At 39.7% G+C, this 71,897-nt stretch overlaps 3 protein-coding genes and 9 long non-coding RNA genes across 14 annotated transcripts; 6 read left to right on the top strand and 6 right to left on the bottom strand.

The window, feature by feature from the left end:
• The first annotated feature begins 1,964 nt into the window (after window positions 1–1,964).
• Window positions 1,965–4,128, top strand: LOC131006855 (uncharacterized). The gene is made up of 3 exons (XR_009095794.1): window positions 1,965–2,054; window positions 2,199–2,404; window positions 2,486–4,128. It is a non-coding gene; the product is annotated as an uncharacterized LOC131006855 (long non-coding RNA).
• A 15,067-nt stretch (window positions 4,129–19,195) lies between these two features.
• Window positions 19,196–19,660, top strand: LOC130991937 (uncharacterized). Its single transcript, XM_057916415.1, has one exon. The coding sequence runs from the start codon at window positions 19,196–19,198 to the stop codon at window positions 19,658–19,660; it is 465 nt and encodes a 154-aa protein (XP_057772398.1).
• Window positions 19,661–20,961: 1,301 nt separating this feature from the next.
• LOC131006853 (uncharacterized) lies at window positions 20,962–23,241 on the bottom strand. Its single transcript, XR_009095793.1, has 3 exons — window positions 22,712–23,241; window positions 21,508–21,592; window positions 20,962–21,155 (listed from the first exon to the last, which is right to left on the bottom strand). It is a non-coding gene; the product is annotated as an uncharacterized LOC131006853 (long non-coding RNA).
• Window positions 22,040–22,895, top strand: LOC131006850 (uncharacterized). Its single transcript, XR_009095790.1, has 2 exons — window positions 22,040–22,448; window positions 22,643–22,895. It is a non-coding gene; the product is annotated as an uncharacterized LOC131006850 (long non-coding RNA).
• Window positions 23,242–24,812: 1,571 nt separating the features above from the next.
• On the bottom strand, window positions 24,813–27,092 carry LOC131006852 (uncharacterized). The gene is made up of 3 exons (XR_009095792.1): window positions 26,563–27,092; window positions 25,359–25,443; window positions 24,813–25,006 (listed from the first exon to the last, which is right to left on the bottom strand). It is a non-coding gene; the product is annotated as an uncharacterized LOC131006852 (long non-coding RNA).
• LOC131006851 (uncharacterized) lies at window positions 25,891–26,746 on the top strand. The gene is made up of 2 exons (XR_009095791.1): window positions 25,891–26,299; window positions 26,494–26,746. It is a non-coding gene; the product is annotated as an uncharacterized LOC131006851 (long non-coding RNA).
• Window positions 27,093–28,663: 1,571 nt separating the features above from the next.
• Window positions 28,664–30,715, bottom strand: LOC131006849 (uncharacterized). Its single transcript, XR_009095789.1, has 3 exons — window positions 30,414–30,715; window positions 29,210–29,294; window positions 28,664–28,857 (listed from the first exon to the last, which is right to left on the bottom strand). It is a non-coding gene; the product is annotated as an uncharacterized LOC131006849 (long non-coding RNA).
• Window positions 29,742–30,597, top strand: LOC131006847 (uncharacterized). The gene is made up of 2 exons (XR_009095786.1): window positions 29,742–30,150; window positions 30,345–30,597. It is a non-coding gene; the product is annotated as an uncharacterized LOC131006847 (long non-coding RNA).
• A 1,769-nt stretch (window positions 30,716–32,484) lies between the features above and the next one.
• LOC131006848 (uncharacterized) lies at window positions 32,485–34,379 on the bottom strand. 2 transcript variants are annotated; one of them, XR_009095787.1, is made up of 3 exons: window positions 34,235–34,379; window positions 33,031–33,115; window positions 32,485–32,678 (listed from the first exon to the last, which is right to left on the bottom strand). It is a non-coding gene; the product is annotated as an uncharacterized LOC131006848 (long non-coding RNA). The 2 variants fall into 2 exon arrangements; XR_009095788.1 differs by having other exon boundaries at window positions 32,485–33,115.
• Window positions 34,380–44,218: 9,839 nt separating this feature from the next.
• Window positions 44,219–45,359, top strand: LOC130991857 (uncharacterized). The gene is made up of 2 exons (XM_057916318.1): window positions 44,219–44,514; window positions 44,756–45,359. Exons 1-2 carry the CDS (start codon window positions 44,219–44,221, stop codon window positions 45,357–45,359), a joined length of 900 nt encoding a protein of 299 aa, XP_057772301.1.
• A 13,381-nt stretch (window positions 45,360–58,740) lies between these two features.
• On the bottom strand, window positions 58,741–63,397 carry LOC131006846 (uncharacterized). Of its 2 annotated transcripts, XR_009095785.1 has the most exons (4): window positions 62,949–63,397; window positions 61,477–61,546; window positions 59,204–59,296; window positions 58,741–58,952 (listed from the first exon to the last, which is right to left on the bottom strand). It is a non-coding gene; the product is annotated as an uncharacterized LOC131006846 (long non-coding RNA). The 2 variants fall into 2 exon arrangements; XR_009095784.1 differs by lacking the exon at window positions 59,204–59,296 and having other exon boundaries at window positions 62,949–63,335.
• Window positions 62,218–62,664, bottom strand: LOC131006845 (40S ribosomal protein S29-like). Its single transcript, XM_057934006.1, has one exon. The coding sequence runs from the start codon at window positions 62,606–62,608 to the stop codon at window positions 62,438–62,440; it is 171 nt and encodes a 56-aa protein (XP_057789989.1). The 5' UTR covers window positions 62,609–62,664; the 3' UTR covers window positions 62,218–62,437.
• Window positions 63,398–71,897: the final 8,500 nt, after the last annotated feature.

The following is a 71,897-nucleotide window of genomic DNA, read 5'->3' as shown; positions in this document are numbered from 1 at the left end:
CCCCATCTCTCTAGCCGAATATGAAAATCCCTCTCTCTCTTGCTCCGATTCTGAACGGCAAAAGAGTCACCTTAAATCGGAGCCCTAACATCCCAAATCTCCCCTGCCCGAAATCCGGCGACCGCATGACCAGAAGGCCGCCTCCGTCGCCGAGCCTCAAATCTCCAGTCTATTTCTTCCCTTCGTTCGATTCGGACGGCCGCCCGAGCCACCGCCTTCGTCGGACCTCTCCCCCCTGACTCCAGCGACAACCGCGCCTCCATCGACTCAACTCAACAAGAGCAACACCTACCCAACTGGACTCGACTAGATCTGTGCAGATCGGCGGATTTACAGAGGGGAAAGGGGGGAGGCGACGTCGATGTAGTTTAAGGTTTCTAGGAGAAGCTAGGGCTCGAAATTTGCAGAAGAGGGTAGCTGAAAGAGGCTCGGTTCACCGGATTCAGGCGCGGCTGACGCCGCCCGGAGAGGAATGGTGACGGAATTTTGTGGAAGAAAGAGGCGACTGTGCTGGTGTGTGTGCGTGATCTGTGGATGAAGGGGTGGGCCGCTTTGTTTTAGCCTTAATTAGGATGATGTTTAATTAACTAATCAAACCCTAAATTTTTCCAAAAAAGGAAATGGGACAAGATTATTGGGACAACCCAAAAAGGAAAGTGGGACAAGATTATTGGGACGGAGGGAGTATAACTTTTTGGATAACCATATATATATATAATCAAATATACTATTCACTTATCGGTTTTAAATTCATGTTTAGTACTAAACTTAAATACATACATTTAAGTATGGAGATTAAATGATTATATAGATAAACATTTATTACTACAAAAAATTTATTCGTACATGTAAATTTATTTTTATTGATTTTTAAAGTTATTTTTCTAACTAGGGGCACGACTAGACTAACATAAATTCAATAAATAAAATATTTTTTTTCCAACACTTTATAATTTAAAAAATTTAATAGTTTCAAATAAAAATAATAAAGAAAATAAAATGATTTTGGGTTGTGACAGTGAAACATGATGAGTTCTTGTTGGTCATTGAGTTTATATATATAAGAAAAGTTGGTATGAGGTTGGAAGAGATTTCAGGCGTTTGAAAATAGACGAATGGACCCTCGAAGTGCTAATGTGTTTTAATTTGGCTGGGTTCCGATAATCAAATGGATATGTAGGATTTATAATTAAATGGATATGTTGGATTTATCTAATAATTTTATACAATTATTTAATAGTACATACTTTATCTAATAGTTTTATACGATTATTTAATAGTATAGAATTTATCTATAATTTATATGATTATTTAATAGTTTTTAAATGTAAAAATTGATTAGAAATGTATAAATAAATAAGAATGAATGAGAATTGAGGAAAATTAGAATGAAGTGATTATACGATGCCACGTAGGATATGATTTATTTTGCTATAATGTAAAAATTGATTAGAAATATATAAATAAATAAGAATGAATGAGAATTGAGGAAAATTAGAATGGAATGATTATACGATGCCACGTAGAATAAGATTTATTTTGCTATAATATATGGATGTTGTCCTACCCTTATTACATGTCTTTTTTGGGAATTAATTAATGCGGAATTTTCATTCACGACTATAATTATGGACTGCATCCACTACAAAAAAAATATTTTTTTACCAAGGAATTTTCGACAAAATATCTTCTCTCGAAAATTATCGAGTATTTTGCGAGAGTTTTTCGAGAAATAATGTATTTTTAAATATACCGACAATTTATCAAGGGATTATCGAGTTAAAATATTACCGAGAGAAAATTTCATTCGGTAATGATTAAATTATATTATACAAATTAAATTTAATTATAAATTATATTTTTAAAGTACCGAGGGATTTTTTGCCTCGGTAAATTGTTCTCGGTAAATATTTCCCAAATATTCCGAGTAGGATTTGCCCCGGTAAAATTAAACTAAAATCCTTAATATTTTTCCTCCCCAAATTAAAAGCCCTAGGCTCCTAACTAGTCTTCCTCATCTCCTTGCGCCACTGCCGTCCGCCACCCCCACCTCTGTAAGCACACTGTGTGTGTGTGTCAGTGTGTGTGTGTGTGTGTGTGATTGTATATTGCAATTCCGTTAGCTTCCGCCGCCGGAGCTAAATTTTCATACAACTAAAATCTACGTTTGTTTGGATATCTGATCATGATTGAAACAGGTAACTGTTTCTTATAACAAAGATCAAAGCCCGGTTAAGTTGAATTTATGCGCCGGAGCTTACCGAACCGAGGTCTGTACTTGTATTTCATCTTATGCGGAGAATTATTGAGTGATATTTGGCTTTATAATTGGTAAATGGCATGAAGGAAAACCTCTTGTTCTCAATGTAGTGAGGAAGGCAGATTAAATGCTTGTGAATGATCAGTGACTTTGTTGATGCTTCTATTTCTATATTTTGATAGGCTACGATAAGCAATTTTAATGTTTTATTTTCGCTTTATGCAGATCTCGTGTGAAAGAATATCTTCCAATTATTGGAGTCGCAGATTTTAACAAATTGAGTGTCAAGCTCATTTTTGGAGCTGACATGTAAAGGGAACTGCAATTTTAGTTTAAGTTGCGGGATTTTATTGAATACAACAATTCTTTGGATTTTGTTGGGCCCTGATGAATTCTAAAAAGTATTCTTTCGAAGAGGAATTACGTATGTGCTGTCAAGATTCTATAAGATTTTAGTTATAGAAACTAGATTTTTCAAACAGATGCAATTAAATTAATTCTTCTGTCTAGTACTGATGCATACTGAATGCATAGATGAATTAAAGAAAAAGGTTGGAATTTAAATTACCCACTTTAATAACATGTCTTACAAAACTATCCATCCATATAATATATTTTACAAAACTACCCAAAGCAAAATTGATGTTGATAGGTTGCATCGACAGCGCTATTTGTGTTTTGAAAGAGAAGAGAGCGGATGGCCTAGTAGATGTCCTCTTGTAGCCACTGTTGACTTGGTGTTGATGTTGCTGATGATGTGTTGTCATAGAATTTAGGGAGTTCTCGTGTGTTTGCGCTTTTGAGGGTGTAGGGTCAGCTGTTGCCCTTGATCTTCAAAGCCTCTTTCACCGCTTCTGAGAGTGAGGCGAACAGTGGTACCTAGTTGTGATTTAGTTCTATCTTAGGGACCTTTGCTTTGGTGAAGTGGATATCCAATGCAGTGGTTGAGTGAATTTGTAGCGACGACGTCTTATGCTCTGTTGTTACAAGAGAGTCGAAGACTGTAGCGAAAACTATTTTTATCCCGCGGCTTGTCAGTTGGTGAGTCGAAAATACTCATTGGAGAATGGAGGATCCCATTCAAGCTCTGAATCGGGTACTTTTTTCCTAGCTGCTCTCCTAAAACTTTTGTCACGGCGGCTATAGCATACAACCACTGTTGAACAAATCCAGGGTGAAAGAGAAACATGAAGTGGGGCTGTGGCGAAAGATGGGCAACACGAAAGCATCGTGCTTGCTTTCCTATCTGATGAGGGATAAGAACCTCATCATCGCAGACACGTGAAATAATGATTACTCGTACCCATACTCATGTAGAACAGAGTGCATTGACAGCGCAGATATATTAACTTGCGCAGCTATAATTGCCTGTATAGTCAAAAGATGACTATATATTTATGTCTGTGATTACTAATATCAGACTTGCGCTGATTATGCAGGTATATGAGTCATCTCCACGAACTAAAGTATAAAGGAGCAGATCCTGCGCGGCATGAGTGGGAGCGCCGCCACGTCAAGGATAATTGGAGAAGCAAGCGGAGCCTTTAGAACCTGGCCTGACAGCGCAGTCACACTGAAAGAACCAACATGACGAATCTCACTGAAAGAATAATGCATGCCTGCGCAGACATTCAAGACTTCCGCCAGCGCAGTATCAACTCGCTATGCTTAGATTAAAGAGCTGTAAGTTAGTTAGAATAATATAGCCTATTAGACAGTGATCGCCGCCCTCATCGGTACATGCAGAGTACGTGAGAAATGTCAAAAGACCTTCATACCCTTTGCCCTTGTAATCTCTATAAATACCCATGTATTCCTCTGTAATGCTCTCTCTGGCAATTATAATAGAAGCAGCCATATTTACTTTAAGTGTTCTTTGAAGTTTCCTGAAGTTCGAAGTTTACATTGAGACTCTCGCACCAACAGGTCGATTTTATGTCTTGTTATGAGTGTTTAGATTTAGGTGTTGGTTTCATGCTTTACCAACTGGCGCCGTCTGTGGGAAAAATGAGGCTAAGGCGTGAGTTCTGTGTTCTGGATTATGTTCTTCTTCTTGATTCTTCTTAATTTTTTGAGTTTTTTCTTGTGTTTCTTCATGTTCCTCGATTTTTCTCCAATGTTCAGTGTGGATTTGTGGCGTATATGCGTGTTCCCTACATGGGTATCTGAATCATAGTTTTCGTCAATGTCTTGCATGATATGCTCTTATGATGCTGAAAATTTTGGATAACATGTTGAGTTTGTGGAATTCTTCATGTTTTCCTTGTAAATTTGCTTGAAAAACCGTGTATGTTCTATCCCTGGGCGAATTTTTTATGGTCCCATGACTGTCAATTTCACTTTGGTTGCTTGAGTGTAATTTGTGGCTAATGTTTTAATTTCTCTATAATTATCGTGACTGGACTAACGATCTTCTTGCTGGATGAGTTAATGTGGCTGATGTTCTCGTCGGGGGGTTAATGATTTCGGGTTTTCTCAGCGTTTCGTATCATCCTGTTAGCGATAAGTCCCCTGGGTATATTTCCCAGATGAATCTGATATCTTACGTGAATGTTCTTCGGAGCGGACCTGCTTGTCTATCTATTTTTCATAAGTCTGTACGTTTGATCTCGAAACTATAATATGGGCCGAAGTTCGTGGGTTTTCTAAGAGGCTTTATTATGCTGGGGCTTTTTATGGGCTTAGTGAACCCTAATATTACGAAGATTCAATATTAGATGGAACATTACACCCCGTGCCGGAGTACTGTGCAGACTCTGTTCGAGATCAATTAACTTGATTCTTCTATTTTTGTTGTTTTTCAACAGGTACTAACTATGGGAACTAATGAACCCCAACACGACCTCACTAAGGACTTCGAAGCAGTCGTCGATAATACTGGTAGCAAGAAAGCGGGGATCTCTTCCACTAAAGGCTTTGACTTCTCAGAGCTGACACCACCTGGGTTTGCCACGACTAATAATGTCATTCCTGAAACAGCGCAGTCACTTAACAAGACGGCAGCGCAGGCTAATACAGTTACTATGCCTACACCTGGACTTCTTAATGTTACTATGACGGAACAAGTAATGGCTATGCTGAACTATGCTGCTATGCGTCAATTCATGGGAATGCCACCCGCCAATCTCACACCCGCAGTCCCACAGGATGAAGGACCGATTGCCTACAACAAAACCACCCTGATACCTACGCAGGGAAAAGGAGCTGAGGATATCAATACCTCGAAACTAATCACTCAGAGGGGAGCTGAACACACTGAAGATGGGAGAGGAAAGAATAAGCAAAAATTTATTACTGATAGCGTGCAACTGGAGGATGTGGGTTACTCAAGTAGTCGAACTACCCCACGACCCAATCAGGGAACTCAAAATGAGAACTCCAAGTTGAAGGAGAAGATATCATTTCTGAAAAGCCAATTGAAAACCCTGGAGACTGAATTGAGGGGGCGCGAGCAAGAAACATAAATTAATGGAAATTCTGATCAAGAGGAAGGGATACTGGAGGAGCTTAGAAGAGAACCTCCCAGGAGGACCTGGCGTAGACCCGAGAAAACCTTTGCCTTGAGGAGAAGCGAATGATATGAGGACACTCACCGCGTCATACCACGACACAATGCTAGTCATTTCTCAGACGACACCCTGTTAGAATCATTGTCGGTCAATTACAGGCCAGTTACATTGGACTATGATTGAACTACAGACCCCGAGGTGCACCTGGCACGTTTTGAGGGCCTGGCCGCGTTACACCAATACGGAGAATGAATTAAGTGTAGGATTTTTGCAACTACTTTGTCGGGAATCGCTCAGAGATTGTTTCGTAACCTTAAAAGAGACTCTATACACTCATTTGGTGATCTCTACCTTATTTTTATGAGACAATTCGCCAGTTCAAGGCAAGTGGGCAAGACAGCTATTTCCTTAATGGATATCAAGCAAGAACTACAAGAGACATTAAGGGAGTACGTGGCTAGGTTCAACATAGCTGCGCTGGATATACCTGAGGCGGAGTCGCAAATCAAATATTACGCGTTCGTGCGAGGATTAAAACAGGGACCTCTCTTCGAGGCACTACAAATAAAACCACCAAAAGACTTTGATGACATTATGGCAATCTTGCCGGGATATTTACAATTAGAAGAAGCGAAGGCTGCGCGAAGGGCTGAGGCTGAGAAGCACAAATCCAAAAAAGGTGAAGGCAACACAGATCGCAACGATAAATATGCACAAAGGATGCCATATAAGGGACTGTCGCCAAGAATACCGTCCATGGCGGTAGAAACACGGACACCTTCACCAGCCGCAGCGCAGGGAGAGAAACAAGGGGACCATGAGAATGATCTTTGGCAACGTACTCCCTTGAACAGACCATCAGAGGAGATTTTCCATCGTATTAAAAATGAGAGATGGTTCCGAGCCCCAAGGGACTACGTGAAGGGTGATCCTAAACCAGGGAAGAACAACTCGCTGTGTGAATACCATAACATCTTCGAACACTCAACAGAGCAGTGCGGACATTTGAAGCACCAATTGGAAATTCTAGTTAGGAAAGGATTTCTAGACGAGTTTATTGACAAGCAGCGGAGAGAGGAACCTAGAGATTGTCACAATCATAATAACCGTCATGATCGCTATGGGACTTGAAGCTACTCTGGAGCCAGCGTTCGCGCCTTTGTATGGGTTCGCAGGCGAATTAGTAGTGTCGGTGGGCACGATAGAGCTTCCAATGACCATGGGACGCAGAGGGGAAACTAAAACAAGGATGGTGAGATTTCTCATCGTTGATGCACCAAGGCCCTCGTACAATATTATTTTCGCTCGCCCAGCATTGAATACGTTCAAGGCAGTCATCTCAACGTTATACTTAAAAATGAAATTCCCTTTGGAGGGAGGACGGATAGGCGAGATATGGGGCGATCAAGCAATCTCCAAAAAATGCCATGTTCAAGTTTTAACTCAACATGCGGGATAGAAGAGGGGTAGTACAGCGTAGCCCAGCAACACGGTGAAGGAAGAAGTCTAGAGTAGTCACAGCAACAGCACTGAAAAGAAGATAAATTTTGGCCTTACAACAAGGAACGGAAAAACAACCACTAGTTACCATTAATGACGCATGCATGATTATTGAATTCTTCACAGAAAGGGAAGGGTACACTACAAAAATCGAGGCTAGGATGGAGCCTGAGTTACAAAAGGAGGTGATTGCATGTCTGCGCAGAAATGCTGATGTCTTCGCGTTCAGCACTACAAACTTGAAGGGAATCGATAGACAATTAGCAGAGCACCGTCTGAATGTAGACCCCATAGTTAAACTAGTTCACCAGAAAACGAGACATTTTAGGGCCGAGAAGGACGCGGCTATTCGCGAACAAGTTCAGGGACTATTGGATGTGGGGCACATTACAGAGGTTCAATACCCAGAGTGGGTGTCTAATGCGGTCATGGTTGAGAAGAAGGTTAGAGTATGGCGAATGTGCATAGATTATCGAGATCTCAATGCTGCTTGTCCGAAGGATTGCTATCCCCTCCCGAGAATAGATCAGCTCGTGGATGCTACTTCAGGGTACAAACTCTTATCAATGATGGATGCCTACCAAGGGTATCACCAAGTCAAGATGCATCCAGACGATGTTATTAAAACGGCCTTCGCAGTCTGCGCAGGCGTTTTCGCCTGGTTGAGTATGCCTTTCGGTCTGAAAAATGCCGGGGCCACGTACCAAAGAATGATGGACAAGATTTTCAAAGACAAGTTGAAAAAGAACGTCTCAGTCTACGTAGACGATATACTAGTACGCAGTACCAAGGTAGATACACATGTGGCTGACCTGGAAGAAATCTTTTCAGTAGTTCGGAAAAACAGGCTCATGCTTAATCCAGCAAAGTGCACCTTTGGGGTGCAATCGGGGAAATTTTTAGGATATAAAGTAACCCAAGAAGGGATCGAGGTCAATGCGGACAAGGTTAAGGCCATTCTGGATATGACCACGCCACGAAACATCAAAGAAATCCAAATATTGAATGGACGAATTACAGCGCTGAGCCGATTCATTTCACGATCGGCTGAAAGAAGTTTACCTTTCTTCAAGATCCTGAGGAAAGAAAGTCATTTTGAATGGACGAAGGAATGCCAGCAAGCTTTTGACGATCTCAAGACTTACTTGACATAGTTACCCACCTTGACAAAGCCGATACCTGGAGAGCCTTTGTATTTATACATTTCTGTGAGAGTGGAGTCTATGAGTTCTGTGTTGGTAAGAGAAGACAATGGGTACCGAAGGCCGGTCTATTTTGTGAGCAAAATAATCCAAGGGGCAGAGTTGCGATATACTGTGATGGAGAAAATGGCGTATGCAATTATGATCACAGCACAGAAGCTACAGCCATACTTTTTATCACATAAGGTCGTGGTGCACACCATGTTGCCATTCAAGCAGATCTTAGGAAGGCCGGATTTGGCCAAAAAAATGGTGAAGTGGGCTATAGAGCTGGGGGAATACGAAGTAGAGTTTGAGCCACGAACAGCAATCAAAGCCAGGCTTTCGCGGATTTCATCCAAGAGATGACTCGGTGGCCCTTAAGGGTCCTTGGACAGCGCAGGTCGATGGTTCGGTAACTAAAGAAGGGTGTGGAGTTGGTATATATATCAATTTGCCTGAGGACGGAGTATACCAATTTGCTATTAAGTTCGAAGACAGACTATCAAAAAATGAAGCCGAATATGAGGCGGTGTTGAGGGCAGCTCACATATTGAGCGAACTTAGAGTGGACCGAGCGGTGATGCTGACCGATTCTCAGCGGGTAGCCCAGCAACTCAGATGGGAATGTGAAGTGAGGGACGAAATGATGAAATCATATTACGAGAAAGTGCAAGAGATAAAGAAAAAAATTGAGGAGCTTGAAATACAGGAAGTACCACGATAAGCCAATCAGAAGGTTGATCTTCTTGCTAGAGTAGCTAGTGTAGTCGAACAAACATGGAGCAAAGATATAATGTTGATCTTCGAGCCTAAAAGGGAGCATCCAGCACAGGTTTACACCATTGCAACTCAAGATGATTGGAGAACTCTAATAGTTTTCTATCTAAAGACGAGAGAGCGCATGAAGGAGGATACGTCTTAGTATGCCAAGTATGGGAATTATTGCCTCATCAACGACCAGTTATACCGGAGGTCATGCACACACCCTTTTGTTGAAATGCTTGTCACCCGAAGAAGCACGGTTCGCCTTGTCAGAAATACATCAGGGATGTTGTGGGAATCATGCGAAATATCGTGACCTAGTTAGAAAAGTTATCAGGGCTGGATTTTATTGGTCAGGGCTCAACAAGGATGCCAGGACATTTGTAAGGAAGTGCGAGCCTGCCAGAGACATACACCGCGGATCAATTTGCCTGGGGAAGATTGATGAACCCAAGATTGTGCTCTGTTTTCGAGTCTATTTTAGTACTAGATAGAGTCGTTTCCTTTTATTTTGTGTTGTTTGGTCGCCTGGGAGGGCGTAGTTCTTCGGCAGGGCCCGCTTGTGGGCAAAATATGCTTTAGGGGTCAGAATTGCTGTCACATTCCGTGAAAGAGGCATGTGCCGGAAGCAAGAGGGATTCGGAGGCAAAACCATCCCTTATGCCCATAAGTACCGCACGGAAGCTGGCAGGCATTAGGAGGAGAATAGAGAAGGAAGTCAGAAGCGCAACAGACGGAAGAAGCATGATTGTGGAGTAGGCGCTTGATATGGGCCGAAGGCGGCAGCATCCAAGAAAAGATCGATAAGGCTAAACCTGTGCCTTATCCAAAAGGAAAGAAATCTTCAAGATACTAGGTCTGAAAGTGGATATCATCTCCATGCCTTGCATGGATCCCACCGCAACAACATGGGCTGGGCCTTCAGTTGCCCTAGTCGAGCCTATATATACCCGAGGATCAGTCGAAGCCAAGGGTGTTGGAAAACCGGCTGTTGAGCATTTAGTTTACGAGCTCTAGAGTTCAAGCTTGCCCAGGCTGTGGGCGTAGTTCTAGGTTACTTTTTTATGTTCTTTGCGGCACTTTTGGCCGTAAGCACTCTTTTATTTCTTTAAGTACTTTCAGTTTGTTCTTAATAATGTCTTTTGCTTTTGTTATTTACTTTATGTCCGACTAGTTTTATATTCTGATTTGGGCAAGATGATCTAAGCATGAGCACTTAACTCGAGAGGTCTAATTTGGGCATAACAACTATATGAGCATATTCCCGATACACTAGGTTTGATCCTAATAATGTTGTAACAACTTGGTTAATTAATTGATCACTAGTTAACGAGGGAGTTTTGACCACAAGTAAACTTTGGGCAAAGGCGAGACGCCATCGACCTCCAAAATAGTACAACGAGTGTTGGAGTCATGACTGCGGTGAAATATCTGCGTAAGAGTCAAGTGGGTCTATCTAATTCCTAAAGCATTCTGGGCAAAGCACAACTAGCGATAGGCCATTGCAGAGAGCGTGGATGTTGCCCGGGGTAGTTGATTTCCATTAGTGGTAACTTATAAAGGATCATAAACTGAAAGGATAGATTGGGCAAGGGGTTTTTTCATGCGTGACGAGTGACAATAGGGGCGCAACAATACTTATGCCTATAACCACTGGTATGCAAGTATAGTGATTTATCTTTGCACCAATGATCGAGTGCCTAGTTCATGTTTAATGATTCGAACCCAAGTCAGGATTGTTTTGTTATTTGATTCATTTACCTTTGTTATTTCAGTCTAGTTGGAAACCCTGTTATGCCCATAAGCACGTTGTGGTCAGAACCCGTCATAATTCAACCCTTTTTAGTGACACCATTGCAGGAGGAGTTACTGCTCAGTTCCCTGTGGATTCGACTCGGGACTTACCACTAGCTAGTCTAGTTGTGGGCACAGGATATTTTATTTGCGCGAAGCTCAAACGACGGCTTCGTCAAATTGGCGCCATTGCCGGGAAACTGAGAGCGCCAGTAATTTTTTTTGTGATCAAAGTGTGAGCTTTATCTTATTGTATGTTTCTTCGTCGTACCGGGAGTGCAGGTAACGAAGATCTTTTGTTCAACGCGGAGATTGAGTGACTAGTACGACTGAACAACGGGAACAGACGAAGGGCAGAACAAGATGCACGAGAAAGATAGAGACAGTTAGAAGAAGAAAGAGAGATGACGAAAAACCCAGAAGTAGTGAATGACAATGCCAACAAAACCCTTCGGGATATGATGTTCCCGAATAATCTCAACCTCCGGCCGTCTGCCATCATGCTACCGGAGATCACTGGGAATTTGGAGCTGAAGCATACTCTGATTCAAATCTTGCCCAAGTACAGTGATATGCCCGGGGAGGACCCTCAAAGACATCTTCAGGATTTCGAGATGGCATGCGGAACAGTGCGCACTGCAAGCCAAGCACTTGGTGAATACATCCGACTCTTTATTTTTCCGTTCTCTCTATTAGAGGGAGCGAGGGAGTGGCTGTACGATTTGCCCAAAGGAAGCATCCGGACCTGGCAAGAGTTGCAGAGTAAGTTCTTGGAGAAGTATTTTCCAGTAGCCCGAATCTAGAATTTGAGGACTCGAATAAGCAACATCAAGATGTGGTTAGGAGAAATCCTCTACGAGTATTGGGGGAGGTTCAAACAAATGTTGGCCAAATGCCCACAACATCAAATACCGGACCATGATCTTATTCGGTATTTCGTGGGAGGACTTCGAAGGCAAGATAGGCAGTGGTTACATGCTGCCTGCGGAGGATCAATCCTGAACAAATCTGTAGCAGAGGCTTTCAAACTCATAGCTGTCATGGCCGAAGAGTCCAGAGATAAAGAGGGAACAATAGTCAGGAACACACCGATTTCGAATCCTTCTGCCCAAGATGATAAGTTGGACAAGCTATGCAACATGTTCGAGAAGTTCATGACAACTCAAGAAACACCTAGCCAAGGGGTCCCCAACATCCGGAAGCCCGTGAAAACTTGCCAACTTTGCATGGCAAATTCACATGCAACAGATGAATGTCCACAACTGTTCGAGGACGAGGAGATTAATGCTATTGGGCAACAGCAAGGAGGAAGTAATGGGGGACAGAATCAAAAGCCTTTTGAACCCTATAGGCAACAATACAACAACCAAGGATGGAGACAGCACGAAAACCTCAGGTACAGCAACAACAACTATCTGGGACCGAACCAGGGGCAACCAAGTAATCAATAGCAATACTCGCAACAACCTCAACAGGCAAGATGATCCTCCCTGGCAGAGCTTGTGCATCAAATGGCACAACAACAAGTAAAATTCCAGCAGGAAACCCAAAAGTTCATGATGGAGACAAGGGGAGGAATGCAGAATGTAAATGCCCAACTGTCACATCTTGCCCAAGCAGTAGCTCGCCTGGAAAGCAAACAGGGGGAACTTCCTGCCCAAGTGGAGGTAAAGAAAGTAAATGCTGTGACACTCAGGAACGGTAAGGAATTACCCTAAGTAGTTGGAAAGAAAATTGAGGAGGAACCAGAAGGTAGTGAGGAAGTTGGAATGGGGTCAGCAGATGAGGAAGAATTAGCTCAAGAAAATGAAGCTAAGAAGAAAGCGTCAGAGAAAGGCAAAGAAAGATTGAGACATGTTGAGCCCATAATCCCCTTCCCAGGCAGAATGGCCAAAGAATAGGAAAAGGAAGAATTGACCGAATTCGTGAAAATCTTCAAAAAGGTGGAAGTCAATATGCCCCTTTTGGTCGCACTACGCTCTATGCCCAGATGCGCTGAATTCCTAAAAGAGCTCTGCACCCAGAAGGTTAAATACACTGATGATGCCAAGTTCTAGGTGGGCGAGTCAGTATCCGTAGTTTTGCAGCGAGATATGCCTATGAAGTGTGGAGATCCAGGGATGTTATATATTCCCTGTGTGATAGGAACCATGAAGGTGGATAAGGCAATGCTCGACTTCGGGGCATCCATTAATGTTATGCCTTTGTCTATGTATCAGGACTTGGAGATAGGGCAGCTGAAACCTACCCGAGTAGTAATCCAACTGGCAAACAGGTCAAATGTTTACCCAGAAGGGATATTGGAGGACGTCTTGGTCAAACTGGAGGAACTAATTTTTCCAGCAGATTTCTACATTCTTGATATGGGGAAATCAAAAGCACGCGACCCAGTTATGCTTTTAGGGAGACCTTTCCTCAAAACTGTCAGGACGCGCATCGATTGTGATACGGGCAAATTGATATGCCAGTTCGAGGGAGAGCAAGTAACCTTCGATATATATAATGCTATGAAGCATCCCGCCGACACAGATAAAGGAATATTAAACTGAATTAATACTCTACTTGCCCGATGACCGTTTCTTGGATTATTATTAATTCATCATACAACGATTAATCTTAACATGCTCCTATGAATTTAATTGCTGCACGTTGGTGTTTTAGGAAATACCTGAAGAATTCAGAAGAATTCGTCAAAATTCGCAGCTGAACAGACCAGTCAGCTTCAAGCCTTCGTTTGAAGCCTCAAACGTCTTCAAATCGTATTCTGTTCGGAAATACGACTTCTTCGTCTTTGAAAGAGCTTTCCGTGGCCGCCTGTTTCACCTCAATCGGAGTTCTGTGGAGGAAGTTATGGCTGTTTTACGGAGACTGCCAGAACTTGGTTTCCTGCGAAAATCTGACTCCAGCTCAAATCTTCTGAACTGTATCCCGCTCAGCTTTCACCGTTAGATGGACAACGAGCTATGAAAGTCCCAAGAGAGAAATAAGCTTCACACGATTTCCTGCGCCTCACAGCTCTCTAAAACCCTAATTTTATCAGTGTGTTTCCCTGAGAGCTGACAGCTGTATTTAATAGAAATTAAATACGTGTGGGGTGCCTGAAATTCTGTAGTAGGCGTGTTTCTCTTCTTCTAGGGCTAGGAGACTTTGGGCCAGTCCAGGGACCAGATACAAGGAATAAAGATGGGCCTCCAATAAATTAATTATCTATGGTCAGCCCAGACCATAATTAATTTATAAATATTAGTTCATTCCACTAGAGAACCAATATTGACTTACCCCTTTATTGCCGGTGTTGAGTCGGGGCTTGTATTTAGACTTATTAAATCTCCGTATTTAAAATATCCGACATTCATCAATTAATTAGAGCTCTGATAGCTTAAATTAATTAATCTCTTTATAATCCTTAAGCAGTACCACTCAAACTTTATTATCGCGCCTGAACTTAATCAACCTGCAGGGTTTAGCGCAATAAACCTTATTGAGCTCCTTAAGGGGATGTCATTATCCTATACCGGATACGGGTACTAATACAGATAATCAGATATCATACATTAACCGCTATCACCCAAGATACAGAGTACTCAAGTTACTATATAACTCTCACCCATAGTAAGTCAAAGTGATAGACGAATTAACATATATATCTGAAAACTTATTAGTATTAAGATTCTGTTAAGTCACCGAGAACTTTGATTCTTCACTTAAGTCAGAGAGAAGAATACATCTCACTGTAGTCCTATCAATACGTAATGACGTACCAGTATAGACAAGTAGTCAAGACAAACTACTTCCATCTATACGGCAGCCTAAAGCAATAACTTGTCCTAGAGTGATTTCGGCTGCGATCATATTATATCTCTTAAGGTTATTCCAATTATATGGTCTTCTGTGATCTACAACACACCATATAATCTACTTATATAGAGATAAAGAACATACATATGCAATCATGAACACAATCAGATAGGAGATTAAAACAGTGAACTTAGGAAACATTGTATACAAGCATAAAACGTTCTTGCTTTCAGTATACAAATCCAACAACAGAGATGGTCAAAAGTGTTGACATAATCAGAAGGGTTGTTGAAGAGGAATTGCCCAGAACAACACTCTAGGAACCCTTCGATGTGGTAATCCAGAGCAGCATCACCGAAGAAGATGTTCATGAGGAACAACTAAAAGAGGCGGTGAAAATGTTGAATGCATGGAGCGAAGGAATCAACCACACGGAAGCTCTGAACATTCCCACCTTGAAGGCTGAGGACCGATTGGTGCCTTCACTCCAGAGAGCACCCAAACTCGAACTGAAGTCTCTGCCCAAACACCTCAAGTACATTTTTTGGACGAAAATGACACTTTGCCCGTAATCATCAACTCGGAGTTAACACCAGAAGATGAAAGCAAGGTTAAGAAGACCTTAAGTAAATACAAAGAAGCTATTGGATGGACCCTAGCCGATATTAAGGGCATAAGCCCTACGGTGTGTATGCATCACATATTGTTAGAAAAAAGATGCAACTCTAGTCCGAGATCCCCAGAGGAAGCTCAATCCAGCCATGAAGGAGGTCGTGATGAAGGAGATACTCAAACTATTGGATTTGGGCATAATATACCCAGTGTCCGTGATCACTATTTTTATAACAACAAAAACTGCAACTAAACAGTGTAATTGTAGCACAGAAATAGCAAGCAGAGTATCGTATCCACATAGACTATTATAACGAAATTACTATATCTATTTCCTAAACAGACTCTCACAGTATGCAGGTAAAATTAAAATGAAGGTGAATTACGAACTAAGATTAACCAAATAAAAACTTTAACGATAACTAACTCAAATGTAAGGAAAACTCTGACCCTAGGGATGTACTTTTACTAATCAACTACATGCATTTAATCTATCGATTTAATTACCAATTTAATCCAACCCTGATGAAAGATCACTATATTACTCACAGGCTTCTCTAACGAACACCTATGAACGTAGATTAATTAACCCCTTTTCCCATTCAAGACTCCAAGGAATAAATTAACTCCAAATAGCACATAAAGAATAGCTTCCTATAGCTTCACCTATCGCATTCAAGACTCAAGGCTAACACTATATCATGCATTCCTGAATCGGCTGAATAATTATCACATTCAAGACTCAAACTGAACAGCTAAACATGTAAATCATTGATCAGATAATTCACAAGAATAATAAGCACCAGGAATCATGAATCACAAGTTGGAGGGCAATTGATATCAATAAATCAAAAACACATAATTAATCAGCTATGTACAAACCCTAGGTTCAGATTAAAGAACTAGCCAGACATCATAAAATAAAACATAAACATAATTAAATTGAACGCAATTGTAAAAACAAATTGTATAAAAACCGAATTAAAACGAATGTAGCGGCTTGAATCTTCAATCTTGATCCAAGCCTTGAAAACTGGAAAGCAAAAATATTCTAAAGCTAGAAAACTGAAATATCAAAACCTGGAACCCTAGATAGGTCAAAAGAGGACCTATATATAGTTTTAGGGTAAAAAACAAAGTTCTAAACCGAAAATAACATGGAAAAACGTAAAAATGCGGAAGAAATAAAAACACGCATCCAATTTGGCGACCCGTTCGGCGGTCGCCGAACTGGTCGCCGAATTCAGGCCAAAATCTCCTTGAAAACGGCGATCGCCGTTTATTTCTCCGTAGGCCAAATTTCGATCAGGGATTTCGGCGACCTACTCGGCGATCGCCGAGTTGGTCGCCGTTTTTCTTCTTGAAAACGCCCAAATTCGGCGGTCAACACCTTTGACCGCCGAAACAGCTCTTTTTCCGTCCCGACTTCAGAATCTTCGTCTTTTCTCGATTTTTGGGCTCGATTCTCTCATAACTCGTCTCTTCAACATGTTCCTTACACTCCATGCTTCCATATCACTCAATTCTGCATCCAAACAGTCAAAACTACACCCGACCGTGAAATCATGAAATAATAGTCAATAAACTCCAAACGATAATAATATGGGTGTAAAATCGACTTAAACCACAGAATATAGACCATAAAAACCATGCAAAATGAGTGTTTATCAGTCCGATAGTAGATGGGTGAGTCCAGTGCACGTTGTGCCCAAGAAGTCTGGCATACAAGTGGTGGAAAATGAATTCGGGGAATTGATCGCTACAAGGTTACAAACCGGTTGGAGAGTATGTATTGACTATCACAAGCTCAATCAAAAGACAAGAAAGTATCACTTCCCCTTGCCTTTCATTGATGAGATGCTCGAGAGACTTGCAGGAAATCAATATTTTTGTTTTCTGGATGGATACTCGGGATATATGCAGATTTGGGTTGCAGATGAGGATCAGGGCAAAACTACATTCACTTGCCATTTCGGCACTTTTGCCTATCAGAGGATGTCGTTTGGGCTATGCAACGCCCCTGGAACATTTCAAAGGTGCATGATGAGCATATTCTCGGACCTCCTCGAAAACTGCATCGAGGTATTTATGGATGATTTCACCGTCTATGGGTAAACCTTCGATTCATGCCTCGCTAATCTGGAGAAGGTGTTGCAAAGGTGCGTCGACAAAAGTCTGGTTTTGAACTATGAGAAGTGCCACTTCATGGTCAAAGAAGAGATTGTGTTAGGACACGTGATTTCAGGCAGAGGGATAGAAGTGGACAAAGCCAAGATTGAAATAATAGCAAAGCTTCCCTACCCAACAAACATCAAGCAATTGCGAGGTTTCCTCGGGCACGCTGGTTTCTACAGAAGATTCGTCAAGGACTTTGCAAAAATTGCCCAACCAATGACAAGGCTGTTCCAGAATGAAGTGGAATGGAATTTTGATGAAGACTGCAAGGAGGCTTTTCACATTTTGAAGAACAATTGATCTCCGCACCCATAATACAACCTCCAGACTGGGGGATGCCTTTTGAGGTGATGTGTGATGCCAGTGGATATGCCATCGGAGCAGTTCTTGGGCAAAGCGGGGAAAGGAAAGTCATGTCATCTACTACGCCTCCAAACCCTCAATGGGGCTCAAATAAATTATTCCACCACAGAGAAGGAGATGTTGGCAGTAGTGTTTGCTTTTGAAAAATTCAGGTCCTACTTACTTGGAGGAAAAACCATAGTCTACACCGATCATGCGACCCTGAAGCACCTTTTGGCCAAAAAGGAGTCCAAACCAAGATTGATTCGATGGGTTTTGCTCTTGCAAGAATTCGATGTGGAAATCAAGGACAAAGCTGGGGCACAAAATCAAGTGGCCGACCATTTGAGCAGAATTGTGAGAAAGAATGAGGGGGAACCAATCAAAGAGATGTTCCCCGATGAGCAGTTGTTATATGCCCAAGGAAGGAAGGAAGATCCTTGGTATGCAGACCTGTGCAATTACCTGTGCTCTGGATATATACCTCCCGGGTATACTTATGCCCAGAAGAAGAAATTGGCCAAGGAAAGCAAGGAATATATTTGGGATGAACCGTATTTATGGAAGCAATGCGGGGATCAAATGTTAAGGAGATGCATTCCACAAGAAGAACAGGGAAGCATTCTGGAATTTTGCCATTCAAAAGAATGTGGAGGCCATTTTGGGCACAAGAGGACTGCGGCCAAGGTTCTGGAATGTGGGTTTTACTGGCCAACCATTTTCAAAGACAGTTACACGGTTTGCAAGAACTGCCCGCAATGCCAAAGAGAAGGAAACATAACCAGAAGGAACGAAATGCCCATGATCCCGATCATGCCCGTGGAAATATTCGACATATGGGGCATGGATTTCATGGGACCCCTGCCCAGTTCGAGAGGAAACTTATACATTCTGCTTCTGGTGGATTATGTCTCCAAATAGGTTGAGGCAAAGGCTTCTCCGACAAACGACTCAAAGGTAGTGGTGAATTTCTTGAAAACTAATATTTTTTGCAGGTTTGGTATGCCAGAGCAATCATCAGCGACTAGGGATCCCACTTTAGCAATTTCTCGATCGAAAACTTGTTCAAAAAATATGGAGTTCAGCATCGGGTCTCAACAGCCTACCACCCACAAGCCAATGGTCAGGCAGAATTGTCAAACCGCATCATCAAGACAATCCTACAAAAAATAGGGAAAGACTGGAGTCTAAAGTTGGAAGATACCTTATGGGCATATCGAACCGCATACAAGACCCCTTTTGGAATATCACCATACAGAATGGTGTATGGCAAAAGGTGTCATTTACCAGTAGAGCTGGAGCACAAGGCCTTTTGGGCAGTCAATAAGGTAAACTATGACTGGAATGAGGCGGGGCAATCAAGGAAGCTTGAGATTGAAGAGTTAGAGGAAATCAGAATAGAGGTGTATGACAATGCAGTTCTCTACAAAGAAAGAATGAAGAAAAGTCACGACGCCCTGATCACAAACAAGCAGTTCAGCTATGGACAAAAGGTCCTTTTGTACCAAACTCGGTTCAAATTTACCTCAGGAAAGCTGAGTACAAAATGGACTGGGCCGTTTGAAGTACAGGCCCAATTCCCAAATGGAGCCGTCGAAGTCAAGAATCCAAAGTCAGGGAGAGTATTCAAGGTGAATGGACAGAGACTGAAGGCCTATTATGGGCACGAACCGAAGATTGGGGAGGAGCTGGATCCATCCCCAGAAACAAATCACTTGGGATAACTTTGAGGTACTATGTCATGCTCACCGGAGAAAGCCCCACACCATCCAAACCAAACCCACCGAGAAAAACCTCACTTCCGAAGCCCATTCCAATGGAAACCACACCACCTCCATCATCCAAAACCCTGCCGCAAGCTGAGAGCCCCTCGCCGGTAGACGAGAACATCATCGACCAACTCACGGCGGAGATTGACGTGCCAACCCTTGGCACCGGTGAGCCTTATGCAATCATAGGATAGGGCAAGCCCGCATCGGAAATGGCGAGGAAGAGTGAATAGGAGGCCGCAAAGAAGAAGCAGCTGCCCTCTGCCTCAAAGAGAAAGAAACCAGCGGCCGAGAAATCGGCCACGCCGGCCGAAGGATCGTCGACTGAGAGAAATGAACCTTTGGGTTCAGTGCTGGAAGAGGAGCAGGGGGAATCCGGCGAGGATGCAGAGGAGACACCAGCCAAAAGGAGGAAGAGAACCCTGAATCCGACCCCAATCCGGATGATCAAGGGGGAGCCAGCGTCCGCCCCGAGAAGTAGGAAGAAGACAACTGAGCTGTCGAAGAAGAAGGGGATTGCTGTGCCCAAGATCTCGGATATAGACTCGCTAGAGCAGTTGGGCGTAGTGGGAAAGATCAAGGAGTATTTTGTCAACATAGGATGGGAGGCATTTCTGGAATGGCCAGGCTACGCGTACGAGGAAGTGGTAAGGGAGGTCTTCGACTCGGTTCAGGAGGACATCAACCCCACTTGTGGCCCTCTGGGCATGAGCTTCTCCATGAAGGGGGAAACCAGAGACATGTCCGTGAACGAGCTGAACCTGAATTTAGGGATGATGATGTAACACCCTAATCTAATTAAGGAGTTAAATATAAAATTTAAATAAATATTTAATGCGGAAGTCTTTTAAAATAATTTAAAACTCACTTTTAAAATAAATATTTTCGAAAATAATTTAAAAAAAAAATCTTTAAATAAAATTGGTTTTTAAAGAACTTTTAAAACGATTTATAAGATATCAAAATTTTCAATAATGTATTCAAATATAAATCTTGATTTTTAAATCATAAATTTAACAACTTTATTTTCAAAGCACGACATGAAGAGGTCAGAAAAATAATTAACTAATTAATAAAACTTGTACTAAGGAAAAACTCTAAATATAAAATAATATATTTTTAGCAGCGGAAAATATAACAAAATAAAATCTTTATATAATTAAAAATTATGTATGTATCCATGTATATATTTTTGTAAAGATATAAATTCTTAAATAAATATTTGAAATGAATTTAAATATAAATTAAACAAGTCATGACATTAAAATAATATAACAACATTTATTTAAATAAATCACACACAAATCTCAAATAGTATAGAATTTCAGAGTTTACATAACCAAAAGATATAACATGAAATAACATAATATGTTTTGAAAAACATTTATTTTAAATAGATTCGACGCGCCCATTCGACTCTCCACGCGCCTCCAATATCAATCACCTGAAACTGTTGAATATGGGATGAGTATATAGGGTACACTCAGTGTGGGAACATGCAATAATTGTCCATGTTAATAAAATGGTAACACATATTGTCATAACGTAACATAACTTCCATACGCACTGTGGCAACTCCAAGGACTTTAATGTCCCGGACCCTATATGTGGGCCCCTGGCGACAATATAATGGTTGCAACCCTGTAACATGAAATCGCATTGTGGCATACCAAGGACGGTGAAGTCCTGGACCAATTATGCTGGCCCCTAGCGATAAATATTTTTACAACACATACGGTAAACACATAATATTAAAATGGACAAATATTAACCACGTGCATGTACTGAAATAAATCCCACACCTGGAAATTTAACTTGAACTTGAACTTCAACTTGAATGCTAACTTGAGTAATACAATTAAAATTCATATCCTAGTCGCGCCGCACCTAGTCAGATAAATTCAAATAATAACATATAAGGGCCTAATTGAATTTTAAAAAAAATAATAATAGTAATTTAAATCTTAAGAATTTATTATCATATAGTCATTTAAAAATTATTGGTCTAATAGATTATAAAAGAGCTTTTCTTATAAAAATATTTGGGTTCAAAAATTTAATGAAAACTAAATTTAAATTAATAATGTAAATTGAAATATAAAATTTAATAATATCATTTGTAAAAATATATGCAAATGCAGCCCGTAAAAGAAATATTATTGTTGTGGTTTATTGGCTAATTATTCAACCCACAATTAAATCAAGCCCAACCCACTTAATGAAACTAAACCCAGTCTAAAGCCTATTCCCAAGCCCATTATTTAATCAAACCTAGGGCCCAAGCCCATTTCTACCTCTTCACCCTAACTTATATTCACAACACAACACATACGCAGCTCCCATTTCCTTTTTCCCTCTCTCCCTCGGTCTCCCTTCCTGCCGCCGCCACCGGACGGCGCACCGCCGCCGGAGGCCGGCGGCTCTGCCTCCTTTCTCCTCCCCCTTCTTCCTATCTCTCTTTCACCCCTCACTTCTCGCCCTCTTCCCTCATCTCCCTTCCTCCTCCCCTGCCCTTGTCCTCACCGCACCAGCCGCAGCTGCGGCCGCTCATTTCTCCGGCGGCGAAGGTCGCCGCCTGCCAGCGTCACCACTACGTCCATGCCTCCCACCTCTCATCTCCCTCTCGCCGACAACAGCCACGGCAATAGCAGCAGCTGATCGGTCCGCCACCTCCCTTTCCAGATCCAGCGCCACCACTGCCCCTGCCTCTTTCCGCCGGCCGCCGTGTCGCGCAGCTCCGGCGGTATTGTTGCTCAACCGTTTCCCCTCTTCTTCCCTCTATATTCCTAAACCTCCATTTCTCTTTCTGCCTCCCCTATTTCTATTTCCTTTTCCATGTAATTTATAAGATCTATTCTATTTGATTTCTTATTAAATATAAATGATAGATTTGATGATGTATGCATGTATGAATTTGGAAATCTTGGTTTTGAGCAGAGAATGAAGAAACAATTGAGATGCTGAAATGAATTTTCATAGTATCTGCACAAAAGAAATCAAAATTACCACTTGAGCGAAAATGAACAGACGAGAAGTTGGTGTAAGAAAACAAACGAGGAAAACGAATTGGTGATGATGAATTGAGGATGATGCAATGAGGTTTAAATAGATTGAATTACTTGTTCGTCAACTACTGTGTGAAAGAAATCAAAGTTTGCTGCGGTAGAAATCAAAGTTTGAAATCAAAGTTTGTTGCTGTGTTGATCAAATCTTACGTGCTGCTGTGTTTATCAAATATTACGGAAAGAAATCAAATTTGGCTGGCTGAAAATGGAAAACAAATTGTGGTTTCTTGAGAAAGGAAACACGTATTGCAGTCACAAGCTGAAAATGGAAAACAAATTGTGGCTTCTTGAGAAAGGAAACACGTATTGCAGTCACAAGATTAGGAAACAGTACAAACAAAAGAATTATTCCATTAAGCTATTAAAATGTTATGGGCTCTTTTAAAAATCTAGCCCAAAAAGTAATTAAATAAATAAGTAATTATGGCCCAATATAGATGAGCTAAATAGGCTGCAAATAGTTTATTTAGGCCCAAATTCATATTAAAAGAATATTTGGGAAAATAAATTTCTATTTTTTTATAGATATAATTTATAGTTCAAAGTCACATCTAACTAGCGGCGGTTAGATATCTGATAAGAATGAAAATAGGAATGACTCGCTTGGAGACTTCTTTAAACAAATGTAAATAGAGTAGAAATTGTTAATTTGCAGATACGAAAATAAGGTATCCAAATCCTTGAAATCATTAATTAACTATAAATATTGAAACTTGAATAATTGTTTTAAGATTATTGCAAAAGAATTTTGCCCATTAATAATAATAAGTCCAACACTAATAAAATTTATGAAAATATTTTATTCTTAATCCAAAATTAATATAATGTCCATGATAAATATATTTAAGTAAATAAATATATTTAGGCCCAAATTTATATAAAAATATTTTTGGAATATAAAACTTTATTTCTATAGGTATAACCTAAAATTTAGAGTCATACATCTAGCTAGGGGCGCGACTAGATAATTCTCCACAAACTCGACTCATAGATTTATATTTTTAATATCTCGAAAATATAAAAATTTTCAAATAAAATTTGCAAAGGTAGTAAACGGTTTTGGGCTGTGACAAACCTACCCACTTAAAAGAATTTCGTCCTCGAAATTTGACAATTCATAGTTGCAATAATCTTCAACATAATAACTTGAATACTGAACTTGAACATTTGCTCATAATAACTTCAATCATTGCAGCAAATTCACTATACTTTCAACGTAAATAATTTATACTCATCCTCTTGAAAAATATTTGAAATATCTTTACTCATAGCTGCAATAATCTTCAACATATAATTTGAATACTGAACTTTCTCATAATAACTTGCATAATGAACTTGAACTTTCTGATAATAACTTCAATTATTGCAGCAAATTTCAACATACTTTCAACGTAAACAATTTATACTCATCCCTATAAAAATATTTTGAAATACTTTTAAAATACATTTACCTTGAAGTCGGAGCACGTAGAGGTCGAATGGATTTTCTCACACATGACATTTAAGAATTTTATGTAAAATATTTTGCAGAGTCTACAGGAAAGTAGACCTGCTCTGATACCATGCTGTAACACCCTAATCTAATTAAGGAGTTAAATATAAAATTTAAATAAATATTTAATGCGGAAGTCTTTTAAAATAATTTAAAACTCACTTTTAAAATAAATATTTTCGAAAATAATTTAAAAAAAAAATCTTTAAATAAAATTGGTTTTTAAAGAACTTTTAAAACGATTTATAAGATATCAAAATTTTCAATAATGTATTCAAATATAAATCTTGATTTTTAAATCATAAATTTAACAACTTTATTTTCAAAGCACGACATGAAGAGGTCAGAAAAATAATTAACTAATTAATAAAACTTGTACTAAGGAAAAACTCTAAATATAAAATAATATATTTTTAGCAGCGGAAAATATAACAAAATAAAATCTTTATATAATTAAAAATTATGTATGTATCCATGTATATATTTTTGTAAAGATATAAATTCTTAAATAAATATTTGAAATGAATTTAAATATAAATTAAACAAGTCATGACATTAAAATAATATAACAACATTTATTTAAATAAATCACACACAAATCTCAAATAGTATAGAATTTCAGAGTTTACATAACCAAAAGATATAACATGAAATAACATAATATGTTTTGAAAAACATTTATTTTAAATAGATTCGACGCGCCCATTCGACTCTCCACGCGCCTCCAATATCAATCACCTGAAACTGTTGAATATGGGATGAGTATATAGGGTACACTCAGTGTGGGAACATGCAATAATTGTCCATGTTAATAAAATGGTAACACATATTGTCATAACGTAACATAACTTCCATACGCACTGTGGCAACTCCAAGGACTTTAATGTCCCGGACCCTATATGTGGGCCCCTGGCGACAATATAATGGTTGCAACCCTGTAACATGAAATCGCATTGTGGCATACCAAGGACGGTGAAGTCCTGGACCAATTATGCTGGCCCCTAGCGATAAATATTTTTACAACACATACGGTAAACACATAATATTAAAATGGACAAATATTAACCACGTGCATGTACTGAAATAAATCCCACACCTGGAAATTTAACTTGAACTTGAACTTCAACTTGAATGCTAACTTGAGTAATACAATTAAAATTCATATCCTAGTCGCGCCGCACCTAGTCAGATAAATTCAAATAATAACATATAAGGGCCTAATTGAATTTTAAAAAAAATAATAATAGTAATTTAAATCTTAAGAATTTATTATCATATAGTCATTTAAAAATTATTGGTCTAATAGATTATAAAAGAGCTTTTCTTATAAAAATATTTGGGTTCAAAAATTTAATGAAAACTAAATTTAAATTAATAATGTAAATTGAAATATAAAATTTAATAATATCATTTGTAAAAATATATGCAAATGCAGCCCGTAAAAGAAATATTATTGTTGTGGTTTATTGGCTAATTATTCAACCCACAATTAAATCAAGCCCAACCCACTTAATGAAACTAAACCCAGTCTAAAGCCTATTCCCAAGCCCATTATTTAATCAAACCTAGGGCCCAAGCCCATTTCTACCTCTTCACCCTAACTTATATTCACAACACAACACATACGCAGCTCCCATTTCCTTTTTCCCTCTCTCCCTCGGTCTCCCTTCCTGCCGCCGCCACCGGACGGCGCACCGCCGCCGGAGGCCGGCGGCTCTGCCTCCTTTCTCCTCCCCCTTCTTCCTATCTCTCTTTCACCCCTCACTTCTCGCCCTCTTCCCTCATCTCCCTTCCTCCTCCCCTGCCCTTGTCCTCACCGCACCAGCCGCAGCTGCGGCCGCTCATTTCTCCGGCGGCGAAGGTCGCCGCCTGCCAGCGTCACCACTACGTCCATGCCTCCCACCTCTCATCTCCCTCTCGCCGACAACAGCCACGGCAATAGCAGCAGCTGATCGGTCCGCCACCTCCCTTTCCAGATCCAGCGCCACCACTGCCCCTGCCTCTTTCCGCCGGCCGCCGTGTCGCGCAGCTCCGGCGGTATTGTTGCTCAACCGTTTCCCCTCTTCTTCCCTCTATATTCCTAAACCTCCATTTCTCTTTCTGCCTCCCCTATTTCTATTTCCTTTTCCATGTAATTTATAAGATCTATTCTATTTGATTTCTTATTAAATATAAATGATAGATTTGATGATGTATGCATGTATGAATTTGGAAATCTTGGTTTTGAGCAGAGAATGAAGAAACAATTGAGATGCTGAAATGAATTTTCATAGTATCTGCACAAAAGAAATCAAAATTACCACTTGAGCGAAAATGAACAGACGAGAAGTTGGTGTAAGAAAACAAACGAGGAAAACGAATTGGTGATGATGAATTGAGGATGATGCAATGAGGTTTAAATAGATTGAATTACTTGTTCGTCAACTACTGTGTGAAAGAAATCAAAGTTTGCTGCGGTAGAAATCAAAGTTTGAAATCAAAGTTTGTTGCTGTGTTGATCAAATCTTACGTGCTGCTGTGTTTATCAAATATTACGGAAAGAAATCAAATTTGGCTGGCTGAAAATGGAAAACAAATTGTGGTTTCTTGAGAAAGGAAACACGTATTGCAGTCACAAGCTGAAAATGGAAAACAAATTGTGGCTTCTTGAGAAAGGAAACACGTATTGCAGTCACAAGATTAGGAAACAGTACAAACAAAAGAATTATTCCATTAAGCTATTAAAATGTTATGGGCTCTTTTAAAAATCTAGCCCAAAAAGTAATTAAATAAATAAGTAATTATGGCCCAATATAGATGAGCTAAATAGGCTGCAAATAGTTTATTTAGGCCCAAATTCATATTAAAAGAATATTTGGGAAAATAAATTTCTATTTTTTTATAGATATAATTTATAGTTCAAAGTCACATCTAACTAGCGGCGGTTAGATATCTGATAAGAATGAAAATAGGAATGACTCGCTTGGAGACTTCTTTAAACAAATGTAAATAGAGTAGAAATTGTTAATTTGCAGATACGAAAATAAGGTATCCAAATCCTTGAAATCATTAATTAACTATAAATATTGAAACTTGAATAATTGTTTTAAGATTATTGCAAAAGAATTTTGCCCATTAATAATAATAAGTCCAACACTAATAAAATTTATGAAAATATTTTATTCTTAATCCAAAATTAATATAATGTCCATGATAAATATATTTAAGTAAATAAATATATTTAGGCCCAAATTTATATAAAAATATTTTTGGAATATAAAACTTTATTTCTATAGGTATAACCTAAAATTTAGAGTCATACATCTAGCTAGGGGCGCGACTAGATAATTCTCCACAAACTCGACTCATAGATTTATATTTTTAATATCTCGAAAATATAAAAATTTTAAAATAAAATTTGCAAAGGTAGTAAACGGTTTTGGGCTGTGACAAACCTACCCACTTAAAAGAATTTCGTCCTCGAAATTTGACAATTCATAGTTGCAATAATCTTCAACATAATAACTTGAATACTGAACTTGAACATTTGCTCATAATAACTTCAATCATTGCAGCAAATTCACTATACTTTCAACGTAAATAATTTATACTCATCCTCTTGAAAAATATTTGAAATATCTTTACTCATAGCTGCAATAATCTTCAACATATAATTTGAATACTGAACTTTCTCATAATAACTTGCATAATGAACTTGAACTTTCTGATAATAACTTCAATTATTGCAGCAAATTTCAACATACTTTCAACGTAAACAATTTATACTCATCCCTATAAAAATATTTTGAAATACTTTTAAAATACATTTACCTTGAAGTCGGAGCACGTAGAGGTCGAATGGATTTTCTCACACATGACATTTAAGAATTTTATGTAAAATATTTTGCAGAGTCTACAGGAAAGTAGACCTGCTCTGATACCATGCTGTAACACCCTAATCTAATTAAGGAGTTAAATATAAAATTTAAATAAATATTTAATGCGGAAGTCTTTTAAAATAATTTAAAACTCACTTTTAAAATAAATATTTTCGAAAATAATTTAAAAAAAAAATCTTTAAATAAAATTGGTTTTTAAAGAACTTTTAAAACGATTTATAAGATATCAAAATTTTCAATAATGTATTCAAATATAAATCTTGATTTTTAAATCATAAATTTAACAACTTTATTTTCAAAGCACGACATGAAGAGGTCAGAAAAATAATTAACTAATTAATAAAACTTGTACTAAGGAAAAACTCTAAATATAAAATAATATATTTTTAGCAGCGGAAAATATAACAAAATAAAATCTTTATATAATTAAAAATTATGTATGTATCCATGTATATATTTTTGTAAAGATATAAATTCTTAAATAAATATTTGAAATGAATTTAAATATAAATTAAACAAGTCATGACATTAAAATAATATAACAACATTTATTTAAATAAATCACACACAAATCTCAAATAGTATAGAATTTCAGAGTTTACATAACCAAAAGATATAACATGAAATAACATAATATGTTTTGAAAAACATTTATTTTAAATAGATTCGACGCGCCCATTCGACTCTCCACGCGCCTCCAATATCAATCACCTGAAACTGTTGAATATGGGATGAGTATATAGGGTACACTCAGTGTGGGAACATGCAATAATTGTCCATGTTAATAAAATGGTAACACATATTGTCATAACGTAACATAACTTCCATACGCACTGTGGCAACTCCAAGGACTTTAATGTCCCGGACCCTATATGTGGGCCCCTGGCGACAATATAATGGTTGCAACCCTGTAACATGAAATCGCATTGTGGCATACCAAGGACGGTGAAGTCCTGGACCAATTATGCTGGCCCCTAGCGATAAATATTTTTACAACACATACGGTAAACACATAATATTAAAATGGACAAATATTAACCACGTGCATGTACTGAAATAAATCCCACACCTGGAAATTTAACTTGAACTTGAACTTCAACTTGAATGCTAACTTGAGTAATACAATTAAAATTCATATCCTAGTCGCGCCGCACCTAGTCAGATAAATTCAAATAATAACATATAAGGGCCTAATTGAATTTTAAAAAAAATAATAATAGTAATTTAAATCTTAAGAATTTATTATCATATAGTCATTTAAAAATTATTGGTCTAATAGATTATAAAAGAGCTTTTCTTATAAAAATATTTGGGTTCAAAAATTTAATGAAAACTAAATTTAAATTAATAATGTAAATTGAAATATAAAATTTAATAATATCATTTGTAAAAATATATGCAAATGCAGCCCGTAAAAGAAATATTATTGTTGTGGTTTATTGGCTAATTATTCAACCCACAATTAAATCAAGCCCAACCCACTTAATGAAACTAAACCCAGTCTAAAGCCTATTCCCAAGCCCATTATTTAATCAAACCTAGGGCCCAAGCCCATTTCTACCTCTTCACCCTAACTTATATTCACAACACAACACATACGCAGCTCCCATTTCCTTTTTCCCTCTCTCCCTCGGTCTCCCTTCCTGCCGCCGCCACCGGACGGCGCACCGCCGCCGGAGGCCGGCGGCTCTGCCTCCTTTCTCCTCCCCCTTCTTCCTATCTCTCTTTCACCCCTCACTTCTCGCCCTCTTCCCTCATCTCCCTTCCTCCTCCCCTGCCCTTGTCCTCACCGCACCAGCCGCAGCTGCGGCCGCTCATTTCTCCGGCGGCGAAGGTCGCCGCCTGCCAGCGTCACCACTACGTCCATGCCTCCCACCTCTCATCTCCCTCTCGCCGACAACAGCCACGGCAATAGCAGCAGCTGATCGGTCCGCCACCTCCCTTTCCAGATCCAGCGCCACCACTGCCCCTGCCTCTTTCCGCCGGCCGCCGTGTCGCGCAGCTCCGGCGGTATTGTTGCTCAACCGTTTCCCCTCTTCTTCCCTCTATATTCCTAAACCTCCATTTCTCTTTCTGCCTCCCCTATTTCTATTTCCTTTTCCATGTAATTTATAAGATCTATTCTATTTGATTTCTTATTAAATATAAATGATAGATTTGATGATGTATGCATGTATGAATTTGGAAATCTTGGTTTTGAGCAGAGAATGAAGAAACAATTGAGATGCTGAAATGAATTTTCATAGTATCTGCACAAAAGAAATCAAAATTACCACTTGAGCGAAAATGAACAGACGAGAAGTTGGTGTAAGAAAACAAACGAGGAAAACGAATTGGTGATGATGAATTGAGGATGATGCAATGAGGTTTAAATAGATTGAATTACTTGTTCGTCAACTACTGTGTGAAAGAAATCAAAGTTTGCTGCGGTAGAAATCAAAGTTTGAAATCAAAGTTTGTTGCTGTGTTGATCAAATCTTACGTGCTGCTGTGTTTATCAAATATTACGGAAAGAAATCAAATTTGGCTGGCTGAAAATGGAAAACAAATTGTGGTTTCTTGAGAAAGGAAACACGTATTGCAGTCACAAGCTGAAAATGGAAAACAAATTGTGGCTTCTTGAGAGGAAACAGTACAAACAAAAGAATTATTCCATTAAGCTATTAAAATGTTATGGGCTCTTTTAAAAATCTAGCCCAAAAAGTAATTAAATAAATAAGTAATTATGGCCCAATATAGATGAGCTAAATAGGCTGCAAATAGTTTATTTAGGCCCAAATTCATATTAAAAGAATATTTGGGAAAATAAATTTCTATTTTTTTATAGATATAATTTATAGTTCAAAGTCACATCTAACTAGCGGCGGTTAGATATCTGATAAGAATGAAAATAGGAATGACTCGCTTGGAGACTTCTTTAAACAAATGTAAATAGAGTAGAAATTGTTAATTTGCAGATACGAAAATAAGGTATCCAAATCCTTGAAATCATTAATTAACTATAAATATTGAAACTTGAATAATTGTTTTAAGATTATTGCAAAAGAATTTTGCCCATTAATAATAATAAGTCCAACACTAATAAAATTTATGAAAATATTTTATTCTTAATCCAAAATTAATATAATGTCCATGATAAATATATTTAAGTAAATAAATATATTTAGGCCCAAATTTATATAAAAATATTTTTGGAATATAAAACTTTATTTCTATAGGTATAACCTAAAATTTAGAGTCATACATCTAGCTAGGGGCGCGACTAGATAATTCTCCACAAACTCGACTCATAGATTTATATTTTTAATATCTCGAAAATATAAAAATTTTCAAATAAAATTTGCAAAGGTAGTAAACGGTTTTGGGCTGTGACAAACCTACCCACTTAAAAGAATTTCGTCCTCGAAATTTGACAATTCATAGTTGCAATAATCTTCAACATAATAACTTGAATACTGAACTTGAACATTTGCTCATAATAACTTCAATCATTGCAGCAAATTCACTATACTTTCAACGTAAATAATTTATACTCATCCTCTTGAAAAATATTTGAAATATCTTTACTCATAGCTGCAATAATCTTCAACATATAATTTGAATACTGAACTTTCTCATAATAACTTGCATAATGAACTTGAACTTTCTGATAATAACTTCAATTATTGCAGCAAATTTCAACATACTTTCAACGTAAACAATTTATACTCATCCCTATAAAAATATTTTGAAATACTTTTAAAATACATTTACCTTGAAGTCGGAGCACGTAGAGGTCGAATGGATTTTCTCACACATGACATTTAAGAATTTTATGTAAAATATTTTGCAGAGTCTACAGGAAAGTAGACCTGCTCTGATACCATGCTGTAACACCCTAATCTAATTAAGGAGTTAAATATAAAATTTAAATAAATATTTAATGCGGAAGTCTTTTAAAATAATTTAAAACTCACTTTTAAAATAAATATTTTCGAAAATAATTTAAAAAAAAAATCTTTAAATAAAATTGGTTTTTAAAGAACTTTTAAAACGATTTATAAGATATCAAAATTTTCAATAATGTATTCAAATATAAATCTTGATTTTTAAATCATAAATTTAACAACTTTATTTTCAAAGCACGACATGAAGAGGTCAGAAAAATAATTAACTAATTAATAAAACTTGTACTAAGGAAAAACTCTAAATATAAAATAATATATTTTTAGCAGCGGAAAATATAACAAAATAAAATCTTTATATAATTAAAAATTATGTATGTATCCATGTATATATTTTTGTAAAGATATAAATTCTTAAATAAATATTTGAAATGAATTTAAATATAAATTAAACAAGTCATGACATTAAAATAATATAACAACATTTATTTAAATAAATCACACACAAATCTCAAATAGTATAGAATTTCAGAGTTTACATAACCAAAAGATATAACATGAAATAACATAATATGTTTTGAAAAACATTTATTTTAAATAGATTCGACGCGCCCATTCGACTCTCCACGCGCCTCCAATATCAATCACCTGAAACTGTTGAATATGGGATGAGTATACAGGGTACACTCAGTGTGGGAACATGCAATAATTGTCCATGTTAATAAAATGGTAACACATATTGTCATAACGTAACATAACTTCCATACGCACTGTGGCAACTCCAAGGACTTTAATGTCCCGGACCCTATATGTGGGCCCCTGGCGACAATATAATGGTTGCAACCCTGTAACATGAAATCGCATTGTGGCATACCAAGGACGGTGAAGTCCTGGACCAATTATGCTGGCCCCTAGCGATAAATATTTTTACAACACATACGGTAAACACATAATATTAAAATGGACAAATATTAACCACGTGCATGTACTGAAATAAATCCCACACCTGGAAATTTAACTTGAACTTGAACTTCAACTTGAATGCTAACTTGAGTAATACAATTAAAATTCATATCCTAGTCGCGCCGCACCTAGTCAGATAAATTCAAATAATAACATATAAGGGCCTAATTGAATTTTAAAAAAAATAATAATAGTAATTTAAATCTTAAGAATTTATTATCATATAGTCATTTAAAAATTATTGGTCTAATAGATTATAAAAGAGCTTTTCTTATAAAAATATTTGGGTTCAAAAATTTAATGAAAACTAAATTTAAATTAATAATGTAAATTGAAATATAAAATTTAATAATATCATTTGTAAAAATATATGCAAATGCAGCCCGTAAAAGAAATATTATTGTTGTGGTTTATTGGCTAATTATTCAACCCACAATTAAATCAAGCCCAACCCACTTAATGAAACTAAACCCAGTCTAAAGCCTATTCCCAAGCCCATTATTTAATCAAACCTAGGGCCCAAGCCCATTTCTACCTCTTCACCCTAACTTATATTCACAACACAACACATACGCAGCTCCCATTTCCTTTTTCCCTCTCTCCCTCGGTCTCCCTTCCTGCCGCCGCCACCGGACGGCGCACCGCCGCCGGAGGCCGGCGGCTCTGCCTCCTTTCTCCTCCCCCTTCTTCCTATCTCTCTTTCACCCCTCACTTCTCGCCCTCTTCCCTCATCTCCCTTCCTCCTCCCCTGCCCTTGTCCTCACCGCACCAGCCGCAGCTGCGGCCGCTCATTTCTCCGGCGGCGAAGGTCGCCGCCTGCCAGCGTCACCACTACGTCCATGCCTCCCACCTCTCATCTCCCTCTCGCCGACAACAGCCACGGCAATAGCAGCAGCTGATCGGTCCGCCACCTCCCTTTCCAGATCCAGCGCCACCACTGCCCCTGCCTCTTTCCGCCGGCCGCCGTGTCGCGCAGCTCCGGCGGTATTGTTGCTCAACCGTTTCCCCTCTTCTTCCCTCTATATTCCTAAACCTCCATTTCTCTTTCTGCCTCCCCTATTTCTATTTCCTTTTCCATGTAATTTATAAGATCTATTCTATTTGATTTCTTATTAAATATAAATGATAGATTTGATGATGTATGCATGTATGAATTTGGAAATCTTGGTTTTGAGCAGAGAATGAAGAAACAATTGAGATGCTGAAATGAATTTTCATAGTATCTGCACAAAAGAAATCAAAATTACCACTTGAGCGAAAATGAACAGACGAGAAGTTGGTGTAAGAAAACAAACGAGGAAAACGAATTGGTGATGATGAATTGAGGATGATGCAATGAGGTTTAAATAGATTGAATTACTTGTTCGTCAACTACTGTGTGAAAGAAATCAAAGTTTGTTGCGGTAGAAATCAAAGTTTGAAATCAAAGTTTGTTGCTGTGTTGATCAAATCTTACGTGCTGCTGTGTTTATCAAATATTACGGAAAGAAATCAAATTTGGCTGGCTGAAAATGGAAAACAAATTGTGGTTTCTTGAGAAAGGAAACACGTATTGCAGTCACAAGCTGAAAATGGAAAACAAATTGTGGCTTCTTGAGAAAGGAAACACGTATTGCAGTCACAAGATTAGGAAACAGTACAAACAAAAGAATTATTCCATTAAGCTATTAAAATGTTATGGGCTCTTTTAAAAATCTAGCCCAAAAAGTAATTAAATAAATAAGTAATTATGGCCCAATATAGATGAGCTAAATAGGCTGCAAATAGTTTATTTAGGCCCAAATTCATATTAAAAGAATATTTGGGAAAATAAATTTCTATTTTTTTTATAGATATAATTTATAGTTCAAAGTCACATCTAACTAGCGGCGGTTAGATATCTGATAAGAATGAAAATAGGAATGACTCGCTTGGAGACTTCTTTAAACAAATGTAAATAGAGTAGAAATTGTTAATTTGCAGATACGAAAATAAGGTATCCAAATCCTTGAAATCATTAATTAACTATAAATATTGAAACTTGAATAATTGTTTTAAGATTATTGCAAAAGAATTTTGCCCATTAATAATAATAAGTCCAACACTAATAAAATTTATGAAAATATTTTATTCTTAATCCAAAATTAATATAATGTCCATGATAAATATATTTAAGTAAATAAATATATTTAGGCCCAAATTTATATAAAAATATTTTTGGAATATAAAACTTTATTTCTATAGGTATAACCTAAAATTTAGAGTCATACATCTAGCTAGGGGCGCGACTAGATAATTCTCCACAAACTCGACTCATAGATTTATATTTTTAATATCTCGAAAATATAAAAATTTTCAAATAAAATTTGCAAAGGTAGTAAACGGTTTTGGGCTGTGACAGATGAAGTTGAAGGATCTGCAGAAAAAAGAGTACAAGGAAGCCAAAAGGGGAATCCCAACCTTCGACGTGCAGGAATGGGATGTCATGTGGGCAGACATTGGAGATGGAGGCCCGTTCAAGACACAAAAGGTCAAGGGGCACAGAATCCGTGATTCTGCCCTAAGGATGTGCCACCGCATCCTCTCTTACTCTCTTTTCGGGAAGCTGGACAGTGGGAATGCAATGTCCAAAAAGGATCTCTACATCCTTTGGGCAATGAACAACAAGGTGAAGCTCAACTTCAGGGCCTTCCTGATCGAGCACATAGAATCTATCATCAGCAAGCCCAACCAAAGGCTCTCATGCATCCAGTTCACCACCGCATTTGCTCAACTGAACGAGATCGAGATCGAGGAAGGAAACACCAAGATCGAGGCATAAAAGCTAAATGTGGAGGCTTTGATTCGAATGAGGGATGTGAGAATGGAAAATGGTGTGCCCAAATTCACAAATCCAGAAGAGAGAGAAGTTTCGACGGTCGAAGGCCAAAGCCTTGCTGTGGGCAAAGGAAAGGAGAAGGTGGAGGAGTCAGAGTCAAAGGAAGAGGAGAACCAGCTGGACAGGATTGAGTCCAGGATCGTGGAGACCCAGGTTGCGCTGGCTGCAACCCAAAAGGCTCTTCTGGCCTTCTTCAAGCATCAGGGTTTCAGGTACCCGCCTGCACCTGCCCCTTGAATTCTCACCTTCCCTAGGATGTTAGTTTTTTTTTAGTTTTTCGTGTCTTTTGTTTTGTTTTGCGTGGTTGTTGTTTTGTGTTGTTGAGTCTGTTTGGCCAATGCTAAGGAAAGGGTAACCTTTTGCCTGCACCGGTGTTATGCCCAAAAGGCAAAACACTTGGTGCAGGCACCCAAAGCATTGGCCACTTGTGTTTTCTTTAGTTTTCTTTTGTTGGAGTCTGTTTATTTTCCTTGACCCCCTCCACACACCCACTTTGCTCAAAGCAAAGTGTGTGTGTGGGAGGGGGGCAAGGCTTGTGTTGCTGTTGTGAGGGGTAATCCATGTTCTCACACCGTATGCCTTAAGGCAAAGTGTGTGAGTGGGGGGGAAGACCCATTTTCTTTTAGTTTTCGTAGAGTCTCATGTCAGCATGCTGTTTTTCGAGGTTGCTCTATTTTGATGATTGTTGAGTATTGATTTTGTAAGTAGGAAATTCTAAACTGTAGTGCCGTAGGTAGTTGAGGACGATGGATAGGGTTGTGAGCATATCACCCTGTGAGGATTTGAGCTAAACTGCGCTGACTTATGCCCATAAGCAGTTTTTCTTTCTTGTGTGAAATTGACATCTTGATTAGGGTAATGCTAGAACTTGCCTTGATTCTTAGTGGAACCCTGTGTATATAGTCTAGGTGTGTTAAATGATTTAGGCAAATTCTTTCTTTAGCTCACCAAGCCAAACTGACCAACCCTACATCTATCACTTGTGAACCCTTTTGAGCTTGATAATTCATTTGAATTCACTAATAAATTTGCCCAAATTTGAGCCGTCCTAGTCATACTGAACTTAAGGGCAAAAGAATGGAAGATAGTGTAGTGGATCTTATGGGCAGGACTAGTGTAAAAATTGCAAAATGGGACACCTAATCCCAAAAATAAAGAGAAAGTCCAGAAAAAGAAAAAAAAGAAAAAAAAAAGAGATAAATAAAAAAACAAAGAAAATAAAAGTTGATGGGGAGTATGTGCTTAGGCCCGTAAGAATGGGCAAGGATCTTAAAAATCTGGGAGTTTGTGCCCAGAATGAAGTTCAGAATGACCTTAGCCTCGTACGAAAAATTCCCACCTTATGCCTTTAGCCACGTTACAACCCATAGAAGACCTAATGAGACACACCTAGAACTTTGACTAAAGGGGGAGACGATAGAAAATGAGCAAGCCTATGGTCAAAACCCAATAAGATGTCCAGAGTGAAAACACGAGCCAAAACACTTGAGAGAAAGAGTGAAATGGAAGGAACATCCTCATGCCCACAACCTGATCTTGACTCAGCTGATGGCGCGTGTTTTGTTTGATTCTGCTACTAATCTTTCTTTATAATCGTCATTATCTCTGTGTGGCAGAGAAACTATAGCATGCTTTGTTGTTTCTTGATTTGTTTTCTATTTCGTCTGTGGCTGCTCTTGGGCAAAGCTGCATGTGCACGCTTAAGGACAATCGTGTTTAAAGTGTGTGCGTGTGATGAACCTAAGATTGTGCTCTGTTTTCGAGTTTGTTTTAGGACTAGATAGAGTCGTTTCCTTTTGTTTTGTGTTGTTTGGTCGCCTGGGAGGGCGTAGTTCTTCGGCAGGGCCCGCTTGTGGGCAAAAGATGCTTTAGGGGTCAGAATTGCTGTCACATTCCGTGAAAGAGGCATGTGCCGGAAGCAAGAGGGATTCGGAGGCAAAACCATCCCTTATGCCCAGAAGTACCGCACGGAAGCAGGCAGGCATTAGGAGGAGAATAGAGAAGGAAGTCAGAAGCGTAACAGACAGAAGAAACATGATTATGGAGTAGGCGCTTGATATGGGCCGAAGGCGGCAGCATCCAAGAAGAGACCGATAAGGCTAAACCTGTGCTTTATCCAAAAGGAAAGAAATCTTCAAGAGACTAGGTCTGAAAGTGGATAGCATCTCCATGCCTTGCATGGATTCGGCCGCAACAACATGGGTTGGGCCTTCCGTTGCCCTAGTCGCGCCTATATATACCCGAGGATCAGTCGAAGCTAAGGGTGTTGGAAAATCAGCTGTTGAGCATTTAGTTTACGAGCTCTGGAGTTCAAGCTTGCCCAGGCTGTGGGCGTAGTTCTAGGTTACTTTGTTTATGTTCTTTGTGGCACTTTTGGCCGTAAGCACTCTTTTATGTCTTTAAGTACTTTCAGTTTGTTCTTAATAATGTCTTCTGCGTAAGAGTCAAGTGGATCTATCTAATTCCTAAAGCATTCTGGGCAAAGCACAACTAGCGATAGGCCATCGCAGAGAGCGTGGATGTTGCCCGGGGTAGTTGATTTCCATTAGTGGTAACTTCTAAGGGATCATAAACTGAAATGATAGATTGGGCAAGGGGTTTTTGCGTGCGTGATGAGTGATAATAGGGGCGCAATAATTCTTATGCCTATAACCACTGGTATGCGAGTATAGTGATTTATCTTTGCACCAATGATCGAGTGCCTAGTTCATGTTTAATGATTCGAACCCAAATCAGGATTGTTTTGTTATTTGATTCATTTACCTTTGTTATTTCAGTCTAGTTGGAAACCCTGTTCTGCCCATAAGCACGTTGTGGTCAGAACCCGTCAGAATTCAGCCCTTTTTAGTGACACCCTTGCAGGAGGAGTTACTGCTCAGTTCCCTGTGGATTAGACTCTGGACTTACCATTAGCTAGTCTAGTTGTGGGCACAAGATATTTTATTTGCGCGAAGCTCAAACGACGGCTTCGTCAAAGATATGGGAGTTATGTATGCAGCACATCCCTTTGACAAGTGGGGCATTGACATAGTAGGGAAATTACCAACCGCACCAGGTGGGAAATGCTATCTCATCGTGGCCGTTGACTATTTCTCTAAGTAGGTGGAGGCTGAAGCCGTTTCGAAGATTGATGACTGCACAGTTGAACGGTTTATCTGAAAAAATATATGCTGTAGATACGGAGTCCCTAGAATTCTTGTTTTCGATAATGGGAAGCAATTCACAAGTAAACGAATTAAGGATTTTTGTTCACGAATGGACATCACTCAGAGGTTTGTGTCGGCTGCACACCCCCAAGCCAATGGACAAGTTGAACTAGCAAATCGGACGATATGTAATGACATCATGAAAAGGTTGGAAAGAAACAAAGGCCGATGGGCGGAAGAATTAGATACAGTACTGTGGGCCCTTCGAACAAGTCCCAAGACAGCTACTTGGGAAGCCCTTTTTACACTTGTATACGGGTCAGATGCAATTATTGATTTATGCCTAATTGTTCTTAATTTGGGGGTTTGACTGTGCTAAATTTGAGTTAAATGTTCTGGATTTTGGTGCATTTATGAGTTTGTTTGATGCTTTGTAGGAGCTTTTGATAAATTAGGAGGAAGAATGCTAACTTAGAGATTTTGGATCATAAATTGTTGTTTTGGGCTCAAAGTGGTGCGTAGCGCTGACAAAGCCGCAGCGCTGAGAAGGCCGCAGCGCTGACAGTTCTCCATAGCTAACCATCTCCAGAGCTGCCTACTTCGACAGAGCTGACCAAACTCGACAGAGCTGACATTCACTCGCCAGAACTAGCAAGGCCGACAGAGCTGGCATTCGTTCGTGTAGAGCTCAAGCTGCCAGTGCTGACCAACTCTCCAGAGCTACCTACGCCAGCACTGCTCCAGAGCAACCTGCGCTAGTACTGCTCTAGAGCTACCTACGCCAGCACTGCTCCAGAGCTGGCATTCCTTCGCCAGCGCTACCGAGACTTGTCGAGCACTTTATCCCTTGCACTTTCCTGTGCGTGCACGCCTGCCTTGATGTTTATCTTTTAGGCCCAGTTTTGCAAGGCCCCTTTGATCGTCATTAGGGTTGATGAAAGGCAGTCTATAAGAAGGGCTGAACATTCATGATCAGACTAACTCTTCTGCCTTCGGACTAAGAATATCTTCCACCTTAGGCATCAAAATACTTTACGGTTTTTATAGTTTTTTGTAGTTCTTTAGTTTTCATAGTTTTCGTGCTAAGTTAGTTTTCAATTTCGTTTTTGATTTAGTTCTCCGTTTCGAGTTGTAATCAAGTGACAGTGATTCGCTTCTCGCGACGGTTTCGGTATTTATTATTTATGTTAATTCTTTGCTTTTACCTGAATTATGTCTTGCTTTCAATTATGCAATTTCGTTTATGTCAGTTTAGATTAGAAGCATTTAGTTACAGTTGTTTAATTCTGCCTAGGGATAGTAATTTATTTATGCTTAAGTATTTGTGTTGCCTAGTTAATTCCGAGTTTAATTTCAAGTTAAGTTTTAATTACAAGCTTTAGTTTAATTTTACAGTTTTCAATCCAAACCTTTACTGCTTTCGTTGTGATACAATTAGAAGCCCTGTTAAATCTTCCTTGAGAGACGACTTGGGTCAACTTATCATGCTAGGATGTCCTTGTTCTATTGCAAGTTAATCTAGAGGTGTTTTAGGTTGAGTCAGTTATACCCGCAGAAATCAGATTGGAGTCACATTGGATCACAGCTTATGACCCTGCGCAGAATGGGACGTTGCGCCGTCTAGACTTGGACTTAGCTGAACTACAAAGGGAGGAAGCTCGAGTAAGAATTGCTAAGTACAAGAGCATAATCAAAGCGGGATATGATAAGAAGGTTAAGCAGCGCAGGTTCCAGAAGGGGGAGTTAGTGTTGAGGAGGGCAGACGCTTTGAGGCCAACGGGAAAGTTCAAGGCTAATTGGGAAGGACCATATGTTGTAACAGAAGTATTGGGAGGAGGAGCTTATCACCTATCAGATCAGGAAGGGAGACCTCTTACTAGGCCGTGGAATATCGGTCACTTGCAAAAATTCTATGTATGAACTATCAGCGTAGGTCACACTGCTTAGACCAGATACTTTTTTTTCCCACTAGGTTTTAATGAGGTCTGGGACCATGGTCATATTAATAAAATATCTATGGTTTTAGGAAAACCTACCTTGTTTGTCTACCTGTTTCAAAATGCATATCTGCGGATATTGAGCCTTAAGTGGTAACTCAGCCGCGCTGCGGATATTGAGCCTGAAGTGGCAACTCAGCCGCTCTGCGGATATTGAGCCTTAAGTGGCAACTCAGCCGCTCTGCGGATATTGAGATTTAAGTGGCAACTCAGCCGCGCTGCAGATATTGAGCCTTAAGTGGCAACTCAGCCGCTCTGTGGATATTGAGCCTTAAGTGGCAACTCAGCCGTGTTGCGGATATTGAGCCGTAAGTGGCAACTCAGCCGCGCTGCGGATATTGAGCCTTAAGTGGCAACTCAGCCGCTCTGCGGATATTGAGCCTCAGCCGCACTACGGATGTTCGAAATATTAAGTGATAATTCAAGATACATGGTTAATAATGTGAGAATGGCCTAAAGAAAATTCGCATTCGCCAAAGAATAACATGGGTTTTTATAGGAAGATTAACCTAGCACAATATTTACTTAGAAAGTTTCATTGTATGAATAATTCAATATTACAATTTGGGAATCTCCACACATCATACGAGTGGGGCAAATTATTCACATCACATGTCCTTTATCAACTAAGAGACAAATAAAGAGTCACCCGATATTGAGAGGTAAATAAAAAGAGGCAAATTGGAAAGGGTTAATTGCCCATAAAATACTGAACTTTCATCCAATTCTGATTTTGCACACAAACTTTGAATTGTGGCATGATAATTACTAAACTTTTGATTTTATCTGATTTTGCTACTAATCCAAATTCCGGCCAAATACCAAGTGATGAGGAGTAATATATGTAGAGCAGAGGAATGAATTTGAACAGAGAAATCGTTCGGGTCAGAAAAATCATTCAGGCCAGAGGAATGGGCTCAGTCAGAAGAATCACTGAAGTCAGAAGAACGCTCTACCACACAAGATAATTAACGGTAGGAATGACCGTTTTACCCGGGAAGCGCCAGAGCAGAGGAATCGCCCGTTTACAGAGGAATCGCCCATTTACAGGCAAAGTTACCATGGTACCCCCGACCAGGCGGGGAACGTGACCGCAAGGATGAAATTACTATTTTACCCCTCGAATGTAATTTATAAATACCCATGCACCCATGCTATGTATTCCTACGTGCTTTCTATTGATACAACAACAATCTTACTTTCTCTCAGCAATTCGACTCTATTCTCTCAATTTCCACGATCAACACTAGGTAAAATTCATAATCTAACCACGATTCACAGATTAAAATACCACCCGCTCAATCACGATTCACCAGCTGGCGCCGTCTGTGGGAAAGCTATGAGTTTAAGGCATGAGTTCCAAGTTGCGCATGCAGATCTGCAATTGTGGGCGGATTTCCGTGCGCAGGTCCCGATTAGTCCGATGTTTCCAGTACCCAGGTGGATTCGGGGCGGTAGATCTACTTTTTTCGCTCCTATCCATCCGAAAACTCATAGATTCGCGGATTTTGTTGCTTTCTCGCATATGCATGTTTGGAGGATGGGTGAAATCGAGAATCGGGTGCTGGTATATGTTTATTTTACATGCTATGACGTTAATTGTGTGTGGTTCTCATGTTTTCTCATGTGATCTTCATTTTTCATCGTATCTAACGTGTTTTACTAACGATATCTTGGTTGTTGCTCTGTTCTTATTTGTTTTTGGGTTTTCTGGGTGGTTCCTCGGGTAATCTGTTATTTATGCTGAATTTGAATCTGAATCCGGGAGAAAATCTCTGTTGTTCATTCTCCGTGTTTGAATCTGTGCCCTAGGTTTATTTCCCGGCGCATGGAAGTATTTTGGTCGGGGATTCATAATGGCCTTCGCGCCAATGTTTGGGATTTCTTATGTCGAGGATTCCTTTGACAACGGGTGGTTCGATTTGTCTTTTATTGGGATTTTTCTCATATTTTTTACATGTAGGTACCATGGACTCTTCTGATGTTCGCCGCACCCTCGAGAAGGACTTTGACAACACCGGGCTCAACTCTTCCGCCCCTACTGAGATGCCCGACTCTCTGCTAAGCAGTCTGCCAATCAGCACTATTTTCTCTACACCGTCGGGTTTTCTTAACACGTCCGCCACCCTGCTGATGGGCTAGAACGTCACCCCCCAGAGATCTACTCTGGTTGCCGCTGGATCTGAGTTGCAGGGCTTGGTCCCCACATCTGGTGGTGGGTCACTAAACTTCGTCTTAGCAGAGCAGATGATGGCTCTGTTAAATTACGCTGTTGTGCGACAGGCGCTAGGAACTTCGTTCGTCCCAACTGTCCCCGCTACTGCTCCTCTGCTGGGAATGTTCAACCAGCAGAGCACTGAACTTCCGCCTCACGCTGCTCTGGAGGTGAACGAACAAATTGTCAACAAACAACCTGCACTACCGAAAGAAACACACAAATTCCCCACTAAGAAGGAACCAGAACGGAGGCCAGAGGGGAGTCGCGCTGTTCTAAGCAGCATTGTCAGAAGGGAGGGGGTGGATGAGTCTGATAGTCATTCCATTACTCCTGTTTTCGAGGAGGAGAGGCCAAGGGAAAATGCAAAGCTGAAAAATCAGGTGTCGCAACTAAAAAATCAACTTAGAGATCTGGAGGATACTCTGAGGGAGAAATCTCAGAGGGTTGAAAAATTACAGAGGTCAGAGAGATCCCACAGAGCAGAGAAGTCATACCGGTCAAAGAAGTCCCGCCAGACTGAAAGGTCAGAGGGACGGGAACATGAGTACACCTCTGGAAAGCAGGGACACAAGGGCCACAAACGCCACCACTCTCATGATTCACCGAGGGACAAGAAGGAACAGGGGAGATACAGGGATGAGAAGCGAGCCAAAACATCTAAGCTCAAAACCACCACTAGTCGGAGTCCGTTCTCTGCTGATATCTTGGCGAACACTTTGCCAAGGAGCTACAAACCCATCTCACTCGACTACGATGGCACTATTGACCCCGAGGTGCACCTCAGTCGGTTCGAAGGGCTCGTCACGTTACACATGTACTCAGAGGGTATCAAGTGCCGTATATTTTCTACTACTTTGACTGGACCTGCCCAGTTATGGTTCGGGACCTTGGCCCCAAACTCTATTCACTCTTTTGAGGACCTCCAAACACGCTTCCTCAGACAATTCGCAAGCTCACGAAGGGTAGAGAAATCAGCCATCTCTCTGATGGATATCAAATAAGATCAACATGAGATGCTGCGGAAGTACACTGCCCGATTTAATCTCACTGCTCTGGAGGTTCCAGAGGCAGAGTCACAAATAAAAAGCTGCGCATATGTTAGAGGGTTGAAGCCTGGGCTTTTCTTTGACGAGTTACAGATCAGGCCAGCGAGAGATTTTGATGACGTCATGTCAAGACTACCAGGGTATTTGCAATTAGAGGATGCCCGAACGGCACGAAAGGCAGAAAATGACAAGCATGGGGCCAAAAGGGACGAGGCCGCACCAAAGCAGAACAACCGGAACCAAGATCGGGCACCTTTCAGAAGGTTGCCCCTTAGGGTACTTCCTCCTCAGACAGAGGTACCACCCCGCCAATAGCGCACCAGTGAACGAAGTCAACCGCTTCGATGAATACACTCTTCTAAATAATCCACAAGAAGAAATCTTTCATCTGCTTAAGAACCAGCCGTTTTTCCGGGCGCCGGGCACTTACAGGGATGGGCAGCCACAGTAAGGACCTAACAATAAACTATGTGAGTACCACAATGCCTATGGGCATTATACTAGATACTGTGGACATCTCAAGCACCAATTGGAACTCTTGGTACGCCATGGCAACCTGGATCAATTCATAGCCAGAGGGAAAGAGGGTCAGGGTCAGCAAGCCCAGGGAAATGACCAAAGACAAGCTCAGGGAAATGACCGAGACCGACGTCCGAAGAAAAACCACGATCAGCGCAGAGGGATCATACAGGCTAGGGTACCTCCCCACCCGGCCAGAAGGGAAGTGCACGTGATCTTCGGGGAAAATGGGTTACCAACCTCCAACCGAGCCAAGAAGCAGGTCGTGCGGGAAGTGAGGTCGGGATACTACCCTAAACAAGTAATGGAAATCACGAATGCAGCAGAGGAACCAGCCATAACCTTCGGGTCAGAGGACCTGAGAACACTCATGTACCCCCACCATGACGCGTTGGTTTTCACGGTCGACATAGCAAGCTGTATTGTACATCGTATCTTCGTGGATTCTGGGAGTGCGGTGAACATTTTATATTTGGAATGTCTCCAAGCTATGGGGATCGAAGCCACTATCGAATCCAGCGAACGCTCCTCTGTTCGGATTTGGCGGAGAAATCGTCATGCCCCTAGGGTTTGTGGAGTTACCAGTTAGTCTTGGCAGAGCAGACGCCAGCAAGACCAGGGTGATACTATTTTTGGTGGTAGACATACCCAAACCATCTTACAACGTGATACTTGGGTGCCCTGCTCTGACGGCGTTCAGAGCAATCATTTCAATGTTCCACCTAAAGATGAAATTCCCAATCGGAGGTGGAAGAGTGGGGGAAGTGTGGGGTGATCAAAAGATGTCGAAGGAATGCCATGTGTGAATGCTCACGCACTCTTCAGGTAAAAAATGAGACAGGGTGACAGAGGGATCAGACACCAGGAAGAAAGGGAAGACGGGTGATATCGCTGCTCTGACAGAGAAATGATGGGAACTGATAGAGCTGTTAAATGCTCGAGACAATGCAGAGAAATCCGCCTTGATATCTACCAATGATGTGTGTAATATGATTGAGTTATTTCCGGGAAAAGAGGGCTTCTAGACAAAAATCGGGTCATCCATGAATGAACAAGCCAGAGCAGAGCTAATCAACTGCCTTCAGAGGAACGCGGATGTGTTCGCCTTCAGCACAGCCGACTTAAAGAGCATTGACAGAGGTTTGGCGGAACATCGCCTTAATGTAGATCCCAATGTAAAACCAGTAAAACAAAGAACGAGATAATTTGGGGCCGAAAAAGATGCTGCGATCAGAGAGCAAGTTCAGGGATTACTGGATGCGGGTCACATCGAGGAGGTGCAGTACCCGGAATGGATTTCAAACGCCGTGATGGTGGCTAAAAAGACAAATACTTGGCGCATGTGTGTGGACTACAGGGACTTGAATGCTGCTTGCCCTAAGGATCATTATCCTTTGCCGAGGATTGACCAACTTGTAGATTATACCTCGGGTTGCGCATTGCTATCCATGATGGATGCATATCAGGGGTATCACCAAGTCAAAATGCATAAAGGAGATATCGCCAAAACGGCCTCGCCGTCTGCTACGGGGTATTTGGCTGGCGGAGCATGTCGTTCGGTCTTAAGAATGCAGGGGCTACATATCAAAGAATAATGGAAAAAATATTTAAGGAACAACTCTCGAAGAACATATCAGTATATGTGGATGACATGCTTGTGCGAAGTGTCAGAGCAAAGGATCACGTTTCTGACTTGGAGAAAGTTTTCACAGTTATCAGAAATCACAGACTCATACTTAAAACAACGAAGTGCACCTTCGGGGTCACTACAGGGAAATTTTTGGGGTATAAGGTCACCCCGACGGGGATCGAGGTCAACGCGGACAAGGTGAAGGCCATAATGGATATGACGTCACCCAGAGGAATCAAAGAGGTGCAAACTCTGAATGGGTGTATCACTGCCCTAAGCAGGTTTATTTCTCGATCGACAGAGCGAAGCTTGCCATTTTTCAAGATTTTAAGGAAGGGGACCAGATTTGAATGGGATGCGGAATGTCGGATAGCCTTCGATGATCTCAAAGCATACTTAGCAGAGCTCCTAACTCTGACCAAACCAATTCCCGGAGAGGTGTTATATTTGTACATAGTAGTGGGCGAAGAATCAGTTAGCTCTGTCCTTATCAGAGAGGAGGGGAGCCATCATAGGCCAATCTACTTTGTCAGCAGGGTAATTCAGGGGCCCGAATTAAACTATTTAGAAATTGAAAAGGTTGCTCTGGCAGTCATGGTCACAGCTCGGAAACTAAGGCCCTACTTTTTATCACACCGCGTGGTGGTTCGAACTGCCTTACCCTTCAAACAAATGTTGGGGAGGCCAGATCTTTCAGGGCGAATGGTAAAGTGGGCCGTGGAGTTAGGAGAATATGAGGTGGATTATAAGCTAAGGATGGCTATCAAGGCCCAAGCCCTTGCGGATTTTATTCAAGAAACTACTCGTCGCCCTGTGCAAGAGTTTTGGGTGGCTTTCGTGGATGGATCGGTCACAAAAGAGGGATGTGGGATCGAAGTGTATATCATTTCTCCAGGATTAGAGGTATACCAATTCGCTATCAAATTCACTTGTAAGATGTCCAATAATGAAGCCGAGTATGAGGCCGTGGTCAGAGCAGCACATATTTTGTCAGAGCTGCGAGCGAAGTGTATCATTATCAAAACCGACTCACAATTGGTGGCTCAACAATTTTCAGGAGGATATCATATCAAAGAGGATCGGATGCGAGCATACCATTGCAATATCACGGAACTGAAGAAAAAATTTATGGAATTCAGAATAGAACAAATCTCTCGAGAAGAGAACACTTAGGTAGATTTATTAGAACGAGTCGCCAGTACAGTGGAACAAACGTGGAATGATGAGATCACGCTGCTCTGCGACACCAGAGAAATGGAGACTTCCCAGGTTTTTGCGGTGGAAATTCGGGACGATTGGCGGGCCCCAATTATACATTTTTTCAGAACAGGGGAACGACTGAATAGAGAGTCCAATCAGAGGGCTCGATACGAGAATTATTGCTTAATCAACGATCAACTCTACAAGCGTTCTTTCACCCATCCCTTATTGAAATGTTTATCTCCTGAGGAGGCTAACTTTGCTCTAACAGAAATTCATGCAGGTTGCTATGGTGGGCACACGGGATTCAGGGATCTTATACGAAAAACCATTCGGGCAGGGTTCTATTGGCCGACCATCACTAATGATGCTAGAGAATTCATTCGCAAATGCGAAGCTTGTCAGAGGCATGCCGGAAAGATCAATATCCCAAGAGAGACTATGGGAGTAATGTATGCTGCCTACCCATCGATATCGTCGGGAAATTGCTTACGGCACCAGGGGCAAATGTTTTCTCATCGTAGCGGTGGATTACTTCCCCAAGTGGGTAGATGCCGAGGCCGTATCAAAGATTGGCGAGGGAACTGTAGAGCGATTCATCTGACGAAATATATGTTGCCGGTATGGAGTCCCTAGAATCATTGTTTCGGACAATGGAACCCAATTCACAGGGCAGAGGATCGTTGATTTTTGTGATCGCATAGATATAACGCAGCGCTTCATTTCCGTAGCCCATCCGCAAGCAAATGGGCAGGTGGAGTTGGCAAATAGAACAATTTACGAGGGGATCAAGAAGAAGTTAAATCAGAGCAGGGGGAAATGGGTCGAGGAGCTAGATACCGTACTTTGGGCTTATCGCACCAGCCCAAAAACAGCAACCGGGGAGGCACCATTCACTTTGGTGTATGGATCCAGCACAGTGATACCAGCAGAGGCCAGACTGGAGTCGTACCGGATAACAACATATAACACAGAGCAAAATTCAGAACTCCGCAGAGCAAAGCTAGACCTAGTGGAAGCGCAGAGGGATGAAACCTAGGTCAGAGCAGCGAAATATAAGAGCATCATCAAGGCCGGATATGACAAGAGGGTCAGAGCGCGAAAGCTGTCCAAGGGCGACCTAGTTCTTAATAGGGCCGACGCTCTGAAGCCAGTGGGCAAGTTCGAGCCCAATTGGGAAGTCGTCATAGAGGTTTTGGGCGGTGGAGCATACATATTGTCGGATCCAGACGGCAGAGCTCTCCCAAGACCGTGGAATATCAACACCTTGAAAAAGTTCTATGTGTAATTTTGTTAAACGAAATACCAAATTGTAGACCGGATACTCTTTTTCCCCACAGGGGTTTTAACGAGGTTCGGGGCCATGTTATCAATAAAATTGGATGCGTGGCTTTAGGAATTCTGCGGTGTTTTCTCGTTCATTTTAATTATTTCATTTTACGTTGCATATTTTACTTAACATGTTCGTGCAGAGCATTGCACATGTCACCAGAGGGGGGAGTAGGGTATATACCCATAATTCATAATTTTAATCCAAATTGTTGCTTAGCAAGTCAAGGGGAAGACAAACATCCAGGAGGGTCAACATCCACATAAAGGGAAAAGCAGAGGGTTCATCTTAATCGTAAGCCGCAAAAGTTAGATGCATCCCCCTGGATCATCCATGCTCCGTGCAGAGTGTTTTCTTAATCGTAAGCCCCGAAAGTTGGATGCATCCCCCGGATCATCCATGCTCCGCGCAGAGGGTTCGTTTTAACCGTAAGCCACGAAAGTTAGGAGGGTCCCTCTGACCGTCTATGCTCCGTGTAGGGTGTTCTTTTAACCGTAAGCCACAAAAGTTAGGCGGGTCCCTCTGACCGTCTATGCTCCGTGCAGGGTGTTCTCTTAACCGTAAGCCACGAAAGTTAGGCGGGTTCCTCTGACCGTCTATGTTCCGTGCAGGGTGTTCTTTTAATCGTAAGCCGCGAAAGTTAGCTGGGTTCCTATGACCAGCTATGCTCCGCGCAGAGTATTCCAGCTAGCACGAGGGAAGCGCCAGAGAAATGCCTATGAGGGAAGTATCAGAGAAAGGCTTAGGAGGTTAGTGTTAGAGAAATTCCTAGGAGGGAAACGTCAGAGAAATACCTAGGAGGGAAGTGTCAGAGAAATGCCTAGGAGGGAAACGTCAGAGAAATGCCTGGGAGGGAAGTGTCAGAGAAATGCCGAGGAGAGAAACATCAGAGAAATGCCTGGGAGGGAAGTGTCAGAGAAATGCTTAGGAGGGAAGCGTCAGAAAAGTGCATATAAGGAAAAGTTAAAGCTGGGCATGCTAAAAAAAATCAGAGCAACGGAAGGCAGAAGAATCGCACATACCTCAACAACATAAACAAGTAGAAACTGACCAGAGAAATCGCAACAATTTCAACAACACAGAGGAAAGCCAACCAGAGGAATCACGAACACTTCAACAAAAAATCAAAACCCTACTTTCTACAGAGGAAACAACAGCTACATCTCGGAGCGCCAAAATACAATTCACATCAATTCAAAGACAGAACAACAGCAACAAGACAATACGAAGGAGAAATGAATGCAGAGCCAGACCAAAAAGTGAACTCATACCATTTCAAAATGAGAAAGAAATTACAATGGGAGTTCATCAATAGTTTAAAAGGGATAAAGCTTTACACTACAACAAAATAAAAAGAGTATCATCCAAATGTATCATAATATTTACAGCTAAGATATACAAATTCTAGAAAGAAGGAGATGATAATATGAGCAGTCAAGAGGGAGGAGCAGCGGTAGAGGAGTGCGGGTCAGCAGCTTCAGCGACAGCTACAGAGGCTTCGGCAGAGGGGACCCCTTCTTCGAGCACCTTCAACGTGCCAGAGTCATCCACCTCGCGCAGTCGCTGTTCCACGTCCAACAGCTTCAAAGCCTCTTTGGTATATTCTTTCTCATTTCGATACAGGGCAAAGAGCTGATCCACAGCTTCAGATGTGGAGGTGGAAGCATTGAAGGCAGGTGGCAAATGAGGGTCCATGCTGAATTGAGCAAACCCCCGGGAGCCAACATCAGCCCAATTTCTCAGTTGCCCTAGTTTTTAGGGACTCACAGAAGGGGGCTTGATACTTGGGAGCAGCCGGCGCAGGATCAGGGCAAACCCCGAAAGCAAACAGGGGAAGGACCTTATCCAGAACCGAATACCACCACAGAGGCTTCTCCGGGGAGTTAGCAGTTATGCCCAACATCGTGTTGAGGTCCTCAGTCCTTGTTATTGTCGATTAGAGCCTCCAGATCCAGAGCAGAGGCCTGCTCCTCTGACGCGCCCAGCACCTCTGCCGTCTTCATTGTCGTCTCTTTGATGACATGTGCAAAAAGCTGGAAGAACCCCTCCAAATATTCGGGTGTCCTCTGAAACGCCGCTAGGGTATCCTCCAGCATCATGTCTAGACACAGCTGGCCCCGGGGGGAGATGAAGAACTCCAATCGCTGGTCCCGGGCACCCAGCGCATAGCCCCGATTCAGAGCACCTTCACAAGCCACTTTCCAGCGACGCTTGGCCTCTTTGTACTCCAATCGATATCGGGCCCGGAAGCGCTCCAGGCTCTCGTATCCCTCTCTTTTAGTCCTCTCTAGTTCTGAGACTAAAGAGGCCTTCTCCACCTCCAGCTGCTCAATCTTAGCTCGCAGCGCGACTTCATCCGTGTCAGCCTTGTTGAAGCGCTCCATCAGGACCGTGACCTCCTGGTCACGCTTCGCCTGTGCCTCTTTCTCCTTTTTCAAATCTTTTCCAGTATATCGTAATCATCGATACACTGGATTGCCTCACCAATTTGGGACTCCAACTGCAGGGAATCAGAGGGAAAATGTCAGAGCAGAGAAACCAAAAGGTAAACACCAAACATCACCGAGGTAAAGATAAATGCAGGGTACCTGAATCCACAATTGGCCGATGCTGCTGGCCAATCTCGCCCTCTTCATCTTTACGGTTGCCTCCCGATCCTTGGGATGGATCTGGGTAAGCAATTTCCGTACAAAGTCTCGTCCCTTCATGGACGAGACAGGCTTGGAACCAGAGGCCTCCGATGCCTCTGCAGTAAGGGCAAGAAGATCGCCCCCTTCGGTATCCACGGAGGTGGTCTCCGCTTCATCTACCGGTTCCTCCTCCAACGTGCTCCCTCTTTTGCAGGGCTTCCCTCCTCCTCTTTTCTCCAAGGGACACCAAGGTACCCTTTCTTTTCTTTCTTGTGAATGCAGGGGTAGGTATGTCCTGAGTCTTCTCAGGAGCGGGAGCATCTTCAGAGATATCCACCACGAGGATATTACCCCCAAAAATGGTGGACCCTCTGGCTCCTGGAAGGAAGGCTTCGAGTTGGGGTGGTCACCCCAGAAATGTCGGACACCGTTCGAGAGGTGTCCATCCCAGAGCCAGCAGGCTGCTCTGATGTATCCGCTCTGGAGCTGGCGTCTCAAGAGCCACGCCCCCCGGGACCAGAGGGACGATCGACAGAAAGAATCGACCGACATTTCTGTCTCCACAACATGCCTGCAGACAAATAAGGTTATGTTATTAGAGTCAGAGTAATGACAATACATATATTTATTAACACGTGATATTACCTATAGCTGTGCGTGGATACAGGGGGAATAAGTCATTGGCTGCTAGAGCCGAGTTGCTCTCGGTGAGCTGTTTGCAGGGGAGGGGCTCTTCGTTATTTAGGGCGTTAAGGTTGGCTATCACCCCCAGATCAAAATCACTGGGGGTTCCTTGGGAAGCGGGCTTATGTTTGGTGCGGATGTCATGCCACTTCAGCTCTTGGGCACCGTATTGGCGCCAAGTACCAGTGGAAGTCACCACATAACAGTAATAGGGCAGAAAACCCTTATCGTAGGAGTTCAAGGAGTTGAGGAAGGTGGTGGGGTATGTTTTGCGGGCAACAAAGCTATACAGGGGACCACCCTGTAATGTCAGTGATTGGGTCTGAAGGAATAGTTTTTTGGTGTTTTCGACACCATGAGCTCTACACAAAATATGGAAACAAAATAACCTCCGAAGGGCAGAGGGGGTTACTTGGTAGAAGGGAATCTGAAAATAATTACAAACCTCCACTAAGAGTGGAGGAGGAGGAGGAAGTCTCAATCCGGCGTCAATCTAGACCCGCCATATGGCCGCAGTATTCATTTGCATCCTACGGAATGGCTCTAAAGATTTGGACTGGGATACAAACCTTAGGCCGGCAGGGTTTCTACACATCTCGGCCATCCTATTCATGTCCGCGACATCTAGCCTGGACTCAGGAATGGATTTCGGCATTTTAGGAGGAGGTGGGGGAGATTCAGGGGAGACAGAAGGGTCTTGAGGATGCGGAGGAGCAGAAGAAGTCGGAAGGTCCTGGGGATTCTGGGGATCGGGGGAAGAAAGTGGAGAAGCCGAAGGAGAGGGAGAGGGAGAAGGGGAAAAAACAGGTTGGTCGGCGGAGGAAGAAGCCATGGCTGATTATAATCTAGGGTTTTCAAGCTCTGAAAGAGAGCACCAATAGACTCAACACAATCAACCCACGCCGAACACAAGTACCAGGGAGAGGGGATGTAGGATTTACCTAGGTCTACAGTGGAAACTAAGGAAGATTAATCGCAAGGTTTACGCCGGAATCAGAAAGGAAGGCCGCCGGAAACAATGTGAGTAGTTGAAGCGTATGAAACAAGAGTGAAGAAGATGAAAAGTGAAAACTGAGTTTGAATCCACTAAAGTTTAACCTACGCAGGCAACAACAAAGTAGCGGGATGAACGACACGTGGCACTGGGGAAAGGATCGACAATTGATAATTTCTACAGAAAAACGAAAAGACGGAGGGGCTGAAAAGGTAACCTCGGGATATGGAAAAGTACGCTGGAAAAGGGCGGGCATTTAATGCAGGTGACGTCAGCAATGCGGGTGAACACTCTGACTAGTTACTTCATTTCAAAACAACTAGTCAGACCAAAGGGGGGAGTAGCTGATGAGGAGTAATATATGCAGAGTAGAGGAATGGATTTGAACAGAGGAATCGTTCGGGTCAGAGGAATCATTCGGGCCAGAGGAATGGGCTCAGTCAGAAGAATCACTGAAGTCAGATAAACGCTCTACCACACAAGATAGTCAACGGTAGGAATGATCGTTTTACCCGGGAAGTGCCAGAGCAGAGGAATCGCCCGTTTACAGGTGAAGTTACCATGGTACCCCCGACCACGCGGTGAACGTGACCCCAAGGATGAAATTACTATTTTACCCCTCAAATGTAATCTATAAATACCCATGCACCCATGCTATGTATTCGTACGTGCTTTCTATTGATACAACAGCAAACTTACTTTCTCTCAGCAATTCGACTCTATTCTCTCAATTTCCACGATCAACACTAGGTAAAATTCGTAATCTAACCACGATTCACCGATTAAAATACCACCCGCTCAATCACGATTCACCACCAAGCTAATATATAATATGGTGTGTCAATTTTGATGTGGCGTATTTATTCTTACGTGACAATTAGTTGGCAAAATAATATTTTTTTTTAATTTCTTATCAATAAAAAAAGAACACAACGTAAATAACTCAAATTGTCAATAATTTAATATATCAAATCAAATAATAGTATTTTTTTTAGTTGAATTAATTAATTGAATAAATTCAACAATAGTAAGGGGATTCTTCGAATTTAGGTGTGCCAGCCAAAAAATATTTTAATTATCAATAACTTAATATATAAAAAAAATTATTTAGCTAAGTAATAAAGTTTATTAAATTTTCATTATCTAAAGATTAATTTTTTTATATAAAAACTATATATATTTATACTATTTGAATGACTTCTATTTTATATATTGGAGTAATTAGTTGTGTAATAGTGAATTAGAAAAAAATTGATTTAAACTTGAGAATTAAAAAAAAAATACTATTATTTGATTTAATATATTAAGTTATTGACAATTTTGGTTATTTTCTTTGTGTTTTTGTAATTAATAAGAAATTAACAATAAATATGTCACGTCAAATATTGGCTCGTCATATTAGCCTGATATTTGACCAGAATTTGAATTAGTAGCAAAAACAGATAAAATCTAAAGTTTAGTAATTTTCACGCTACAATTCAAAGTTTGTGTGCAAAACTAGAATTGGACGAATGTTCAGTATTTTATAGGCAATTAACCCAATTGGAAATGACATTATGAAATATGGAAGAGATTTTGACAATTCATCTGAAGTCTACAACCATTCAATCATAAACGTACAAAACATAGAGAGATTTACATAAAAAAAATTAAAAAAATCCGAGTTTATAATTTGTCATGCGGGAGGCTAGGAGGAGAAGGGGTCATCCATGGCCGTTTCTCCAGGAGCCGAAGTGGTCCTCGCATCCTCAGGATCAGCCAAAGGAACCACAGAAGCAAGAACCTGAGGAGTCGGCGCAGGCACAGAAGTCGATGCAGACACAGGAGTCGGTACAGGCAAAGCGATCGGCGCAGTACTAGAAGAAGAGGCCGGGGGATAGCAAATACTCCCTCCGGGATAATTACCCCTCGGGGATCGGATGGACTTCTAGCGAAGTTGGGAGTGCGGATGAAAGGCTGCACAGGCACGGGATCAGCACAGATCCCATTCACAAATAAATTCAAAGCCTTGTTAAGCAGAGGGGCCCACCAGGCTGGCGTCCGAGGTGCTTGGCTATTGATGCCTAGGAGCTGGTCGAGCTCATCATCCCGCACATTATCCACCACCTTCTCAGCCACATACCGCCCACGTTGTTCTGGAGTGGCCTCGATCAAGTCCAATACCACCCGACATGCATAAGGAATTTCAGGCCAAGAGCAACAGCCGCAAGCACTTCAGGAGTCCGGATGAAAGACTCTAAAGTCTCTATCAGCCTCAGTAGAAAGAAAGTAGCGAATACGATGCTCATGGATCCCCTGGTCAAATGCACAGTTCTCCTGCTCTACAATACCATCCTTCAACCTCCCCAGCCGTCCCGCATAGTCCGCAATTGTAGCCTGGCGCACAGCCTCTACCTCTTGTTCTCATCGGCCTTCCTCATCTCCCCCTCAACTCTTGACAGCTCGGACTCCAGAGAGTCACGCTCAACCTTCATTCTCGCACCATCCGCCTTAGCCTGGCGCAATTCCTCCTCCAGATCACTAAACCGGGCCAGTGCAGCCAAAAGTTCCGTGTCCTTAGATTGGACAACGGACGAGGATCGTGTCAAACAGTGGGAAGCGGCTAAACATTTCACCCTCGCCTGCGCAGACGAAATGATCAAAGAAAATAAACGATCACAAAACTTAACCAAATACACAGCTATGAAAAATAAAACAAGACAAAGACGAGATACCATTTCTATGGCAAAGTAGAGATCATTGGCTAGGGCCATCGGATCCATAGAATCATATTTTTGAAGGTCAGCGGAAGCAATTTGAGACTCCATCTGGGATCGGGATTCCTCACTAGTCAAGTCGTGCAGAGCACGTGGAGGAACAGACCCCACTTGGAGGGGGAGCTAGCCAAAAGTCTATCAAAAGAGTCTTACTCATCCACCAGCACGCGCAAACTTTTTCTTCCTTTTTGGTTGTTGTTGGCATTTTCGGGGACGAGAAACAGGGTCCCGTTGAGCCTGCTTGCGTTTCCTTTCTATGAGAGGGATATCGTCCCCCTCTGAAGCAGTTTCCCCATCCCGAAGATGGGGAGGCTCGCGGGTAACCACGGCAGATCGAGGTTGCCCCGGATTGAATGAGCTGCGCAGCCTCGAGAGGTTGTGGAGAGGTAGTGAAGGAAAAGCTGGTCACTTTCCCGTGCTGGGCGCTCTTCCACATACTTGCGCAGGAAATACAAGAAGTAAACAATTAATTATATTACAGAGCGAACACGAATTATAAGCAGTGCAGTCATGTACAAAAAAAAAACAACAACAAATAAGTAATACCAATAGAAGAGGCTGGATATCGAGAAAATAATCCAGCGCCGGCCAAGACAGTAGGGTGAGTCACCAAACGCACAACATCGAAGACACCACTACTACGAGCCTCTCTCAAATACTCGAGCAAAAAAATTCCAGATCGGAGATGTGGTTTCTATTGGGGGAGGGGCTATATTTTAGGCGATGCCATGTCACATCTGAATTACCGACAATGGATGCCCAAGTCCCATTACGCACCTTGACATAGAAATACTTGTCATGGAATCTTTTATCAAGGGAAGTCAGGTTTCCCATAAAGCTCATACAACTACCAGGCTTGGAGATAAAATTGAAATGACAGCCCGTCTTTTTCAAAATGTGGGTCTTGTGGAAAAGCTCTGCGCTGTGCGGATAATTGTTGACAGCGCAGGCGATGTGTAAGATATGAGCTCCACGGATAGAAGAAAGATAAAGCTGGAAAAAGGGATACTGTATCGATCACAGACATCAAGAAGGAAAGGTGAGGGGGCAGTCCAAGTCCCGCCTCGATTTGATTAACCCACACCAGAATAGTGTCGGGTGAGAGGCCATGCTCCTCGTCCGGCATATCACCGGTGGCTTGTTGGATCCGGATTTTAAACTCCGGATCATTAGGGGGAATGCGCAGGATCTGACACACTTTCATCATGCTGGCGGCGTTAATGGTAGACCGAGGAAACATAATACAAGTCATATCTTCATCTTGGTTTATTTGTTGTTAACGCGCACCGACGATGGCCATGGCAGCGTATCGAAAAGAACAGGAAGAGAAAAAGAAAGACAATGGGGAAACACACGCAGTAAGAAAAAAAGGGGGGAAGGAAGAGAACCTAATACCTGGTAGAGGAAATAGACAGATGAAGAAGATGAAGTGAACGACGGCAGTGGACTGCGGAGAGAGGACAGAAGGTGTCGACAGCAAGTTTGAGAGGAACGAAGAAGAAGAGGCGGTTATGGAGTATTTATAGGGGAATTTGAAAAGAGAGGAAGAAGGAAGCGATGATTAGGGTTGGGAATCGTGCGAGGGAAAATGACGGCTTGGATTGCTTCCAAATTTGGCAGTTATGAATAGAGGGTCGAGATCAAACCAACTCGAAAACCAAAAAGCCCACGTACGAAAAAATGCAAAAAATACGTAAGGAACACATCAGAATCATAAATGCGACAAGACATACATCACGTACTACCTGCGCTGCCTTGACAGCGCTGTAAGGCTTCAAGAACGTGTCGTCCATGAAAACTCATACCTCTTTTCATGGACGGGGGAGAGTAACTGATGAGGGATAAGAACCTCATCAACGTAGACACGTGAAATAATGATTACTCGTGCCCATACTCGTGTAGAACAGAGTGCATTGACAGCGCAGATATATTAACCTGCGCAGCTATAATTGCCTGCATACACTACGCCAAAAACGCGCATACATAACAGATTTTATCCGTTATCTATGCGGAAAATCTTGCGTTAAGTATAGTGGTGTTATGTATGCGGCGCGCATAGATAACGGATATTTATCCGTTATCTATACTTTTATACATAACGGTCATCCATAAATAAATAACGCCTGAAAATCCGTTATCTATAGGCCTTTTACATAACGTTTCGGACCGTTATGAAAGTTCATATTTCTCCGTTATCTATATCGGTATACATAACGGTAGTTTTGAAATAAATAACATTGAAATTTCCGTTATGTTAAGGATTATACATAACGTCTCCGACCGTTATGAAAGTTTAAATTTAACCGTTATGTATACATATATACATAACGGTTTTTAATATATAAATAACGTGGATAATCCGTTATCTATAATTGTTATAGATAACGTTTCCGACCGTCATGAAAATCTGATATTCGCCGTTATGTATGCAAATATGCGTAACGGTTTTTTGAAATTAATAACGTTTTTTAAGCATTATGTATGCATGTTATACATAACGCTTTCGTCCGTAATTAAAATTTCTATTTATCCGTTATCTATTTATTTATACATAACGGTTATTTTTCATATACATCACACTTTTATGTGTTATCTTTGAATATTACAATAACGTCAAATTATTGTTTAGATTACTCTTTTTTACGTTATGTTTGCTTTTATACATAACGGTTGTAACCGTTATATATATTTTTTTTATTTTCATTATGTATGCTACAAATATATAATAATTAAATTTCTAATACAATAAAATAATAAAAACCATCCATTAATCATGTCATATACCATTCGAAATTTTCATACAATCACCATCCAAAATAGAGTTAACAAAAACACATGTTCTATCAATCGTGCGTGCAAACAAAGTCTACAAAATGATGCTACTAGCTTGATAGATAGCCATCTCGATTGAAATAACCTTTCTCCTGTCACGTCTCTATTTCACTTCATGTAAAGCATCTGTAGGATAATACAACAGTTAACAGTACTTGTCAGAAACAAGAAACAAGAAACACGAGTTTGCAACCACATCGAAAAGTGACGAATGATAAAGCATTCATTAACTTGAAAGCTAAACCAAGCGAAGACCATTCAATCTCCCAAAACCAAAAAAGTAAGGAGGCATTCCAACTCCCCCGAGCTCAATACATCATAAAAATTTCCCTCAAAAAATTGACATACCACTCAGAATAATTAAACTTTAAACGTACCTATCCATCCAATGCATGCTTTATCACACATGTTGCCCATTCTTCACGGACCTCGTTGAGTTGATTTTGAGAATAAGTAGTAACTCCTTTAAACTACGAATACAAACAAGATCACCAATATATTTTATTAATAACTACTAATATATGTTTAGATAATATTCAAGTATATATATTTAATACCAGTGATGATAAGTCATGTCCATACCATTCATTATGATATGTCCCTTTACAATACTAAGTTTATGCTTCCTAGTGTTAGCAACACTTCGCACAAGGACAAGACATAAAGTTAGAATCGCAGCCCCTCTCCACTGCGAACTTCAAGAAAGCATCAACTCCAACCTCATACTCTTCTGATATTCTATTCTTTGACATCCATAATTTATCCATCCTCACCTAATTAAACTTTCGGATTTAATTAGATATATATAGTAGTCCTTAAAAAGATAAAGAAGAAAAGGTATAAAAATAATGCAGTTTTGGAGGGAAAATGAGGGGGATATTAATATGGGAGTATATCCTTTTGTGCTGTTGTTTGTGGACCATGGGCATGGCCATGGGTGTTTATCTTTTAAACCACAAAAATAGCCTCGGAAATATGGGTAGCATAGCATACTCATACTATTATGCTGTTGCTATGCTCCTGGAGTTGTCACTGTTCAATTTGTCCATGTCTTCTTCTAATTCCTATCCTCTTTTACTAATGTTTCATCTTCTTTTTTCATCCTCTTTTAATTCCTTACTTAATTTCACCAATATGTTTTTAGACACCTAACAGTCAATCTATTAGTGTATATATATATATATATATACTAGTGTTCTAATTTAGGATACACATTTTTGCACAGTCTCATTTATTTTTATAAAAAATATCATTTGCGAAAGATGATCATTTGCTTTTATAAAAAATTGCTATTGGATTATCACAATACATCATATAATATATATGAAACACTTTTATAATTATTAATTTAACATAATAATACTAAAATTTAAATTTTGATATTTATAGATTTAAATTAATAACAGCAACAAAATTAAAACATATATAGATTAAAACACAAATTTATGTGTCTAACATTTTAAAATTTATAAGATTACTGAGCTAGTGTTTCTTAAAATAAATTGTAATATATAATATTATTTTATAAAGATCACAAAATAATATTAATAATTCATGTTTAATATAAAATAAATATAAATATATAATTATTTAATTTAAAATATCATAATTAAGAAAATAGAAAACTAAAAAAGTTCAAATCTGAGGGTGACTATTTATTTGGGTAGCATTAAGTTCAATCTTTATTCTATTAGCAAAATGCTGCTGGTGTAAGTCTACTTTGTTAGGTATCGAGTGTAGGCATATATAAATTTATTTAAGTAATGATGTTTTCTAATTTTTTTTTCCAAATGGATTAAATTTTTGTAGCATTTGCTTGTCCTTCATAATTTCAATTACAATCTGAATTTTCAATCACATACTCTTATGTATGATTTGACTAACCCAGTACTGGAGTTAGATATTTCAAATTTAATGGAATTGAGACATTTAAAATTTCGGTGGAGAAAATGTTTTCTATATTTTTCAGTTTGTCCTGTGGTCTATTACATAATTGGTTAGGAGCCATAAAACCAATCTGACATCCAAGCATTTGGTAAATTAAATCTCTATAAAATCTAATTGGTATGACCATGGCGATATAGTAACTTCTAATCTCCTTTCTTATAATTTTAAATTTGTCTATATATATAGAAGGCAAATCTAAAGTTAATTATAATATCTTAGATGTCTATTTCTAAAGTTCAGGGCTTTGCTTCTTTCACATGTGTTAAACTGTCATGGACATTTTGGCTCAGACATTCTATTTCTCCTCATGTTTTCATTCCATCATACCATGCATGTTATAAGTGAACCAGGACATGAAACACTAGATGAAGCTCCATTTTCTAATGGATGATTGCACATCTCAATTTAGTAAATCACCATAAGAACTAAAAAAACAGCGCAGCATATGCATCTTCTCATGATAAATATTCAAACTAAACTAAGTGTAAGCATCAAAACACACAACACAAACACACATAGCACATATAATCGGCTCCAAGCCATCACCACAGCAACAAATGGAATGGAACGAGCCATTCCCCAACCTAGTCTCCATATCCACTACCTAGATACATGCTTATCTATAGTGTATATATATATGATATATCCATGGCTGCCACTTGAGCCATGGTGCGAAAATGAAAGCAAAGTCTGGAAAACTAACCTTGAAGCTTATATTTTTGTTACTCTCTCTATCGACGTTTATCCTTCAAACCTTCGAGCTGAGTGAGTTACTACAAAGCAGCAAGAGTAAAAAGTTTTAAGTAGAAAACCATATAGGAGAACAATTGGCAGACCATCTGAGAAATTCATATATACATAAGACAAAGATATAAAATTCGGTATATTTGAGCTGGACTCGACTATTGTAAGTAGTAAGTAGTTTTGAGCTTCTTGTAAATTGTTCGAGTTTACAACAACTCAGGTTCGATTCCCACTCGATTTGGTTACATGTAGATAACTAATTATAGTTAAATACTCTAGCTTGTTTAATCAGATATTGTGGAACTTGAGCAAGAAATGAATTCGACTCGCTTTTGAGAAAAAGAATATTCGAGTCAAGTTCAATTTTTCTTCAATTGTAGAAAATTTATGTAACAAAGTATTTTATCACAATGAACTTAAGTGACCAGTTCATTTGTAGCTCTCTATTATTACACCGTCATTTATATAACCAACTCAATAATAAAATCACTAATAAAAACAAGTATAGTTCCACATGTTATAAACACAAATCGTGATCGTTTTGGGCTTCAAATTATAAACAATCCAACCCATTTCTACAACTTTGATGGTATCATTGAGAAATTGGAAATCCCAAAACCCAGAGAATACAACACTAGTTATAGTACTATAGTCGTATGTATAATGTGGTTTCTCCCAAGAAAAATAAAAAAGAGTCGAATTATAAAGAGGCACACCAGTTTATGCCTAAAATGAGACTTCCACATCATGGTGACAGACGGTAGTAACAAACCAATAAAAACAAAATCTTAAGATTTACCATCAAATGAGCGTCTAGACATGCCGAATACAAATCATTTCAACTAAATCCATTAAAAATAAATGGCTATACAACTAAATAAATCACAGCACCCTCTCTGCAAAGTCCATGGCAACACAGTTCAGCGATACTTAATAAATCCGATTTCCTTAGCATTGCTGCGGAAGCATTGTTTGCAGCACATCAAACCGTACTTCCTAATTATTCCATGAGGGTTCCCGCAAACACGGCAGGTGCGGGATCCAGGGCCATAATTTTTCGGGTGAGAATTCCAGATGTTAGAGTGCCCCATATCTTCTTCTAATTGGGTTTATGAATCTGTGTTAGAAACCTAATTGGTAGTTACGAACTTATGATGGAGAGGTTATAGTACTATAGTCGTATTACTTTTAAAAGCATCAAAATCTTCCAAATTAATCTGCGATGGATGGAAAACACTCAGGTTTTTCAACATTACCACCAATTAATCAAATCCCCTAATTCAAGACTCAAACACAGAAATAGAACACCACCATTCATCAGTATGAAACACCAGCCAAAATGAAAGATAAAGAATGAAAAAAAAAACTAGGGCCAAATTGTTGATGATGGTTGTGACAGTAAACTAAATCTGATCAAGAAATTGAACTCACCTGATCAAGAAATTGAACCCACCACCAAAAATACAGGGCAAGTAGGGCAGTCGTTCCGCGTCGTCGCTATTTCTCTCGACACCCTCCACCTCAGCCCCTCCAACTCTCTAATCGCCCCTTCGTGCCTTCCCTCTATATGATCGTTGTCGAAAGAACTGACGAAACTTTTACTTGTGGAGAAGAACTTTGCAATGACTTCAGAAAGAAATTGAACGAAGTGTGCGTGCCTTCAGAAAACTGTCGAAGAACACGGCAACGATGGAACAACTGCTAGGGTTGGAAGATTAAAGTTTGCCAATTTTTTTTTTTTTAGAAGGGAAGGGTTTCTCGCGCGAGCCAATTTGTGGGAGAAGATGGAAAGAACTGTGGGCGGGAGAAAAAAACTGAAAGTTTAAAGCCCAATTGCTTTAATTTTATGTTAGAAATTATGAGAGTTACTTAATATAATTGTGGCGTGAATTAACATAGTTGTATTGTAGTTGAGTTGGCAAGAGTTTTTACTTATAATTCAAAGCTCCCTAGGATCGATCCCTGCCAATACCACATTTTTATTTTTTTTATTCTTTATTAAAATTTCCAGTTTTTTAATTAAATTTTGAATATAAAAAACGATTTTTTCCATTCTTTATTAAGATTTCCAGTTTCTTTAATTAAATTTCGAATATAAAGATTTATAATAATGTTTACTTTTAATCATTGAAATGATAATTTAAAATTATTTCATTTTTATTATTAAAATTAACTATAATTTATTTAAATACAAATTTGAAAATAATTTTTTATACTTTTATTTTTAGATAAACATGCATTTGTTTAAAAAATAGATATTGTTTTAACAAAATTATAAAAAATTGGAAAAATTGAAAAAAAAAAACTCATAACCGTTAATTAAATTTCTAATATGAAAATTAATAATAATTTTTACTTTTGATCCATTAAAATGATAATTTAAAATAATTTTTCTTATTTTTAATGTTTAGATAAACAAGCTTTTGATTAAGAAAAAATATATATTATGGTTTTTACAAAATAAATTGATAAAAAAATGAAAAAAAAATGATGCACATACATAACAGTTCTCGTAACGGACAGAAATAACCGTTATTAAAACAGCCATATATAACGGTTTTCCTAACGCTTACATTGTCGTTATAAAAGACTCGCTCATAGATAACGGTTCGTATAACGGTTCGGGCTTCGCGTTATGTATCCATGTTCTTACATAACAGTTTCCGTAACGGTAAAAATAACTGTTATAATAAACGCACATATATAACGCTTTTCATAACGGATCTGGAGTACCGTTATCTTTGTGACCAATAGGTAACGCTAATACATAACGCAGTACTTAAAACCGTTATCTATGCGCATACGTAACAGTACATAGATAACGGTTTTTTCAAAAACTATTATCTATTATAAAAAAGGCGCACATAGATAACGGTTTTTGAAAAAACCGTTATCTATGCAGTGTTATGTATGCGCGTTTTTGGCGTAGTGATAGTCAAAAGATGACTATATATTTATGTCCGTGATTACTAATATCAGACATGCGCTGATTATGCAGGTATATGAGTCATCTCCACGAACTAAAGTATGAAGAAGCAGATCCTGCGCGGCATGAGTGGGAGCGCCGCCACGTCAAGGATAATTGGAGAAGCAAGCGGAACCTTTAGAACCTGGCTTGACAGCGCAGTCAAACTGAAAGAACCAACATGACGAATCTCACTGAAAGAATAAAGAATGCCTGCGCAAACATTCAAGGCTTCCGCCAGCGCAGTATCAACTCGCCATGCTTAGATTAAAAAACTGTAAGTTAGTTAGAATAATATAGCCTGTTAGACAGTGACCGCCGCCCTCATCGGTACATGCAGAGTACGTGAGAAATGTCAAAAGACCTTCATACCCTTTGCCCTTGTAATCTCTATAAATACCCATGTATTCCTCTATAATGCTCTCTCTGGCAATTATAATAGAAGCAGCCATATTTACTTTAAGTGTTCTTTGAAGATTCCTGAAGTTCGAAGTTTACATTGAGACTCTCGCACCAACAGGTCAATTTTATATCTTGTTATGAGTGTTTAGATTTAGGTGTTGGTTTCATGCTTTACCACTATCTCAGTTCAAACGGTGCAAGGGGATCCTGAGGCTATTGAACTTAAACCATTGGAGAACTAGACGATCGAGGACAATGTTAACTTTTGTGTTTCCACGAAGTTGTGCGTTCGACAACAGCCATGACTGCTAGCTAAATTGAGGGGAGATGGTGTTAATCAATAACAAGGCAGAGCAGGAGTCGACAGTGGCATCCGGCCAAAAGAGAAGCGCAGTTGTGTTGTCATGCAGCTAATTTGTAAGAGGGGATGGAGGCGGCGTCTATTCGCCGACCATCCACCAGCGCTGCTTGTAGCGAAAGAGGGAGGAAAATAGATAGAACGGTGGCCAATTACCAGATTCGGGAGGAGGATGATGATGGATTCAATTTCAAAATGAGGGAAAACTTAGGGCTTCGACTTAGTTTCTGCCATCGCATAATTCTGATTTTTGGGGTAATTTTGTGCAAAAACTTCAATGGGGAGGGGTGGCATCGCCGGAGAAAGGGCGCCAGCAATAGCCGGATTACAGCAACGACAAAGCTCACCTCGTCGGCGGCTGAAACAGTCGAAGAACGACAATGGCAGGACTCGCGTATAAAGAGAAAAAGCGCAGAGATAATTTATGAGACAAAGAAACTTTGATTTGAGCAAGAAGTAAGACAAACAAAGGCGGTGGCCTCAAGAGCGAGGACAAAGGTCGTTCGTTGTTTTCCAGAGCCCAATGACGGTGGAGAATTTGAGAAAAGCGTAGTTTTTAGTTCGTCTTTGACTTAGCTTTTGTGCCTGTCTTGTTTGTCTCTGACTTTTCCCTTGTTTGCAATCTATTCTGATGCTCCCGTGGTTGCTCTTTTGTCTTGCCCATTTGCAAGCTGCTTAAGTTCGTGAAGGAAGTGCTGACGTTGTCCACTGAGGCTAAGGATGCTTCTTCGGGTACAGATCTTTTCATTTCCTTGTGTCCTGTGATCTGTGTTTTTTGGTCTTATCTTTGAACTTTGTTTCTTTGGCCCTGTGGAGGGTCTAGGGCTGATCCTACTGAGATCCCTATCATTCGGGAGGAAGTGGACATCGTAGTGTTGATGTCGGAGACTTCTACCGAGAACGCTGCTCCCGTGGGTCAGGACTTAGCTCTGGAGGGCGATGCTCAAGAGGAAACTATCGCATAGGGTGACGCTGCTCTGGAGGCATCGAAGACTGTCTTTGATCCGGCTCCATGACCTTTGTATTTGTTAGACTTTAAGTCATCGGCCTTGGTTTTTGATATAATGACTGTGGATATTTTTTATGTCAATGATTTATGTCCATGTTTTTTCTTCGTGCGTTGTTTATCCTTGTTTCTTTAATTTTGTCTTTGCGTAGCGAGAAACTTTTTGTCATCACGCATTGACTATGTGAGGTCTTTTTAAGGGTGAACAGTGCTGCTTAAGGCTTAGCAACATCGTTCTAGCCTTCTAGGCTCAGCAGGGTTGTTTGGGACTTGGCAACGTCGTTTAGGGATTGATTTCTTGATCCTGTTTGAGTCTCTAAGCTCAGTTTTAGTCTTTCGGTTATTTGAATACTTTGTATATTTTGAATACTTTGAATACTATGTGCTTTGTACCCATTCGGGTCTTTACAACGTTATTTAGGCCTTGGCAACGCTGCTTTGACCCTGGCCACGTAGCTTCGACTTTGTCAATGTAGTTTAGACTTTGGCAGCGTTTCTTTGACATTGGCGGCGTTGCCTCAACATTGCCGACGTTGCTTGACAGCGTCCTGTGGGCCCTGCAAAATTTGTACTTGGCACAAAGATTTTGTTATTTTTTTGAAGTAGGATTATGTATATATATTCTTCTTCCTTCCCTTTTTCGAGCGATATGTGTGCTGAGTTGGGTTTTAATCTCAACAGCAAAAATAAAATAAAACAATAAAAGACACAAGATATACGTGGTTCAGTCATCAAGACCTACGTCCACGGGAGGTTTTCGGGTGTTTTCACTATATTTGGAAGGTTTACATTTTACCTAGTGTAGAAAATAGTGAAAGAAGCTCCCTTAACTCATAACCTAAGGTCCTCTTTATAAGCATAAACTTTGATCTAAAGTACTTGGGCCTATTTAACCCTAAAGCCCACTAATACAAGTTTCTTGGCCTAAAACTATTAATCTGCCACGTGTCTTCGATATTCTTTTAACTTTGACTGGCATCTTCAGATACGGCCTTCCTCTTTAGACTTAATGCAGCTCTGAAATATAATACTCAGCTTGGGCGAACTCGGCTTTATAATTGCTCCAGATCTGTAACGATATCAAAATAATACACATATAACAACTTAATTATATTCACATATTGCTTATATTCTGGCCTTCGATGGGCTTGAGGTATCTCATTTGGGCATTTCTTTATAAGGGCGGGAATTCCGAATTCCATCCTCATCAATGTGAGTTATCCATGCGAACATATTGCCGAAGATTAGGAGCAGATAAAAATATCGTAACTTTATCCTGATTGTGCAAGGCTGACATGCTAAGAAAAACTCAATTTTCATTCATGTTTTAGCACATATGCATAATTTGTGTGGTTTCTTAGGATAATATTTCGTCGATGTAATCCCGAATCATCATGATTTGCTTTCGACGATGCAACCAAGTATTCTTCAGTTATGCTTACATGCGATAATAAATTTAAAAATTTCATACCTGGATCGCCACAATTTTAGTGGGTTACCCTTGTTATTTTTGTATCTTTCGTCGTGTTCCTTTGGATCTTTCTGCAGGCCTACTTCTCGCTCCATTTTTCATTGGTTTATTAAGCTGTATTTATGAAAATTTCCAAGCAGGGGATTAGTAAAAATCGAAAACCTCAACAGACAGAGTTGCAATTTGATAATGCATGTTTATTTTGCATAGTTTTTCATGAAAAGCCTTGTTCTTAAACTCTAATTGAGCTAATCTTATGCATATTCTATGTCCAATGATTTCTAGTTTCAGCGCCATGATTTTTTAAAATCGATTGAAAAAAGAAAATCTTTTTAGAAAGAATTGAAAATTTACAGAGACTTTCTAGACACTTTGAATTACAGATGTGAAATTTTTCAAAATTTTATTGGTATCCCAGCCAATTTTATAGCATTAGAACTGTAAGTCCGGAATAGGGGCGTTTTTGACAGCTTTGTGTAGTAAATTTGTAAAATAGATTTAAAATATCAATTCTTTTTAGAAACACTTGAAAATAGAATAAATCCTAGACACCTTAAGTTACACATTTGAAGGATTTTAGAATTTTATTGACATCGAAACTCGATTTATGGCATTAGAATCGTGGGTCTAGAATAGCGAGGATTTTGACAGCTCTGCGCAATAGAATTGTAAAATTTGGTAAATATAGAAAAAGACCTTCGATCAATATGAAATTTTACAGGAATATCCCAGACGTTAAATACATGAACATAGTAAAATTTCATAGTCATTGGACTACAGAAAGTGACCGAACAGATCATACGAAATATACGTGGAGAATTTTCAGATTTTGCACAGCTTTGTAGTTTGTCATCAGTTTAGCAGAATTTATTCTAATAGCATATGCCATGTTCACGAAAATAAATAAACAAAGATTGATCATTAAATACTTAGCTTTAAATTCAGAGTCCCCACGGAGTAGAATGAAACACATCAAACGTCCAGCTCGGGTTTCGACTTCCCACAGACGGCGCCAGTTGTTGTGCCCAAAAATAACACCTTGTAACCGAAAATAATAAGAACACGAAAAAGACGTCGAAACGTTGGATTTTGTATTGATTTTAGCGTAAAGCGTAGACGATGATAATAGATGATTTTACACTAGGATTTTACATGTACTTATAGGCAAAAAACTATGAGTTCTAATAGGAATAAAGCACCTCTAAGACTTAGAATAGGACTATGATTCTTCATATTTATCCATATCTTCGTGGTAATCTCCTTCTTTATCAGGTGTCTGATGGTCTTTGAGATAGGGTCGAATTCCGAGAAATCAGGGCTGTCAGACCGTGAACAGCGCTGTTATCGTTGGATTGGCCTTGATCTCCCAGTCTTCAAGGGACGCATATTTTTGTCCTCATCAGAGTGGCACGAGTTTTAATAAAGTGGTTGGTGAGTTGTGAGTAGAATAAGGGTCTTACCTTTTATGTGAGTGTTAAAATAATTAAAGTGGAGCAAGGGTCCCACCTACTTTTACTAAAAATAGAAATAGATACTAAAATGTAGGACGGCCAAAAAAGAAAAGATGGATACTAACAACTGGGACGAATAGAGTATAATTTATTGAATTTATGATTAAGGGACAAGTATTAATTTTCACTATTTTATATAACTAAGTACGGAAGCCGCTTTTTTATTTATAAGTTGGATGTAACTTATTTTGTAGTTGTAGTCATTATTATATATAGTATAGCTATGTAACTCGCAAAGTTATAGTTTATAATTATTTATATTGGTATCTCATTGCATTAATTATTTTTATATGATTTCAATTTATACATTAAAGTATACATATAAATATATATTAGGATTTGATGGAAACAAAAAAATACATATATAATTATTAGAAATTTAAAATATATGTAAAATATAAATAATTTTAATTATGTAACGGTTATATAGACCATAGTCACTAAAGTATAAAGTGAATACTATCATTTGATTAAATAATTTATATGTAATTCATTTATTTAGTTTTCAAAATCTTTTATGAGTTACAATTATTTTTGTCTCATAGTTAAATAATATACATCTAACCAGATACATTATGCTATAATTGTACTTATCTTTAAGTATTAAAAAAATCGTATTTATTTTTGTAATTACCAATAATCATATATTTTATAATTAGTCGATAATTTTTAATTATGAATAAATGATTTTTTTTAATAAAAACTGAATAATATATATAAAACCACTTAATAAAAGAAGAATGGAGAACCATTTTCAGCCGATCGATCATCAAGATCTACGGTGGATGCATCATCTTGTTGGGTGAATGCAGATCCTGGGTTCGAATCCTGAAGGAAGCAATTTTTTTTATTTTTTTGAGTGCATTAATTTTAACAGCGAATGCATTAATTTTTACAGTGGATGCATTTGATTTGATGGTTCTCACGTTCTCACAAATAATGTAGTTCTCTCTAGTTACACACCCTATATATATATATATATATATATATATAAGTTTCCATAGTACCATGTTCTTAGGTAGTATGAACTACCCAATCTAGACCATACATTTTGTACATGTGGCGCACCAAGATTGTGACACGTGGCAATGAGTTTTCAAAGCCTTCCAAGGAAAAATCCGCGCAGGAGTAAAATCAAAATATAATTTTCAGATATTAAAAAAAGAAAATTTGATTTTTTTTTATGTTGATTTTTTTTAGATTTTTAAAAACATACATGTTTTTCATGCATAAAGTTTCACACAAAAATACATAGCCCTATATATCAAAATGCATTAAATTGTACAAAAAAATGCATTGTACTTTTTAATAAATCTGATTTTTTTGCCGCTGACACACCCAACCCCATCCCTTGGTTAAATTGTGTGCAATGTTATGCATTTTTGTGCTTATACATATGCATTTTTGTATGCAAAGTTATGCAAATATTTTCAGACGCCGTAGTTCAACAAATTCAACACCCCCTAATGTTAAATCCTGGATCTGTTATGCCTATCGGTATATCATTACAATGGTACTCCCTCCTTCCCGCTATTCATGGCACGTTTCTTTTCGGCATAGAGATTAAGGAGAAGGAAATTGGTAGAATAAAGAGTGTGGTTCACATGTTTAAGTTTGTGATTAAGGGATTAATAGTTATTTCTATTTTATCAATATCAAAAAAGACTTTATTTTTTCTTTATTAATTTTATGGCTTTCTTTTTCTTCATTGATTTTATTTTTAATAACCTGTAATTAAATGAATCATTTCCTAAAAATTGCAATATACCAAAAATTCAATCACCTAAAAACTGATGCCACATGCTTCATATACTCCAAAAACTGAAATCTGAAAAGTGAAATTTAAAAAAATGGCACCACATTTGCAAAAGTGTAAACTGGAATCTACTCTTTCATTAAAAATTTCATATTTTTTCAAATTTCCCACAAATTTTCAAATGGGCAGAAAGTAAAGCCCATTATGAATAGGGCATACATTTGATTTCCTACAACATTCGAAACATAACTCATAAAATCAAAAAAATAGCTGCAAGATGCCTAGGAGAAAAGATATTTCTTCCTTTGAGAGAGCAGACATCCTCCAATTCCTTCTTGAAGGTAGCAAAAATGAAAAACTGGGCAGAAGCAAGCTGACTGCAGCGGTAAAAAAGTGGAGCAGTTTACAAAAGTGGAGCAGTTTGCGAAGAACCATTAGTCGACTTTGGGCAGCTACAAAAAAACAAAATGAAAGTGGTGAGGTAATTAATTCTTTGAGCCGTAAAATGTCAAGACCAAAGAGGAAACTTGTAGGAATTGATTTACACTTGATTGCTAGCTTAGACTTGACAAAAAGATCTACCATTAGAAGGCTAGCATGTGGGATTGGATGCAGTAAAAGCACAGTAGGCAGGTGGATACAATCTGGGCTGATCAGGGCTAATTTAAATGCAATTAAAACATGATCTAACGGCTCCAAACAAGTTGCTTAGGCTACAGTTTTTCTTAGAAGCTCTAGAATATGATAGGATTCTTAGGAGTTTGGCGTTTAAAGGTGTAGGAAAATGAATGAAATATCCTTGCCCTTATTTTGATGATACCAAAATCTCTTAGGTCATTTCTATAGCTTTAGTCTTTTTCGTTGAACTCAAGTGTTATAGTTCAAAGTGCTTAGAATAGGATTACGGCTTG

Source organism: Salvia miltiorrhiza, chromosome 1 (assembly GCF_028751815.1).
Source record: "Salvia miltiorrhiza cultivar Shanhuang (shh) chromosome 1, IMPLAD_Smil_shh, whole genome shotgun sequence".
Taxonomy (NCBI): domain Eukaryota; kingdom Viridiplantae; phylum Streptophyta; class Magnoliopsida; order Lamiales; family Lamiaceae; genus Salvia; species Salvia miltiorrhiza.
The sequence above is the reverse complement of the archived record's forward strand: the minus strand, read 5'-3'. Positions and strand labels throughout refer to the sequence as shown.

Bases quoted from the DNA above. Each gene is read 5' to 3' on its own strand.
- LOC130991937 (XM_057916415.1), top strand. From the start codon at position 19,196: ATGGTGTATGGCAAAAGGTGTCATTTACCAGTAGAGCTGGAGCACAAG.
- LOC130991857 (XM_057916318.1), top strand. From the start codon at position 44,219: ATGCTGCGGAAGTACACTGCCCGATTTAATCTCACTGCTCTGGAGGTT. The intron at 44,515-44,755 runs GTTGCCCCTTAG...GCATTATACTAG, and splicing joins GATCGGGCACCTTTCAGAAG to ATACTGTGGACATCTCAAGC.
- LOC131006845 (XM_057934006.1), bottom strand. From the start codon at position 62,608: ATGGGGCACTCTAACATCTGGAATTCTCACCCGAAAAATTATGGCCCT.